The sequence below is a fragment of the Panicum virgatum genome, chromosome 2N, assembly GCF_016808335.1.
Source record: "Panicum virgatum strain AP13 chromosome 2N, P.virgatum_v5, whole genome shotgun sequence".
NCBI classification, from domain to species: domain Eukaryota; kingdom Viridiplantae; phylum Streptophyta; class Magnoliopsida; order Poales; family Poaceae; genus Panicum; species Panicum virgatum.
This window is the reverse complement of record NC_053146.1, coordinates 62,871,884-62,939,938: the sequence shown is the minus strand read 5'-3', so window position 1 is coordinate 62,939,938 and position 68,055 is coordinate 62,871,884. Positions and strand designations below refer to the sequence as shown.

Sequence of the window (68,055 nt, the reverse complement as noted above, 5' to 3'; positions counted from 1 at the left end):
ACTTGATTAAATTTGCGAGTCAGAGAGTCAGTAGCTAGTATCAGTTGTTGTCCCTTGGATTGTGGATCAGACAACCTCAGATCAAATCGTAGTCCGATATGAGCCAACTGCATGCGCATGCAAAAACAACAGTAACTACTGGATCGTCGATGCTGTACTTCAGTAGAGCAGAAATGCAATGAACCTTTCTACGGTAGCGATCTACTTTGATGTAAGCGTATCACGGTATCCGTTGTACCCTGCTTCTTGCTCGTCAGCAGCTTATGATGATTGCGATGTCTTGCTCAAAGAGAAAACGACAGAAGAATAGAGAAAGATCATTGCGAATTTTCAATTGCCAAAAAGTTTTCTTATCTCACAATCACCCGAACTGTAACTGTCTAACCAAATTGCAATACCATGTGCGCCATCAGATACTGGGTATATATACGAATATTTTTCAGTGACCTGAAGTTATGCGTTCTAACTTTTACATGTCATCTTTTGAACGAATAAACTTCTACATGTCATGGGTGCAGGAAGAGAGCAGAAGTTGAAATTATGAAAGGAAATAAACATAAAAAGAATTGGCGCATCATGGTGCACTTTATTTGATTCCGTAATGTAAACACCAAACAAACAATGTTGACATGTTGTAACCCCTTTTTGAACTATCTGCTAGGCCATTTTAGGGCCAATGAATGAATGAAATTCAGGTGGGGGACTCTCTCCCCTCCCGGTGACCTTCAAAAAAGAAAAAAAGAATTAGCCAAGAACGTTCTCCAACGAAGCATAGGGAAGCTCTGAAACCTTCATAAGAAAACAACTTGTTCGCTTTTTTTTTAAAATAATAACTTGTTCATTTAAATGAGCTTCTTTCGATATCTAGATGAGAATTGCACACATATATTGGGTTGCATATTCTGAGAATTGGACTGCACATCAACTGTGTAAGGTTAACCACGTACGCAATCATTGATAGGATCACCCACAGTATTGAAGCAATGGCGAAGGGACAGAACAATTCAAGCACGTACGCAGTGAAAGAAAGAGGCGTACGCACCTTTCGAAGATGAGGGCAAGGGGCGCGACGGCGGCCGCGACAATGAGGTTGCAGTAGACGAGGAAGACGAAGGGGCGCATGCCGGCGTTGAGGGCCAGCTTGCAGATGAGCAGCGTCACCATCGTGAGCACCTGCACCAGAATCATGCTCAGCGGCAGCATCGCCGTCTCGAACGCCCATGACGACGACGACCACAACGCCTCGCTGATCTTCGCTGTAACTGGCTTCTTCGTCACGGCTTCTGCCTCCATTACGCTGTCTCTCCCGGCCTCCTCACGTACTCGTCCCCGGCCCGCGGTTGGTTTTCTGGAGCTGTGAATCGGTGCCCCGCTGAGAGGCAGGAAGAGGACGCCAGAAAGTGAGACCGCGTGTATATATAGGAGAACGCACGCATGTAAAAGAACGCCAGAATGCAAGAGAAGAGCACCAGCTGTATTTGCTCAAAAAGAGAGAGAGAACGCAAGCATGTGAGAGTAGCTCAGCAGAAGATGGGGCGGTGGGGGGTGGGTGTAGAAAGAAACAAAGAAGCATGATAAAAGCATCTTAAATTTAAGATACGTTTGATACCCGAAAGGACATATAGGCTAGTAGTTATAAGAGCTTGGTAGAACTCGGATCTAGGGTTCGACTCTTCATTGGAGCGAATATTTCGGCGTTGTGCTTTCAATGGAACGTTGACAACGAGGCGTTTATGGTGACTTCGTTAATTTCGAAGATTTGCCGGCTCAGTCTTCAAAAATACTTATAGAGGTAAAGTTTGTGTAATTTATACTAGTGCATGACGTGCGCTATCGCACACGTGCATATAGTATTTGTATCGAACTGTAAGTTTCTTGTTAATGCAGGGTAAGTAATAACTTTTGGATGCGAAGATAATTTTCCTTTGTAACGTTCGGATATAAATTTTTAGTAGAGGCCAACAATTTTGTGGGAAGCCCATTTAACGGTTTGGGCCATAGATGAGTGTAGTAGCTTGCCAACCAACTGAACTGAAAGGTGTGAATCATGTTTTATGTATAGGAGTGGTAAAGGATTTTGATTTTTAGTTTAGATAATTTAGGAACCGGATCCTAAAAGAGTCGGACTCTAATCTTATATAATTTTAAACTAAAAAAATTTAAAGACCAAATAGGATTATAAAGAAAGCACTAAAGTCATGGACCATTACCACTCCAATTTATGCATGGCCATGCTGCCGGCCCGATAGGAGGGGATAGATAACTAAGTTAGAAAATAGCATTTGGAGACGTTCTGCTACGTAGAGTTGGTAGCGGCCAGTTTAGAAATAAAGTACAGGTCATAAAACAGTAGCAATGATGCTAGTCCTGGATATGATAGTAATTACACATAATGAGAAGATTAGCACCACAATGGTCTTCATTTAGTTGAGACAACAAGTTGAATCTATTATCTTATTATTTGGCCAACAAACGGTCCACATTCGCTCTCAAAGTTTAGAAATTCCCACATTAATCGGAGAAAAATAGAAAAAATAAAAATTACCCACCACTGTCATTACAATAAAAATTAGCCTAAAATACCTGTGTGCCTAATTAAAAATTACCTACCAATGCCATTATGAAAAAATTAAATATAAAATATTATTTAGCTATGTATCAGTTACAAACATATACTATTAATAAAAACTAAAACGGACAAATCTATCAAAATAAAAAGAAAAAAAATAATTTTATGTATAATATTATTAAAGCTCAACAAATCAAATTATTATTATAGGTAGATCATATTTGAATTATTTTAACAACAATAAAACATAATTTACGATAATGAACAGGGTGATGTATGGTAACAAATAGTATAATCTTTTAGAAATAGTAAGGATACAACGATATGTAAATTTTGAATTTTCAATACTAGCCGTGCAAATGCGTAGATCATACGCCTAGTTGTCTCTTATAGCTGCATATCATAGAGCATAAGAATTATTTGGCGCTGTCCCGATTAGCTGCAGGCAAACAAACAAAAGAAGTTTAAGCCTCGTCAAATTGTTTGAGTGAATGTTGTGTTCTCTTGTGCACCTACCTTCAATCCAATATTATATGACCGAAGCAGTTCCCTCCCTTTAGTTGACCGGAGAGTTTGGTGGATGAGATTCATTTTGGTTATCTATCTATACTATAAAAGTAGAAACATTCTAAACCATTTCCCACCAATAATTAGCCTACCCACTCTCTCACAAAATACCTCTGGAAGACAAACATGTAAGGACTAAATGGTTGACAGGAAGAGTTGGACCGAAAAAATGCTGGTTTCCAGAGCGATTCCGCTCCGATCCTTGTTTTTTTTTGGCACCGAGCCGCTTTATACCCGCCGTTTCCTTTTTTTTTTACCCGCCGTTCATTTTTTTGGCAACGGAAGCAACGGAGATTTGGCACCCAATCAACAGAAGCAACGGAGGAAATCAACGGATCAATCAACGGATCAACGGAGGAAACCGGAAACCCGCCGTTCCTGTTTTGGCACCCAATCAACGGAAGCAACTGAGAAAATCAACGCAGGAATCAGGAAACAATCTCTCCCTCCGCGCGCTAGGGCCGCCCAATCGTTTGCACCGGTGCGGCGGCCTGGCTTCTCCGTCGACCAGCGCCTCCGCCACTCCATCGGCCTCCGCCTGCACGTTTTCGAAGCAAACAAACTCAGCGGCCGCCGCGGCATCCGTCGCCGTCGGGAAGCACGGCGGCCAGCGTCACGTCGGACGACGCAAGCCCTCGGGCCGCACGTGCCGCGCCGACGCAGCTGCCGAGCTGCGTGCCCTGCGCTCGCCGTCGCGTAGGCGCATTTCGGGCGGCTGAGCACGGCGGCCAGCGTCACGTCGGACGACGCACGCCCTGGGCCCTGCGCTCGCCGTCTCGCACGTGCATTCCGGGTGTATTTGTGAGGTGCCCTGCCCTAGCGGTCCTCCACCACCGGCGCGCGGCCTGCAGGCGGCCTGGCTTCTCCGTCGACCGGCACCTCCGCCAATCCGTCAGCCTCTAGGGCACGCCGGACGAGCTCTGCAAGCTGCGCCCCCGCTCATCCAACTCCGACGGCACGACGCCCGCCCGAAGTGGCTTGCCCTAGCGGTTATCGACCACCGGCGCGCGTGACGACGCTCAACCACAATTGAGGCAATCACGGTACGTGCCGACCACGATATCCAGTGAGCATCACTTGCAGTGGTACCTTAAAATTTGAAGGAAATGCAATATTTGTTTTTGTATAGGATGTACCACTAACAACTACATTCAAGCTGCTGTAGTAAATAGATGAGAGAACTCAAATTGTCACAAATTGGCACCGGTAAAACCTATCTCTACTAGGCTTTGATTGCTAAGGTGCGGTCTATGGGTCTTATTGCTGTTGCTACTGCTACATCTGGTGTAGCTGCTTCCATTATGCCTGGTGGGTGCACCGCACATTCTCGCTTCAAGATTCCAATAAAATTGAGTGGCAGTACTATGTGTAGCTTTACAAAGCAGAGTGGCACAACAGAGCTGCTTAGAAAGACATCTCTGATAATATGGGATGAGATTGCAATGACTAAGAGGCAAGCAGTTGAGGCTCTTGACAGGTCACTGAGGGATATAATGAGTTGTGATATGCCATTTGGAGGGAAGATTATGTTGTTTGGTGGCGACTTCAGACAGGTTCTTCCTGTGGTGCCGCGTGGAACAAGAGCTCAGATCACTGATGCAACCTTACTTAGGTCATACATATGGGAGCATCAGGTTGACCCAAAACATGCGAGCTCAGACTGATACATGGTTTGCAGATTACTTATTGAGGATTGGTAATGGGACCGAGGAAGCATTTGAGGGTGACTACGTGTGGCTTCCTGATGACATTCTGATTCACAATCCTGCGGAGGATCATTCCATTGACATCCTTATTGATCGGGTGTTCCCGAATCTTGTTGCTAATTGCACTTCTGCCTCTTATATGCGCGAGCGTGCGATACTATCCACCAGGAATGAACATGTTGATGCCACGAATGCACTTATGATTGATAGATTTCCGGGGAAGCAGAAGATTTTCTATAGCTTCGATTCTGTGGATGATGACCCACGTAATAACTATCCTCTTGATTTTCTCAACTCGATTACTCCTAATGGGCTGCCCCTCATGAGTTGAAGGTTAAGAAGAATTGTCCTGTTATATTGCTTCGTAATCTTGATCCTCATAATGGCCTTTGCAATGGAACTCGGCTGGTGGTACGGGGATTTCAGAATAATTCGATTGATGCTGAGATTGTTAATGGACAACATGCAAGAAAGAGGGTGTTCATACCGAGGATACCAATGTCTCCTTCCGAAGGCCTCACTCTTCCATTCAAGTTTAAGAGGAAGCAATTCCCCATCAGATTGAGTTTTGCGATGACAATTAACAAAGCGCAGGGTCAGACCATACCTAATGTAGGTATCTACCTCCCCGAGCCTGTCTTTTCACACGGACAGTTGTATGTGGCTCTGTCAAGAGGTATATCTCGTGAGAGTACGTGGATTCTTGCAAAGAGAAACATGAACATCTATCCTACTGGAAAGAGTACGAAGAATATTATATACAGAGATGTCTTGGAATCGTAAGGTGTGTTTGTGCAACAACTTTATATATTCGTAGGATGTAGTAATTGCATTTATGCACTCATAGTCATGTGCATGTATGCTCTTCTAAGCATATATGTTGTTCCTGCAGGTAACACGTTTGGAGATTATGACCTCCTGAATTATCTGAATGTATTCAACTGCTATAATGCACTATGATTGAATAAATGTTTTGTGTACACATGTAAACATACTTTCTTTTATCTTGATGTATGACATGTCTATTGTGAGATTATTCTTATATATATTCTGGTTAGAATTTTGTTGAGTGTGAATAAGATTATATATATTTATATATATATATATAGTGAAGTATTTTTAAGTTTATCTAGTTTACAATTACTTTGTATTGATATTACTCCTTATTATTTTGTACTCTATACTATAATAGCTACTGCATAATAATATTTTTAAATCTAATTGTTCTTTAAACACGTGCCACATGCACGTGCACATTCACTAGTCACTGAAACTCTCAATACAAGAGTTTATCATCGTAGCTAGGAATTTATACCATTCCAGTTCTATTGCATTCATATAATTGACCTCTATCTGAGTAATTATGTGAACAAATATAGCAGCCTTAACTCTGATTTGCATAGTTCCTTTTGTACCTGGCATCAAGAAGCCCCAGAATACAAGGATCCAAATAAGTGTTCAGATGCAATAATAATGCATAGCCAGTCGAGAAGCCAGACAAAGATCCATCTGATTTTTTTCATAGATGGAGGGAAGCATTTTTTTTGGACAGCCTTGTGATCAAGTTAGAGCACTGCGGTATATGCATCAAAATGTAGTATAAGCTCTTCCACGTGGCGCTGAAAATAGCAGCAATGGTTATTGCGACAACAAACTTAACTGATATGGAAACAAGAGTTACTTGGATTCAGGGAATTTGAACTTTTGAAGCTGCATGCTGATTCATGGATTTTTTTCCAGTGCGTAGGATCAAGAACACCGACTAAAGGGAGGGTGAATAGGCAGTTTAAAACTAAAATCACAAACACTAAGGAAATATAATTAGTAACACAAGAGAATCCTATGTCATGCTACAACTATCTCTAGTTTGGGTTTGCAACCTAGGATAACAAGATACAATTCAAGCTCTAGTAAAGTAAAGTGAAGTAAAGTGCTCAAAGTAAATGCTAGAATTAAAGAGAGCAAGAGAAATAACCGAGCTTGACACAAATTTTTTTCCCATGGTGTCAATGACTTGCCGGTCACCCCTAATCCACGTTGAAGTATATTCAAAGAGTCAACCGCTCCTCTATAAAAAAATCTCTTGATCTTGAGCCAGCTTGAATCAATGAACCGCTCCAAACTTTGATTCCACTAGAGTTGCTCTTCACCACTCCGGTGAGATGAGCACAAGACCTCTCACAACCAATTTCGAGGCTTCTCAACAATCTTCTTGGAGAGCTCCACGAAATCAACTCCTCCAAGCCGTCTAGGGAGCGGCAACTCCCAAGAGTAACAAGTCGATGATGCTTGCTTGAAGTTTTCCTAGTGCCACAAAGCTCAAACTCTTGATGCAATGCACTAGGAAGCTCTCACACTCACAAGAATGCATTCCCTAAGCAAAGAGTGTGTGAGAGAGGGGAAGACCAACTCAAATGTGTCAAGAATGCTTTCAAAGTGGCCAAAAAAGACCTCAAATGGCCGGCCAATGGGTATATATAGAGTTCCCCTAAAAAACTAGCCGTTACACTTTTTTCTGCATAATTGCGGAACATCCGCGGTTCAAAAACCGAACTGCCCGCCGTTACAAGCCAGAGAGTCAAAGTGCAATGATTGCGTGTCAGAAGTGACCGTTGGAGCCCTGGTGGACCGTCCGCGCCCTAGGGGCGTACCGTCCGTAGTTCATAAAATCTGACCACCAGAGACGAAAACGTCTCTAGACGTTTGACGTTTTCCATCAATGACCGCCGGACCGTCCGCACCCCAGGGGCGGATTGTCCGCCGTTCAACCTTTTAAACCCACCAGAAACACAAACGTCTCTGGACAAATTCTCAAGAGACCCGCGGACCGTCCGCGCCCTAGGGCCGGACCGTCCGCAGTACAAACTTTTCGCAAACATAGAGGCAAGTATGCCTCTGAACTTAAGTTAGAGGTCCGGACCGTCCGCCCACCTAGGCCGGACCGTCCGCCCTTCAGCAATCTTGCCCACTAGAGACAAACGTGTCCCTGGACGTTTTTCTTGGTGTATGGCGGACCGTCCGCCCATCTGGGCCGGACTGTCAGCGCTTGCCAGTCAGCACATGTTTTTGAAACTCTGTTTCCAATTTCTCTACCATAGTTAGCCCTTATGCATGTAACAAGAATTTTTGAGCAAAATGGCACTAGAGACTCGTCAAGCACGAGTGCAAAGACCCCTCTTGATAGAACGGCTATCTATCCTATTAATCCGGTCATTTTTCATCCGCTAATCACCTTATGAGGTGATGAACGGCAAAATGGAAAAAACCCTATATAATACCTTTGCCTTGAGCTCATGCTTTGTATATCATCTCCAAAACATTCCATGATCACACTTAAAACTTCATTCATCCATGGACCAACCTATGCTCATCATCTCAAATGAAATCGTCAGTCCATAAACATTATCATTAATTACCAAAATACGAATTAGGGGTCAAGATGCTTTCACAGTGGAAGATCAACTGGTCCACCAAGTTCTGTCCGGACATCCCCGAAAAGTATGATGGCACCATCGATCCCAAGAAGTTTGTTCAGATCTACACCACGACCATCCAGGCCGCTAGGGGAGGGCCCCAAGTCATGACCAACTACTTCCACATCACCCTCCGGGCACCGCCAGGTCTTGGCTGATGAACCTCTACCCAGATTCGGTCGGGTAGTGGAGCTAGCTGTGGCAGCAGTTCATTACCAACTTTTTCAAATCGTTCACCTAGCCCAGAACGTGAGGCGACCTTCTCGACATTCGCTAGCACAAGGGCGAAACACTGCGACAGTATATCCAGGGTTTTAGCCAGGTGCACAACACTATACTCCGCATCTCGCCGGCCATCGTCATCCTGGCGTTCAGCGAGGGGGTCATCAACAAGCAGTTGGTGGGCAAGCTGGAGACACACAAGAAGTTACTTGCCTTAGCCCGTCGCCGAGCTGTTCGCCTTAGCGGACAAGTACGCTCGTGAGGCGGAGGCCCAGACCCATTTCGACGGTGAGGCCTCCTGGAGGAACCCGTCTCCCGGGGGACAGGAAGGCAGGCAACAAGAAGAATAAGAGGAAGGCTGCCGCCGTCCTGGCGGCGGAAGGCTGCAACAAGCCTCCCGTGAGAGGGAATACTTCTGCGGGTCCCAACAAGCCATCATCGACCCGCCCGGGGGCTGGCACGTGGTGCGAAATCCACCAAACGGACTAGATGACCTCACTAAGGGCTGGCTAGTTAAGAACCTGGCAGAAAATCGCCAGAAGGGCCGTCCGAATTGTCGCCCTGACGTCAAGGGGTCGGTGCACTACGCCGAGAAGCTGTACAAGGCGGTGGCAAGTCTGCCGACGACCAGCGCCTGGAGTCGATCGAGCACCCCCCCGACCAAGCAGCGAATCACCCCCCGACGACATGGCCCTCACCAAGACGGTCTATCTCAGGGATGACCCGGAGAAGACGGTCACCATTGGCGCCAAGTTGGGCGAAAAATAGGAAAGCCCGCTCGTCTCCTTCCTCCGAGCTAACGCCGACGTGTTCGTGTGGAAACCATCGGATATGCCCGGGATCCCCAGGGAAGTGATCGAGCACCACCTGGCCATGCACCCCGATGTGCGACCAGTCCAATAGAAGATCCAGCGACAAGCGACGGAGAAACAGGACTTCATCCGCGACCAAGTGTGGAAGATGCTGGAGGCAGACTTCATCAGGGAAGTGTTCCACCCGGAGTGGTTAGCTAATCGGCTAATCATGCCAAAAGCTAATGGCAAACTCCTCATGTGTGTGGATTGTACACCGACCTTAACAAGGCCTGTCCCAAATATCCTTTCCCGCTACCCTGCATCGACCAAGTCGTCGACTCCACATCGGGGTGCGATCTCCTTTGCTTTTTGGATGCATACTCCGGGTACCACCAGATTAGCATGGCAAGGGAGGACGAGGAAGAAACTTTGTTTAGCACCCCAATGGGAACGTACTGCTATGTCCGCATGCCCTTCGGACTCAAGAACGCTGGCCCGACATTCTAACGGACCATATGCATCACCTTGCAGGACTTGCATAGCCACAATGTCGAAGCAGACATCGACGGCATCATGGTCAAGACCCAACAACAGTAGACCCTCTTGCGGGACCTATCGGAAACCTTCGATAGCCTGCGTACCACTCGGCTCAAGCTCAACCCCGAAAAGTGCATGTTCGGGGTACCCTCGGGGAAGCTCCTCGGCTTCCTCGTGTCGAGCCGCGGCATCGAAGTGAACCCAGAGACGGTGGAGGCGATAGAATGCATGTGCCCCTCCCCCGACTCATCTATAGGAGCACGTGCTGCTGCCGCACTTGGCAATCGACAGCTGGCTGCACCTGGAGCTGCATCGGATTTCGGGTGCGGCAGGTGGCTCGCTGGGATCCAACGGTGCATTCCCCACTGGACAGGGTGGTGGTGCTGATCCCCGACTTGGAAAGCGAGAGAGGGGGGGGGGCATATGTTCGTGTCGCTGTGGCACAAGCACGCCGAGGTGCTTAGGGACATAGTCTACACCATCATCTGAAGCATGCATGAATAAAAATATTTGCTGATGTGTTTTGTAAGATGAATAAAGTTTTGTAAGATGAACAAAACTGATGGGCAAAAAAGACTATTCCTCGTAAGTCCTCCCCTTCCTGGAGCTGGAGTTAGCTAATCAGCCAAACACATTGAATAACTCCTTGTTTTTCTGGAGTTGGTGGAGTGGAGCTGAAAAATATGAAATTGGTGGAGTGAAGCTATTTTTTAAAGTTGGAGTGCTGCCATACACGCTCTAAAGATGGTGTCTTGATGATATAAAAATATAAACACCACTGATAAACACTATGGGTTGGAATTTTGTGTCACATGCAAGCACCATCAGTATTAATTTTCAGGATAGCAACAGGTGGACGTGTCCTTTTTTGGGTGGATAGCTGAACCCGGTCCGACAAATGAATTACTACATTCGTTGTCTGCCAGCTGAACCTAGCTATGTGGCCAAGGACGACGAATTGAAGGGTTGGGGTTCACTTGGCATGATGGCACCAACTGTTCACAATGTGGCCAGCTGAGCTGCTGAGCACTCTATTTGAGATGCATGTTGATGGGTCTTATTTAAAACCAATCATGGGTGTTTCGATCGCTCACTAAACTTTAGTCCCTGCCATATTAAAAAAAATCTTATTATTTAGGAATGTTAAATAAAGTCTACTTACAAAACTATTGTTACAGTGATGCTATAGTAACTATCCGCTGATTAGATTCGTCTCGCTAATTAGCATATATATGTGAAAAAGTATTATAAATAGAATTTGTTTAATAATTCTAAATGCTAAGATTCCTTCATTTTGACGTGATACTGACTAAATTCAGTCTAGTTGTTACCTTTTTTCTCTGATGCCCGATCGCTCTTCATCCTCCCCCATCTACAAATAAAGGCGAGACGGCGAGAGGAGATCTTATCCAGATCTACCCTCCTCCACCACCATAAGTCCATAACCGGCCCCCAAGCAATCAACAAAGTACTCCGCCATCAGATCAATCATGGACTTTGCGACGGCCCTGCTTCCCAAGCTCGCAGAGCTGCTGAAGGATGAGTACAACCTGCACACAGGCGCAAGGAAGGGCATCGAGTTCCTGCAAAAGGAGCTAGAGACCATGCACGCTGCCCTCGAGAAAATCGGCGAGGTACCAAGGGAGCAGCTTGACAAGCTGCAAAGGATCTGGGCTCGGGATGTCCGGGACCTCTCCTACGACATGGAGGACACCGTGGACACATTCATGGTGGACGTCGAGGGTCCTGAACGCCCCAGCAAAAGGGGAGCCAAAAAGGTCATCAGGAAGATGATGAGAAAGGTCACCAAGGCAATGGCTCGCCGTGAGGTCGCTCAAGAGATCAACGGTATCAAGGAGCGTGTCATGGAGCTAGCCAATCGACGTGACAGGTTAGCTGCTAGACTTCCATTTACTAGTATATATTTTTTTAAAAAAATTAACTATGTTTCCTCTCTTGTTACATATTTAGAGAGCATCTCTAAGAATGCTCAATAAACATTTTAATTCATTGCTTTTGGGTGAAAAAATCACTTCAACGGATGAACAATTTCGTTTTCAATATTTTTATGTGCCTAATACTGAGTCAAATTTACCACTGCTCTCTCCGTGCTTCAAATCCCATGCAAAAAATAGTGCAAATAAAAACTTCCGCTGGATTATTGTTCACGCACATTTCTGTTCACATGGGGGACATAATAGGCAATGGTCTCACGGATGGATGGTGCTGCATCTATTAAATCCTTTTTAGGACTAACTTTTTAGGAACTGTTAGTTGCTTGGAGGTGTATTTTTAAATTTCCTCCCAGTCATTTTTGGCATGGTCACAAAACTATTTAGGACTCTATTCCTTTGGCACTTTTGAAGATGCTCTCATGTCCCATCTTAATTGCATTGATTTTGGAGTTTCAGTTCTTCGTTTCCTCTAATTTGACTATAGGTACAAGGTTGATGATATTGCTCCTACCAAGAAAACCCATATTGACCCTCGCCTAGAAGCACTGTACACCAAGGTCACTGAACTTGTCGGCATTGGTGAGGCAAAGGGAGAAGTAATCACAAGATTGGCAAACGGAGACCAACAGGAAACGAAAGTAGTCTCTATTGCTGGATTTGGAGGACTCGGCAAGACCACACTTGCCAGAGCAGTGCATGATGAGATCAAGAAAGACTTTGATTGCACAGCTTTTGTTTCAGTGTCCCGTAATCCTGACATGGAGAAACTTCTCAAGGACATTCTGTATGGCCTTGACAAGGAAAAGTTCGAGGACATTCATAGCAAAATGTTGGATGAGAGGATTCTCATAGATAAAGCTATCGAATTTCTCAAGAACAAGAGGTATATGTGCCTGCCATCTCATAATGTATGTGTCCAAGTGTTTCTTCCCCTTGTGATCCATGCTGTTCATTATGCACGTATGGTTATATACACTACTACAAAAACAGTTTGTAGGGACGGTTGAAACATTATATTTAGGATTGGTTGGATAAACCAGCCTTTCTTTTACACCCTAACATAGCGATTTACAAGGCGGTTGGCCAACCGCACCTAAGAATCCAATTTCTAGGCACGGATAATTGCATGAGCCGCTCTAGAAATTAATTTAAAATATAATAAAAAAGAAACATTTGTTGTCTCCGCCCATGGCTGCGGCCGCTTGGCTTGGCCACCGCCTCCTAGTCTGACGTGGAGGGTGGCCCTCTCACCAGCATGGTCACCGGCTCACCGCCGCGAGGAAGCCACACTTGGGCTGTGTCCGCCAGCGGCGGCGGAGGAGGGTAGGGGAGCCGTGCCGCGGAGGGGGGTGGGAACCGCCTCTGGTAGGTTGGGAAGGAGCTCGCCGGTGGCCGCGCCTCTTGCCGTCGATCGCATGGCAGAAGAGGAGAGAGGGAAGGAGGGTGAGTATGAGAGTGAAGGAGACCAGGGAGAGGATAAGGTAGAGGAGGGGGTTGCATTTTTTATGACATGATTCTAAAATGATTTGTAGGAGCGACTCTTATCGTGCTCCACTGCTATAAATTTATTTTTAGAGGCGGCTGGTGACACCACCCACCACTACAAATAAATTTTCTAAAATTATTTATGTATTTTAATTAAAATAGAAAATAAATTTAAAAAATCTCTTTTTTCCACCGTAAGTCATATGTAGTATATTACATGTCAAATTATATTTACGGTATATAAAAAAATATAGGATCATATGGTGTAACATCCATAGTATGTTTTTGCTTATATGAAAGTATGAGAGACGCATGTATTTGTGAACAATGTATGGTCTAATTTATCTAATATCATTTGAACTTTTTTTATTTTAGGATTATAAACATATAAAAGGCATGCATGACAATTTTTTGAGTTTTTAGATAACGTTTAGGTACTCGTAGGTCAAATTGCAAAATTCAAAAAAAAATAGGTATCAAAACTAATGACCTTATAAAGCTTTTTTGGAACAATAAACAATCTCAACTGAAAAAGTTCTGAACTACTTTTAGTTATATAATTTTGATACAAAGTTTATCTTCATTTAAGATCATATGAAAAAGATATAAAATTATTTTAACTGGTTTAGCCGGGGCATTTATAGGGGCGGGCCACGCCCTCGACCGCTCCCTAGAAATCAAATTTTAGAGGACAACAGGACAATTGATGGAATGAGCTACCTCAAGAAATGACCCTATTTTTAGGGACAATTGGTAACAACAACCACCCCTAGAAATAGGCGGTTGATGTTACCAACCCTAAAACTGGAGAGTATTTCTATGGGCGGTTCGTTCCACCAACCTTTCTTGGAAATCAATTTCTGGAGCTGTTTCCGTAAGCTACAGTAGTATCTACGATTTCTAGGGCCGCGGTTGGAAATTGCTATTGATCTTATACATTCTAAACACGTGCATATTGATATATATCAGATGAAGTAAATTTGTAGAACTATGGTAAAGACATTCTAGCTTGTGAGTTATTTTGCTAGTGGCAAATGTATGTAATCTAGAAGTAGAAATTAATGTACTTTGGATAATTTTTCACAATGGCATGCTGGGTAATTTACAAGCATGTATTAGGAATACTTTAGGTTATTTTTTCAAAATGCCATGATGGGTAATTAAGAGACATATTATATATAACCAATTACTATTGTTGTCAATTGAGCATTATAATATACCAATGATTGTTAGATATTTTTCTACAGTGTCTCCATATATTTGTTATAGTGTTATATTGTGATGATTAATAGGAAGCATTTTCTATTTAGTAGTAATTAATAATACGATTGTCTTTATTTTCTCTTCAGAAATGATATGCACATCTGCAAGCAAAACCCAAACTGCCAGTGGCATTTTGAAATAGCCCCCGCATCTTCATATCCTCTTGGCTAGCATGATTTCACTAATATTGCAAATTATTATCACTTAAATATTCAAAGAGCTATATAAGTTCTCCTCACTTAAATTACTAGTATAACATGCTCTTGTATCCTTATCCATTGCCATAAAACAGGTACCTCATTGTTATTGATGATATATGGGATGAAGAACCATGGGATAAGGTAATACGACATGCCCTAATTGAGAATAACATGAGAAGTAGAATAATCACAACCACCCGCATTATTGATGTTGCCGAGCATATTGGCGGTTGCTATAGGCTCAAACCACTTTCTAAAGAGAGCTCTGAAATGCTATTCTATGGAAGGATATTTGGCTCAAAAGATATATTTCCTATGCAATTTTCAGAAGTATCTAAAAAGATTCTGAAGAAATGTGGAGGTATCCCATTAGCCATCATTACCGCATCTGGTTTGCTTGCTAATAAATCAGAGAACATTAAAGAGTGGTTTAAAGTGTGTGACTCAATTGGTTCTGGCCTTGGAAGCAATCATGTTATGGATAGTATGAGAAAGATACTGCTGCTTAGCTATTATGACCTACCTTTTCATTTGAAGACCTGTTTACTATATCTAAGCATATTTCCAGAAGACTATGCAATTAGTAAGACTCAACTGATATGGAGGTGGGTAGCTGAAGGTTTTGTCCAACAAGCAGGGGACCAAAGTTTGTTTGAGATCGGAAAGAGTTACTTCAATGAGCTTCTAAATAGAAGCTTGATCCAGCCTGCATACATGGATAGGGACGGTACACCTCGTGCTTGCCGAGTGCATGATGCGGTGCTCGATCTTGTTATCTCCTTGTCAATAAAAGAACAATTCATCACAATATTGGGTGATGGAAAGCATTCTTTGGAAAGCAAGTATCAGGTTCGTTGGTTATCTCTTCTGCATAATAATAACACTGCTTGGCCTAGCATGAAGATGCCAAAATTGAGGTCCCTTACCATCTTCAAACCTACTGGTGTAGTAATCGATCCGATGACACCCTCCATTTCATGCTACCATCTTTTGCGTGTATTGGATCTACAAGGTTGCAACGTCGAGGACCTTGCAAGCCTGGGGTTTGTGGGGAGCTTAACTCATCTACGGTATCTTGGTCTACCAAGTAGTAGTACTAATGCTAAACTGCCAGTAGAGATGGGGAAGCTGCGGTTTCTGCAGACACTGGATTTATCTAAAGCTGGAGTAAAAGAAATGCCATCGAGTGTTATTACAGGTCTAGGGGGACAATTGATGTGCCTACGTGGTCAGAATGGTTTGGGCACAGACCTGTCATCAGATTTGCTGGAGAACCTAACCTCCCTTGAATTGCTAGAGTCGGCAACAGTGACATCCAAATGCACTGCTGAGAAGCTGGGCCGTATGACCCAACTGAGGGTACTCTCTGTCATAATCAGATTATCTACACCGGACGATGAGGAATGGAGTGCGTGCACAAATGCTCTGGTTGAATCCCTGGGCAAACTAACCAGAATTGAATCGCTACAGATTCATCACCACAGATTTTATCCAATCGACCTTGAGGGCTCCATGGCAGAGCCACTGGAAAACCTATGCCGACTTGTCTGCATCGATCTGGCCACGCTTCTGCCAGGATGGATTCAACCCGCATCGCTTCCCATTCTCTCCTACCTGGAGATAGATGTGCGGGACGAGCGAAGGGAGGACATCAAGGTTCTTGGCACGCTGTCGTGCCTTCGTCATCTCGTGTTCAGAGTGAGGCTTGCCCCCGAGCTGCAGGTGCTGGAAAGGTGTGTGGTTGGGCCTGATGCTTTCCCTTGTTTGGTAAGCTGTGAGTTTCATGTAAGGGGAGGAGGCGTGGTTCCAGGTATTTTCCCACGGGGTGCTATGCCAAGGCTCCAAAACTTTAAGTTCAGTGTCAAACCGGAGCATTTCTGGAGTGGTGGTGGATCTACAGTTGACGTCCTGGTTCTAGGCCATCTCCCGTCACTTCGGAGTGTCACTGTTACTCTTGGCTTTCTTCACAATCGTGAAGACGATACGATCAAGAGTGTGAGAGAGAAGCTTGAGCACGAGGCGGCTGCCCACCCTAACCATCCTCTTCGCATTCTTTTCACCAGCTAGCTAGCTAGTGTGGCTAATGCAGGTATATTTCATTAATTAATGTTGATTATTGCATTTTTCTAAACCATATATCGATTGCTTATGTTATTAATTTATTAATAATAAATTCTTGTCCTGTTTGCAGGTGGGGCCTGATGCTTTCCCATGTAGTCGGACGACAAGGCTTGTTCCCACGTACTATGTTCCTACCAGGCGCAATGCCCAGGCTCCAAGACTTGAGGTTCGATATCAAACTGGAGCTGGAATGTAGCATCGACGAGCTGGCTGGCCCTAGCTCACCTCCCGTCCCTACAGAGCATCACTGTTGGGATAACAGTCATCACTTCGATATTCAGATTGCGCATCAGTTCAGTGTCTAGAACTACCAAAGTTCATTGAACTGACAAAAGTTTAATCCGTTACCAAATTACTTGTCTCAAGATTATGTGGATATATATTTGTGCACTACTGGAATCCCCCGGTTTCTCTAGAGCTTGAAATCCTAGGGAAAGACATAAAAACAGTTGATTTCCCTAGAGACATCTTGTAGGGAATGATTCCTAGGGAGAAGTTTGACGGAAAAGGAGAATGTGCCCTAGAATTCCACTGCAAAACCGTAGGGGATTATCTTTCCCTACAATTTTGATTCGTAGTGAACAATACTGACATGGCAGGCAACATCCTACATGAAAAGGTGATTTCCTTAGAAACTTGACTCTAGGGGAGGTTTTTCACATTGCAAGCCTCTATTTTGCCTTGAAGCTCTTGACTGGGATCAGGATCCCAGCTTCCAAATCCAGTCTATAAACACTAGTGGAGATACACATACCACATGCACGTATTTTTAAAAATTAAACCTTAACAAGAATTTTATATTTATAAAGATCCAAATTCAGTGATCGATCAAACGGAGAAAAGATTGGGAGCCGACAAACCTGGACCGAAATTGAGCATCGCCGCTAGCCGCGTTCACTGTCCTCAATGGATTATACAATTGGATAAACCCTGACGAGTCACCATAACAAACTATGGACAATAAAAGAAAGAACAAGAGATCAAATCAGAACAATAATCAAAACGAATCATAAGAAGAAGAAATTCAATGAAAAAACCTTGAATTTGTGGGCTAGCATGCTGGTCCCGTTGCACTCACCGTCGCCGAGTCTGGACTCCAAGTGGTGGTCTTGATGCTACTTCTACGGTGGCATCGGTGGAGACGGCATCGTGCCGCCGCAGCCCAGCAGCCGGCCTAGGGCGGCTACCCTTGCCACCTCCACGTTGGCCACGACTCCGGCGATGGGCCTTGGAATAGCTGTAGCGCCTTCACCGGCACCACGGCCTCCACGCCACGCGCGCCTCCCACAGCCACGAGCACAGGAGAGACGCCGCGGTGCTCTTTCTCGGAGCGGGGACCCTCTGCGTGTTTGAAGACGCGAAGCAGAAGGCGTTGCGTGGCGCGGCGCGGCGGGCGTCTGCTTCGGCGACGGCGAGGAGGACCCCGAGGACGGCTCCCTTCGCCTTCCCCCGTCCACCGGCGAGATGCAGAAAGAATGGGAAGGAAAGGGTAGGGGAGTGGCGGGGGATGGGGACAGGAGCAGGAGTGGGAGGCCCGAGCCGCGCGGCGGCGGGCAAGCAGGCGGGTGGAGGAGGCGGCGGTGGAGGGTGCGGAGGTTGATTGATTGATTCGCGCATGTGAGGGCACTCGGCTTCGGCGAATAGGACCGCAGCGGCTCCTGGCTGTGGTAGGGCTAGGAGGGATGTAGGTTATGGCAGAGCATCAACGTTGGGCTCCTCCAAATGAGATGGGCAGCAGAAAGGAGATGGATGGGAATCCGAGCGTGACCTACAGGTGAACTTGATGGACGACAGCGGCGGCGCAGTGGAGAGGCGAGGAAGCCTCGTGCAGCGCGGGGTCGCTGGTGTAGACGATTGCGGCGCTGACGCGGTGAATATGTTCCGGCGGTACCGGTGTTCTCCTCCTCCTAGTGGTCAGCTCCAGATACGGCGCTGTTGTCGTCCTCAGCTTCCTCCTCCCCAGCTCCTGCTCCTCTTTTCTCCTTCTATACTGACTCTCGATCGGAAGCAAATGGGATGAGGGGCCTCGGTGGATCTGGTACATGGTTAATTGAAAGGTTTTGATACTAATTACCAAATAATAGGAGCAGCAATTTAGGAACAAATTAGATTTGGGTGCAACAAAAGACAAGAATGATAGTTTGTCCCACGAGACATGCATTTTTTATTTCACATCCATGCCACATATATAATCATAAAATATTTATTTTCTTTGATCAGAGAATACACGATTGATTTCCATTTATAATAGTATCCATAATGTAAATATCTTTAATGGAAAGCTACATAATTTGATTCGATATTAGTGATTTATATGATCTTCTTCTATAGGAAAGCATCATGTGATTACATCCCGATCGTGCAAAGTTATGTGTATATTTAGAGAGATGCAAGAAAAATTTCACATCCCTGCCATTCTTCCCTCTCCAGAAAGTCATTAGATTTTTCGACTCACCATGTCTTCTCCTAAGTCGACTACAAGCCCCGCTGTCCAATGGTGCGACTTACCTGTTGATCCAAGTAGCAACATCATCGGCCATATTGATGTACTGGACGTACTCAACTTCTCATCGCTGTGCAGATCCTGGGCATTGATCTGCAAGAAAAGTAATATGCATGCTAAAGTTACACAAGGAAAGTAATTAATCAATTCTAAGTGAATAAGGAAGTAAATAGAGAAATTTTAGAAAAAAATAATATATATGCTAAAGTTACACAAGGAAAGTAATTAATCAATTCTAAGTGAATAAGGAAAGTAAATAAAGAAATTTTAGAAAAACATAATTTGCATGCTAAGGTTACACAAGAAAAATAATGAGTACAAATGTGGGTAAACAAAAGTGCTTGATGTAAAAAATATTAACATTTTGGCAGAAACATTTTAGAAACATTAAAACCATGGGTCTCCACATCTCCTATCAAATCTCTCGCGCTGACAAGTGGGGCCTCTGTGAGGAATAAGGTGAGCCTAATCTTGGTGAAAAATGATTCCAATTCTTTCATCTTAGTATAGATCATACGTCCTGTAATAGTTGCTGTCCTCACATAGCGTCTGGTGTTAATGCAAGAACGGCAAAACTCTTGCCGGTTCCTTTAAAAAAAGAGAGCGTCCGGTGCACCAGCATCAACTCCACACCATTGTCCACCAAGTGAAGGCTGTGCATCATTCGGGAGAAACAAAATGACTCGCTGAACTCAGCGGCCATCAGCAGCCGTGGCGGTTGCTGCTGATCCAGTGATCCGAAGTGATGTTCAGCACCATGACGCCTCAGCAGTGGCACGGTAGAAGCGCCCCGCAAAAGGCAAGGTCGAATTTATGTGTTCGTTGGTGACCACGGCCCAACTCTTGTCACCGGGCTCTGCAACAGCAAGTACCATGAATACTGCGGTTTTTTCTTTTTTATATTTAAAAAAATTAAAATTTCAAAAATATATGTCGGTTTTGGAAAATTTCAAAAATATACCCCGGTCGCCCTATGGGGGGCGACAGGGCTCAAATATAATTTTTTTTCTTCAAATTTGCAACGAAGTCCCTGGAGAAAAAAAAGAGGGGGGCCTGTCGCCCCCCCCCCCCCCCCACGGGCGACAGGCCCCTGTCGCCCGTTGGGGGGGCGACAGGGTCCCTCCCCTGTGTTTTAAACCCTGGCCAACAAAGCCTATTGAATTGCATAAAATTCCTCCAGCGTCCAAAGATTTATTGTGATATATTTGCAGAAGGATTTGGAAATCGAGTTCGAATTATCATGAAATTTACGGAAGGTGTCGGATGTCAATTTTGGTGGGCGATGCGGCCTCTAAAGGATGACACTATAGAAACTACTTTTCATGTGATTTCGAACTATAAACTTTTTTGTCAGCGCGGATTCTGGTAGATGCAGATTTCACGTTGATTTACACAAACCTATAATGATTAGAAACTAAAAACGAGATCTCGAAGCAATTCGGACGATTTCGATTATCATTTATTTGTACTTATTAGTTACTTCTACCAATAGAGCTTAGAAGTTTGAAGTAATAATTTCTTGGTTGATTGTATCCTTAACCATTTCCTTTTTTTTGACACGAAGAACTCAACATGAATCCACTAATTGCTGCTGCTTCCGTTATTGTTTAAACCCTGGTCACCATTCGCCGCCATTCCCTTTGTCATTTGAGCCTAAAAATTCAGAAAAAAAGAGAGGGTGAGGAGAAGAAAAGCGGCGAAGCTCTGCCGAATTGCGTACTCCTGATCTACAGGTAACTTAAAAGCACACATGTAATTAATATAACGATAAGAAATAAGAACTAAGAAATGCATTACGTAATGTGAACCACCAAATTTTACATCATAATACAACGATAATGAAACACACATCACACATGCAGTGGCATGTCAGAACCCGTTGCAAACTACGGTAAACAGATTCCGGACTAACCAACATGCCTTAGGTAATTTTTAAAAAAAACAGAATAAACACAATGATGCAGCATGTCACTAGCACTAGGGTAGTCCTAGTAGCCGTACCCCCACGTAGCAAACTGCGTTGAGCCTTCTCCGCAGTATCCACCCATTTCAGGTGGTGCAGGCGGTGGTGCCGGAGGCGCATGGCCCTTCTTCTTGTGACAAGGGCAGTTGCAGTAAGGAATAGTGCATGGTTCATCCTGTGAACCGGCTGCATTGCTGATATCATCAACTTCGTCGTCTTTGTTACCCTCGCTCACTTCCTCATAATGGTTCACCTTACATTCCAGATCAAAGATCTTTATCTGGAGGTACTCGATGAACTCCTGAACAGAATCAATTGGTGCAGGATCTACCCACCTAGTAAAACCACAGTTTTCTGGAGCATCGGAAGACTGCAAAACAAATTCGATGTAAGGTGTCTCATTGAAGATAAAGAAATGAAACAACCGAGTATTACCCATGCGTGTGGACATTTAAAGAAACGCCGACCGCCATCCATCCCGTCGGTGCACATCTGCACTAAGCAGTCCTCACAATGTCTGCATTTTGGCCACGGTTCTCTACGGTTATCGTATTGTCGAAGAGGAGTTTCATTGGTAAATTCACTCTTGTGCTGTGGCGGAAACTCAAACACTGGTTCCGGAAAGGAATCGGGTCCAAGAGGCCCCTCCCATATTATGGGGTCTCTCTTTCTTCTCCCTTTTCCTTTCCCAAAACTATAGTAATTCTTCCTGTTAGACCCACCTCCAGACATTGGGTATACAATGAGGTTTGATGTTTGAGTTGTGCTGGGAGTTCACAAACTTGGGAGTATTTATAGGCGCACAAAGGTCTGATACCCGGAGTGTGGAGTGTAAATGTACCTAAAAAACCTACATGACAACACAGTGAAGAGGCTAGCTGACCTAACACTGAAAAAGGCTAGATTCGATTCTCGAAATGACTACTCGATGCATCTCTGTGCATGCAGACTCACAGCACTGCATTACTGCCGCTCGGTCGATCGTGCCTAGATGCCGCCTTCCCCACTACACGCCACAGACCTTCGTTGTAGAATGACAGGTCTGTCGTCCTCGCCAGAGAGACTGCTTTGAAGGTGAGCTGGTGTGGTTGCCGTCTTGTCACATCTTTTTAAAATGTTGGAAGAGCACTGCTATTGGGTTGTCGTCTTTTGTCACGTATGTCTGGGCAAAGAATGCGACATTTGGGAAACCCGTGATCGCCGTGCTGAGTAGTGGCAACCTGTGATCTCGTACTCGTAGCTAGATACACTATGGTTCCTATTTTGAGCTATTCGAGCTTTTTAGCAGCAGACCCTGATGTATTTCTTAGTTCTTAATTCTTATCGTTATATTAATGTGTGTTTTTTAGTATTCTATTGACATGAAAAACTCCGAAAATATTAAGGAAAAGCTCAAAGATTTCATAGACTCCCGGCTACAACTGCAAATTAATGGTAAAGGCTACAACACACAGAGTTAAGCTCTCAACTTAAAACATAAACAACTAATTGCAGTGGCATATGCACGCGACAAGATAATTTCTTGTTGCATCTAAACCTACCATGCCTTATGGAATATAAAATGCCGGGATTACATGGTACTACTCTACTGAGTGCACCTAGGATATTTGCCCTTCCTAATTGCTTCGGGCCCGGCTTCCTTCGCACGGCGTGCCCTCTCTCGCTTTCTCTCCCTGTCAGCTTCACGTTCGGCCGCCGCCTTACGATCCACCTCCTCCATCCTCTTGCGGATCTCTTCTTGCTCTTTGTTGCGCTTCTCCTCTTGCTGTTCCTCGTGCTTCATTCGGCGCCAACGTTCTGCAGCCCATCTTGCTTTTTGTTCCACAATGTCCTTTGCCTGCTGCGACTGCACGGTGTCGAACCACTGCATAAAATCACAAAGAGGCGGAGGAGACTTTGTCCAACACAAGTTAGAATCATAACTCAATGTTAGGTCATATAGAAAAATAGCGTATGTTGTTCTACTACCTTGGTCCGGTCTTTGCCATATCGCTTAGGTGGATCATATTCGTAGTTCTCACACATAAAGAACCTCATGCCGTAGTCATCTCCTAAAACCTCAGATTGCATGAATTTGCATAACGAACCGCAGAAGCACATTGGCACATCAATTCCTTTGGGTACGGTGGCTTTACACTTGCTCCACGGAATGTAGGTTGATCCTGACGAAGACATTGGCGCTATAGTGTGGTGCGCCAAATAACAAACCATAATTTAAGCAATGCACATATCGTATACCAAATCGATGCGTGAAAATATAGGTACTGTTATAATTCTATTGTCTTATACTGCAATATGAATAAGGTACTATCATAATTCTATTCTAATGTATAATTATTTTATTTGAAAAAGTCTGTAATAGTACTCAAATTGTAATATTAAACCAGTGTTCTAAAGCACCAAATCTAATTCAGCTAATTTGCTAATTAAATTAAATTGTTATACAATATCAACAAATTTATACGAAAGTTACTGGTAGATCACAAGTGAGGAATTCGGCAGAGCTTCGTTGCTTCCCTTCTTCTCACCCCTATCTTTTTTCTGGATTTTTTTGGATTTTTTGAGGTCAAATGAGAGGAGGGAATGAGGGGAGGCCTTATATAGGCGGCCTGACCCGGTCGCCCGTGTGGGGGGGGGGCGACAGGACCCCCCTATCGCCCGCAGGAGGGGCGACCGGCCCCCCTGGCGGGCCCACTGGCCTGTCGCCCGTGGGGGGGGGCGACATGCCCCCTCTTTTTTTTCTCCAGGGACTTCGTTGCAAATTTGAAGAAAAAAATTATATTTGAGCCCTGTCGCCCCCCCATAGGGCGACCGGGGTATATTTTTAAAATTTTCCAAAACCGACATATATTTTTGAAATTTTAATTTTTTTAAATATAAAAAAGAAAAAACCGCATGAATACTACCATGGGAGAAGAGAAACATACTGCCACTGCGGAGGCATCGGCAACAAGGCCAACGAGGCGAGCCCGCGCACTGTTCCTCGTGTCGGCTCGGCCCGGCGGCTCCTCCCCGGCCGCGGCGGGCCCGTCACGCGACGGCGAAGTGGCGCCGGCGACCGAACCAAGCAGAGACCTGCGGCCTGCGGGAGGCGGCTCCGGCCCAACCACCCCGACGTCGACCAAGGAACGATGCGAATCATTGTGTGTAATTTTTATTTCCTTCAAGGGTGTCTTTGTAAGCGGGTTGTAAATCACTGGAAAATTTAATGAAATATCCCCGGTTTTCTTAAAAAAAAAAAGGAACGATGCGAATGTGACGGCGCCGGCGAAAGCCACCCGCCACCGGACGGATCTCTGGTCTCTTCTCGTCCCCCGCATCAACCATGCCGGCCGTGCGCACGCCCACACGTGTGCCTCCCCGGTGGTCAACCACCATCGCCCGTGCGGCCGTGCCAGTGCACGCGCGCCACACGTGCCCATTTTGCCTGCAACTTGCGGCGCTTTTGTTTTTTAATCTCTCATCATTCATCGCCAGTAGTATACTATGTACATTATTATACACGTGTCTTTCTCTGTTTTTTTTTCCTTTTCTCGCCTTGCCTTTTTGTATTTACAAGCTACAGGCGCGCGCGCGCGCGGCGGCCATTGACTCTGATCAGCGATCACCACCAACAGTGGCGTCCCTTTTCCGAAAAGAAAAGCAAAGGAGGAAGAAAGAAAAAAAGGAAGTTTGCTCGGCAGTGTCGGTGAGGGACACCTGCGGAGGAACGGCGGGGAGGAGGAGCTCAGCCACCATTTCCATGGCTCAAAGGGAAGCAATCTTCTTCTTTCTTGGGGGTTTCCTTGGAAGCGATCCTAGCTATCACGGTTGAAGACTTGAAGGTGAGCTACCACCACTCGTCAAGTCGTCATCTTTATGTACACCGGCATCGCAGTTTCCTGCTGTCGGTCGGACCAGCCGTCGCCGCCGCCGTCGGTACGTCACTGCGCCGTGCTCGACGGACGGGGGACGGGGAGGGCGGCCGTCGGTTAGTGCTTGAGGCGCAGCGGCGGCGGGTGGGACTCGACGAGGATGGACCAGAGGATCTGCACGTCCTCGCAGGGGCACGACTTGACGTCCTCGTACAGGATGTAGATGCCCCTCCCTGCGAACCAATCACGATTCACAAATCAGAGACGACGATTGCTTGCAAGGGCATGAACTAAGAACATTCGCGCACAGTGCCGATCAGAATTCAGAACACGGACAGAGTGGAACGCAGGAGCAGGGGAGGCGGCTGGCGCACGTACTCTTGTGCTGCGCGGAATGCATGCGGACCCAGAGCTTCTTGAGCGGCGACAGGAGCGACTGCAGCCACGCCATGGCGAGGAGGTAGCTGCTTGGAGGCCGGCCGGGTGAACAAGTCCTCCCGCTTCACCACCGCTGTTCCGCTACTCCCCGCCCCGCGACGCCACCACGCGCCCCCCGCTCCCTCGCGTCTTATTATTCACCGCCGCGCCGGGAGAGGGCTTTAAAACTCTGGTGCGGCGTCGCTGTCCGTCCAAATCTCCCCCAGGCCCCCCACGAATAAACAAGCCCGGGGGACGCGCGGGGGGGGGGGGGGGGGGGGGGGGGGGGGGGGGGTTGAGCCTTACGTTCCGCGCCGCGTCGCGCTCCGCTCGAGAGGGGACAAAAGGAAAAAGGCTCCTCGCGACGCCAACGTGAAGGAGAAGTCTCTCCGTGTGTGTGTGGTTAGGTCATTGCAAATCTTTCATGGCCTCGGCCCCCTGGCCTACTACCGCGTCACCGGCGGCAACAAAATCCCACGAGCTCAATGCGCCGGCCGGACGGCCGGCTGACCGATCGACTGCCGCCCGCCTGTTTACTCCGACGAGGGATTACATGGTCGTAAACATTTCTCCGCCGAGCAAATTCAAGAGTCGTCAACATGAGCAACGTGATCTGCGTCTGCAACAGGCGTTCCTGTCGATCAGCACGTGGTGCCGCGGCGGCCAGTTCCCCACTCCTGATCCGTCGGCGTCCTCGGGACAAACACGACGAACTCGTCGAGCTCCACATGCCATCATGCCCAGGATTGGAGCAGCTCCCGCCGCTGTCTGCTCTACTCGTGAGGCGATCCATCGGTTTCTTCTTCCTTCAGCAACAGATCCTTGCGGCGCGGGTCTTTCCACGCAGACGGAACGATCGCACAGACACTGACCGGGCGTATCTTCAGAAAGCACGGCGGATTAGATTCCCCGTCGGTGAACGGCGCGGCGTGTGGCGCCGGGCCAGCCGTGTGGGCAGTTCCCCGGCCGCCGGCCGCACGCGTCCCTCCAAAAACGTCGTGTGGAAGAAAGGAAGGCGGGACGGGTCCAGCAGCAGGGCCCAGCGTCAGTTAGGACATCCCCATTCCGGCACGAGCCAATTGGGAACTCAAGAGCGTCGTCACCCACTGGCACTGCGACTGCGATGGTTTCAGTATCTGTCTGTCCGTGGGGACGGCGAGAGGGAAGCGAACCGGAGAGGAGCTGGAGACCGGCCGGGCCAGTCCAGTGGTTGCCTCCTCACTTTCGCCGTCTAGCTGAAGGAGAAGCTTGATGAACAACGGACCGACGACGATCCGGAGATCGATCTCATGGATAGGGACCCCATGGGAGGAGATGAGGGGTCAGTGGAATGCCAAGTCAATCTCTGGCGTCTGGCCCTACATTGCTGGCCCCTCGCCCTGGGATATTCTGTGCTTCGGCAGATGCTCCTCCCGCTCCGTGTGGTTAGCGAACCAACCAGGGCTTCTAGAAAATGTGGTTCGCGAAAACGACTGCTGTGGGACAGTGGGAAGGATTTAGAGCACAGACATGGGATTCAACGGTCGTGTAATTTAAGTTTTGTGTGCTTGAGATCCTTTGCATGCACGTAATTTAGTGCGTGAATAGCATGCGAAATTAGCGTCCGTTGAGGTTGTGACGGATTGTTACCATTGGACCACTTATTTTGCAGCATAGTATGCGTTAATCAGGGCGAACTTCATCCGGTACATTATACTACTTCTGTCCCAATTTATTATTCATTTTAGGTTTTTATAGATATATAAATTTTGATATGAATTATAATAAAAACTATGTATCTAAAATTCAAAACGACTAATAATTTAGGATGGAAAGAGTAATGTAGTGTGTGTGGATGCGTAGACAAACCATGGTTTGCACTTGCCGTGTATGATACGACAGCATAACAGATTCATTGTAACTTTCAGGTAGCGGTCCTGTACTTTTACTCAATAAAATATACTGTAAGCTAGGATTTCGACGAATATACAGGCAGCACCGACAGTAGTATCACTTAAAATGGATGTAATTTTCCATCAATCAATTAATTTAACCTTCAGATTTAGGGCAATGATCTAGTACTAAAGCTCCAGGTGTTTATCCAATGCCCACACACATTGGCAGGGGAAGTGCAACACATGTTCACAGGCGCAGGCTTAGGAAATGAAGCAGCTGATCACCATCATAATGCTTTGGCAAAGAGAATATGGTAGAAAAGATAGACGATAATCACCATTGTCTTCCACAATGCTGCAAACCCGGTACAGAGTGCGGTGGCCAGGGGTGGCAGATAAATGCTACCTGTACCTACCCTCGTTTTAAACATGCAAGTCCTATAATTTGCAAGGACTGCAGAAGTGCAGGCACCATTTCCGGCATTCTATCTTAGACTTTTCTCAAAAGGTGTAAAAGCTAAAGCATGCTAAGACAACATCTGAGCACTCCTACCTAAGAAATAACTCATCTGGTATATGTAAAATAATAAAATTGCATGGATATCAAGAGTAAGGCCTCGTCAGCAACCGATGTGACAATAGAAGTGAGGAACAGGAACATGACATCCTTATATACAGAGAAAGACTTTCTAAACCATGCAATTTCTGCTCTCGCTATTCTATCCCAATTAGTTGCTGGTTCGAACGTCTAACTTTCAGCTTCTTCAAAGTTCAGTATGATGTTTATCCACTAACGTGCAATACATTGGAGGGAAAGTGGGCCATGCTCAGAGCTGCACACTTGGGAAATGAACTAACAGGTCGCCACCATTACGCTTTGGCAACAACAGGATAATGGAAAGATAATGGCTATATAATGGGAGATTTCCTCAACTGTATGTTATATGTCCTGAGCCTCACTTTAAACATGCAAGGCATAACAATTACAAATACAAAAGAACTGTGGCAATCATTTTTGGTAATCTATCATGGACTTTTCATCAAAAGGTTTTAAAGGTGACAGACATGATATTGGATAACTTGAGCACTAGAATCCAATATCCGATCTAAAAACCTCTCGATACATCAAAGATCATATGCATATCCAAAATCTCAGTTTGTCAACAACCGCCAAGATACCATATGTAAGGAGAACAAAATTCTTGCATAGGGTTTGGTTAGACTTGCTAGACCCTAGAGATTCCTACAGTTACTATTCAACATTCCGAGTAGAGCTGTTGAAGAAACCTGAAATCATGTTTCTGCTTAGTGCCTACTCAGTCTTCCATGCATTTAGTATCAATGTGAAACCGAAACGATGTCCTCGACCCTCCTTTCCATTCTGTGAGCATGTTCTCAACAAGAACTTTTCCATGGATTGGCCAGACTGGAACAAAAACACGGCACATCCACTTGATGAAGTAAACAGCCAGTCATGCACATCCCAGAGCACTTCCACTGGAAGTCCATCGACATAAATCGTCTGGTTCCCTCTGAACTTCCATGCTAGCCTCTTGACCTGCAACACTTTCTTCTTGTCAATTCTAATTTCTAGGCTTGGATCCCTCACCCCTGCCGTGTCGCACTCTATGGAGATCTGATGAAGCTGACCAATGTCCACGAACCGAGCTTTCGCTGAATACACCTTTTTTGCATAAATGTGCTCCTTTCTGGCTATCATGATTGCATCATAATGTGAAGCATCCGACAAAACCCGGTGCTCCTCCTTACACTGGTCGCCAAGAACAAGGACAGCTTCAAGATCATAAACCAGAGCTACATGGAAGCCTTCAACAGGTTCAGGCCCAGCCCCAAACTTCGCAGACGACAGGTCCCAGATGATGTCCACGTTGCCACCGTCCAATTCCATGACCTTGGAACCTTTCATCTTGGAGAACAGCCAGGGCTTCACCTCTGCCTTGCAGAGGCAACGGTTCGAGTAGTTGTGGATGGCGATGGCGAGAGCCTGCCCCATGGCCACCTTGGTCCAGGTGACGGTGACCCTGCACGGCTTGCCGCGCAGGCGGGCCAGGTAGGCGCACTGCACCATGTTCTGCCCACCTGAGGAAGAGGATTGCGCAACTTGCACGGCGCCTTGGCTCAGGCAAGATGCAAAACCTCTCATCGTAACGGCAGCGGCGGTTGCAAGATGCAACTTCCTGGGTGCGGCGTTCCGACGAACACTGGGTGCGCAACTGAGCTTTTCCGCCCGGAGGTTAAAATTTCTGCGCTTGGATTCAGGATGCCTGATTCTGCCAAAGACTGAAGCACTCGTGTAACCTGATTTTGATGCGCGCTTGTTCCGACCTGAAATCTGAGTGTGATGGCAGCAGATCAAGAACGCGGACCAGAAAGGCGCAGCCCGTAATTCCCAACCCCACAACGTGAGATAAAAACAAACCTTTGCACGCGTAATCGAGGACCAGCAGCGGGCAGGAGCACAAGCCCAGCGGAGGAGGAAATCACTGATGGATAGTGGGCACCAACAAGCAGAAGAAGCGCGAGAGAGGAAGAAGCAGCCTCACCTCATAGTAGCACTCACCACGGACAAACAAATCCAGTGGGCGGGCGTTTTCACCTGACCCTGACCAAAAAGAACTCACCAGCTCCACAGCAGCGTGTTCGGTGTTCCCTCAGCTCAGCGCTAGCCTCTCGCTCCTACCCTTTTCCCCGTGGCTCAGCACGTAGCGGCGGCGTTGGAGCGACCAAAAGCAACCTGGTGGAAAGAAGAGGACAAGCTTGGAGGACGAGAGGGGTCCACCACCGGTCCGGGGGTGGGGCCGTGGGGGCGTGGGCGTGGCGTTGGGGAATGTGGGCAGCGGAAAAGACGCGGGCGCAGGCGGCATGCTGCCGGGACGAGGCGCAGCCAGGGTTTACGTTTTCGTTTTTGAAAAAAATTTCGGTGGCCACCGGAAACGATATACCGGCCGAAATTTCGCGGTTTTCCGGTGATTTCGACTGGAAAGAGTTCTCAAATTCAAAATTCCGAAATTTCGGTTTTCCGGCCGGAATTTCGTTGTATTTTACCGGTATTCCGGTGCATTTCACCGAAAAATGATGGTAATGGTTGGAAAATGATGGAAAATTATGTATTTATGAAAAAAATTGAAAATTTTGGCGGAGTTTGGCCTAATTATGTCTATATTGATAGATTATAATACACAATATATAATAAACTCCAGCACACAATGAGAAATAAAAAATGAAACACACTACAATAATGCAAAGAAGTAGTATAGTGTAAGTAAATACGCTAGACATTCACGGAAGCTTATAAACTAAAAATAGCAAGCAGCCTAGCACTCAAGCATTTATATATGATAAAGTATTTTTCGATCATGCAAATCATTACACTCAAGTATTTTTCGATCATGCAAATCATTAGGTATTTCTATATGCAATACCATAGCACTCAAAAATTTCAATCATGCAATATGCATAACCTATAGGGATTTTTCTATGAAATAAAGCCTTATGATTTCTAACGAATAATCAAAGTTCAAATCCACTAATAAATAATGAATAATCATTACAGAAAACTCACAGATTTGCGGCTGCGGAAAGCCGGCGATACCGGCCGGAATACCGGTGCCCGGTCCCGGAATACCGGTGCCCGGTCCCGGAAAACCGGTGCCCACGCGCGGAAAACCAGCGGGTCTGTAACGGGTTCGAACCCAAATTATCAATTTTACCTACCAAATCAATTTAGATTTGAATGATTTTAAGTGCTATTAGCTAATAAAAGCCCCTAGTTTTTTATCATATTTTTTCCCAATTTTTTTGATAGTTATTTATAATTTTTTTTAAATTTTTAAAATTCAAAACGAAAAATACCGAAAAACACCGGTATACCAAAAGCCGGTGCGGACTGAAAACGAAAAAAACACCGAAATTTCGGCGGTATGCCGCCGAAATTTTAAACCCTGGGCGCAGCTCGCGCTGTCCGATCAGTGTGGCAGGTCGCCCTCCCGGCGGACTGCGGACACGCCAGCTCCACGAGATCCGCTTCTCGCGGGTGGACCCGTGCCGTGTGCCTCCCGTGTTATACGGAAAAAAATTGGATTCGGTAGCCCGGCCCATTTAGCGCCAAGGTTGTTATTAGGCCTCGGAGCTGGGCTGGCTGGCTGGCTGGTGGTCCAAGTCAGCGTTTAGCAATGCATTTTTCTTTATTTTCTTGATCAGTTTAAAAACGGCGATTTAATCAAGCTGGGCCAACTGCGGGCTTTTTTATTTTGATCGAAACTGGACTGTAAAATCTGTCTCACCAAAATTACTGGATCGGCTACTTGGAATAATGGAATAAATATACTCATGTATGTCTATTTATGTGCAGATGTTGAATAAACCGATACAATCTCATCTTTTTTTTTTGGTCTTTCTTACGAGAGATCTTAGCGTCTGGGAGTTCATGGATTGGCACGACGTTGCCAGCAGATACTTCTTTCGGCTCAGATCAATTGAGTTTTTCTGGCATCACACGAGCAGTTCGCCGAGTGGCCGTGCCCGTGCGTGCTCGCTGGCCTGGTCCTGAGGATCGGGTTCCTCTCGAAGAAGTTGGACGGGCGGAGCTCGAACCCGCCGCTGAGCGTCGGCATCACCGGGAAGTCCTCCTGGTACGGGATGTGGTGGAGCCCCAGCGTGTACCACAGCACGATGTCCTCGTCCCTGACCCCCCTGTTCCTCCCGCTCCACGCGGCCAGGCCGTCGTCGCCGGTGCTCTGATCCGCGTACAGCCCGGCCGCCCACTTCTCCGACTTGCTGTACGGCGTCACCCACACCTGCTTCTTGGTGTAGCTCGCCCGCCGCTGCGGGAAGTCGTCGTCGGCCAGCACGGACGCCGCCGTCGCGCCGGCCGGGATGAGCCGGTACCCGACCTCGTTGCCCAGCCGGGTCTTCTTGCCCGGGTTCACGAACAGCAGGTCGGCGGGCCCGGCGTCGACGTCCACCTGCCCGTCCGCCTCGGTCTCGGCCACCTCGCGCCGCACCGTCCAGTAGCTCCGCCTCGGCGTGTCGGCGCCGCCGGTGGCGGGATCCCCGGTGTTGCGCCTGGTGGTGATGACGTTCTTGACGAAGGAGTTGTTGGTCCCGTCGACGTCGAGGTCCAGGTGGTACGTGACGTAGTGGTCGTGGTAGATGGCGAGCGTGTTCTCGGAGACCAGCGTGCCGTGCGCGTCCGCCGTGATCTCGTCGGCGTGCGTGAACGGCGTCGCCTTCACCTCCAGGAGGCCGGTGAGAGACACCTGCGCCGACGCGTCGATCAATTTGAGCTCATCCATCAGAAACAGGCAGTAGATGCAGATTTGCTTCAGCGGAGCAAGACAAATTGGTACCACGAATTTGATGGAGCCGCTGGTCTTGAACTCCCAGTCCAAGATGTAGTCGTAGTTGCCGGGCGACACCACCATCCTCACCACCAAGGTCACGTCAGGCCGGACCTCCGTGATCTGCACCGGGAACCAATCGCGTCAGAACAAAGCTTCACACTTCAGACTCCACTGCTGCTCCCTGCTTCTTGCTCACCAATTTGTCCGGGAACCCGGCCTCGGTGTGGCGCCAGGCGATGTCGCCGGCGTACCGCTCGAACACGCAGATCCTGTTCTCGCCGCTGACGGGCTTGCCGTCTTGGCCGGCGTAGAACCCGTCAAAGTAGGCGGCGTTGGCGGGGCAGTCGGCGCCGGGCTGGAGCGGGAACGCCCAGAGGCCCAGGCCGTACTCGCCGGCGTCCAGGAACGTGCGGTAGTACCACTCCTCCACCGGGTCCATGTACGGCACGAAGACCTCCGAGACGAAGCCGCGGTAGAGCACCCGCCGCCGCGTGCAGGCGTCGGCGTCGTGGACCGAGGCCAGCGAGATGACCGTCCCGGCGCGCATGTCGAAGCCCACGTGGAACTCCCAGTTGGCCCACCTGCAGTGGCAGCAGAATTAGCCAATCATTTGAGAACGTCAATTTTCATGTCGTTTTGTCCCTAACGTTTTCAATCTCTAGTGCAAGATTTCAGCATTTCCTTTTTTTTAAACAAAAAATTGAATATTACATAAAAAAATTGGAAGTACAAATTAACATCACTTTACAAGATCATTCCTGATTCTTTTACATACAATTTCAAGCTAGTATATATAATCTTTGATGACGACCTGTTTAAACAAACATCTAGTGTAGGGATTTGAAAAAATAAAGATAAGATCATTGATTGAGACTGGGGGACTCTCAAGCCCACCAAAAATAATTGTCGCATGTCTTTTTCTTTCTATATATTCTAGTCTCTACCACACTTGAATGCTGTAGGGGTCCTTGTCGTCACCGTGGACAGCGTGCAATCACAACTCTACTACCAAAGTACCAACCCGTTTTCAAATTCTACTTTGGACAAGCTGCTGTCCACATGAACACACGTATGCAGGCAGTGTTTGAACTTTGAAGCACGTGCACTGACAGATTTTTTGAATTGTCGAATTTCGGACCAAATCACGTGGTCCGCTAGGGAAGTCAGATTGCGAGTTGATGGATTATGGATTCTCCGAGATGAATGAAACTTATTCTAAAACTGTTCTAGAAGACTAAAAACTTGAGCATTTGCACTCCTTTAATCGTCGATATGCTCGAAAAATGATGAAAGCAAACACACTTTCCTGACGCTTCAATGGATGGAACTAACAACTCCCGCTGTGCAATTAGCAAACTTTCCAGGCCTATCAGTGTTGTGTTAGCTGAAACTGTCAGTTCCTTCAGAAATAATGGCGCTCAACGAACAATCGTGGTCCTGGGACAGACATGCATCTAATGGGGGACTTGTCATTGATCGATGATCATAATAAAGCAATAGAATACATCTTTCTTTTTTTTTATTCGAAAGGTAATAGAGAGCAACGTTTGTAGCGTTCTCATTCTGCAAGCCGATCGCGTACCTGACGATGTTGCCGTCAATGTGGAATCCCCTGCCCTCCGGCTGCACGACGACGCCGGGCGCCGGCTGAGGGCCGGCGAGCGGCGGCCCGGCCTTGCCCGTGCGGTAGTCGGTGCCCTCGGCCTTGGGCACGGGGTACGCCACCCGGTCCCTGTACCCGACGATGGCCATGCGGTCGAGGTCCACCACCATGGTGACGCCCTCGATCGGGCGCGCGTAGAAGTTGGCCGTGGCGCCGGCCACGAAGCACAGCATCTTGGCCACCCGCCTCGGCGCCCCGGCGTCGCCGAACCAGCCGACGGGGAACACCGCGCAGAGCACGTCGGCCATGTCCACCCCGCGGCGCCGCACGGAGTCCACGAACGGCGGGTACGCCGGCGGCAGCGCCACCGCCGCGAACTGCTCCTCGAGCGTGAGCGTCGGGAAGCCCGCGCCGCGGTGCACGGTGTGGGAGCGCACGGCGGCGGCGGAGGAGCCGTTGCGGGCGATCTCCACGCGGAGCTCGTGGGATTGGCCGCGCGCGCGGGCGATCACGAGGGCGCGCCGCTGGAGGGGCCGACGGCGCGCGCGGCGCCGGGCGGTGCCGCCGCCGTAGGCGTAGGCGAGGACGTCGGGCTTGTCCGGCTCGTCTAGGCCGACGTAGTGGAAGGTGAGCGGGCGGGCGGGGACGAGAGAGGAGGCTAGCACCGCGGCGCGCACGGCCGTGATCTCGGCGGGGGAGAGCGGGTCGAGCGGGTGGGGGCGCGAGGAGGCCGCCGCCGTTGCGACTGAGAGGACAGCAAGGAGGAGAGGGAGCATAGCTGGGAGTGGGAGTGGCAGTCGGGCCATCAGCTGACTCTGGAGCGGCCGTGGTGGAGGTGGGATGGGTGGGATGACGAATGAGGCGACGAGACCGCGTCCGCGTCCCCGTCTCCGTCCTACACACATGGACTGTGGATTTATCGGGTCGAGACAATCATTGCTGATCGCTCTGTCAGCAGCTCAGGACAGAAGTTTGCAGAGGCTGCGTTTAGTGTGTGAAAAAGTTTACACAGTGACTATCACGTTAAGGGTGTGTTTAGTTCATTTTGCAAAAATGTGTAAAGATGTAAACAGGGCATTTGAAGTACTAAATGAAGTCTATTTGTAAAACTTTTTGCATAGATGGGTTGTAAATCGCGAGACGAATCTAATGATGCTAATTAATCCATGTTTAATCAATAATTAGCGGATGGTACTGTAGCATCACTGTTGCAAATCATGGATTAAGTAGGCTCATTAGATTCGTCTCGCGATTTATAGCCCAACCATGCAAAAAGTTTTGTAAATAAACTTTATTTAGTACTTCAAATTAGCAAGATTCCTTTTCACTTTAATGCGTTTACGGCTTTTTTGCGTTTATATGTAAAGAACTAAACAGGGCCTGAATTCGCGATGCTGAGTTTACGGTTGACCGTAGACTCAACAACTTACGGTCGATCCCATTTCTTTTTCCCGTCCCCCGCAAGCCTCTTACCTCCCCGTTCTCCCTTCCTTTCCCAATTCCCCGCAGCAACTTACAGGCGTGCCAAAAAGAATGGAGCGCGTCGTCACGGGGCTCAAATCTTATCATTTATATGCGGCTCTCGTCTTCTCAGCCTCTCATCTCTCTCCTACTCAATCTCATCTATCTCCACGGGATCCTTGGTGAGGCGCAGCTTGGATCTGGGCTGTGAGGTTCGTGGGGTGAGGCGCACCTTGGGGCCTGGGCTGCTGAGCCTGTCGCTCGTGGCGCAGCGGCACTGTGCTTCCTCCACGGCAGGGCGCGGCGGGGCACATCCTCCGTTGCAGCACGCGGCAAGGCGCGGGAGCGGCGGCCGGTAGGGAGCAGCCTCCGCGGCGGCGCGTCACGCGGCGAGCCACCAAGTCCAGCAGCTCTTCGCAGCCGCTCCTCCCGGCCCAATCCCTGGCGGCTGTCTTCCCCAACCATCCTCCGACCGGATCCGGTGGCGGAGGCAAGCACACGGCGGCTGCGGCGCCGCCGCGGGCTCCTCCGGCGCCGCCGCTGCCGGATCCGCCTCCCTGGATGCGGCAGGGAGGCGTGGCGCGGCGGCTCCGGCGGCGGGGAGGTGGCGGGGCGGGCCAGCGGCGGCGGGGAGGCGGAGCTCCTAGGTTTTGAGTTTTTTTTCCCGCAAAATATTTTTGCAAAATTTTTCCACTGCAAATTTTTTTTTCTCTTGAAGGTCCCCTGTTTCCAATTTTTTTCAAAAAATTTTCTGCTCTCCAATTTTTTTCTTTGATTTTCCATCTTAAATTTTTTTCTCAAAATTTTTCTCTTCAAAATTTTCTGTCTTTTTTTTCTCAAAATTTTTTTCTTGAAAAAATTTCTTAAAATCAGAAAACGACGAAAAACTTACTAGAATAGGGAAAAAACAAACAGTCGGAAAATCGACCGCAAGGAGCGCCTCCGTGCGGTTGACCGTAAATTAGCCACACCCCTTTGAATTTTCGGACACATGCATGAAACATTAAATACAGTTGAAAAAATTAACTAATTACATAATTTAATTGATTATCACGAGACTAATTTTTTAAACATAATTAATCTATGATTAGATATTAATTGTCAAATAACAACGAAATGTGCTACAGTACCTAAACCCAATTTTTTTCACCCACTAAACACCCCAGACTCTTGTAAAAAAATAAGGCCCCGTTTAGTTTTCAATTTTTTTTCTATAGTACCCAACACATCGAATTTTTAGACACATGCATCCCGTCACATCGAATTTTTAGACACATGCATGAAGTATTAAATATAGTTAAAAGAAATAATTAATTACATAGTTTGACTGATTTTCACGAGATGAATCTAACAACATTAATTAATTCATAATTGGACATTAATTATCAAATAATAACGAAACGTACTACAGTATCCAAATCCAAACTTTTTCACCAATTAAACACACCCTAAAAGTATTGGGGGGGGGGGGGGGGGGGGCAAGGCTCTCTAACGCGGCGGCCCAGGATCTGAACAGCAGTGCGACGAGGACAGCGATGGAGAACTGTGGATGCACGGGGACTGATCAACCGGAAATGGGACGGACGGTTGCAACCACGCTGCTAGGCCGGAGCCAGACATACCAGCTTGGAATCTGGACAGCGCACAACCTTAGCTGCACGGAGCCGCACTAATCAGGAGTATTATGCAAAAAAATTTCTGCATTACAATAATTTTAAACATTTGACCACTAATTGAGAATATTAAATATGAATAACTAACAAAAACTCATTCTATAACCTCCGGATAAAATTGCGAGATGAATCTAATGAATCTAATTATGCAATGATTAGACAATGTCGTGCTACAATAAACAACCTCTAATGATGAATTAATTAGGCTTAATAGATTCATCTCGCGATTTTCCATCCATCCGTGTAATTAGTTTTATAATTAGTCTATATTTTATACTACTAATTAGTGTTGTAAAAATATCAAAAAATTCCCAAATTTTTTTGGTAACTAAACGAATTTGTAATAGATTTGTGCCTTTTCCGTGTCAGTGCCAAGCTCTGTATCCAATTTTCCTTTTTACTGAATACGAACCCGAGTCTTAGACGGGCTCACAGAGTCTGATTGGTTACTGAATACGAACCCGAGTCTTAGACGGGCTCACAGAGTCTGATTGATTTGTTACCTAAATTTTGACATGCCAAAGTTTTGGCAAGTTGCCAACATTTTGGTAAACTAAATGTGAGATATTTGCAGCTCTTGATAGCAAATCAAAGTGCTGGTAAAAAAAATTGGCAACTTTTGTCTAGCTAAAATATTGACATCCCAAGAATTTGACATCCAACCAATGCTCATAATCATTGTTGACCTAGTCGTGGTGGATTTGGATTCCGCGTCCGAAGCTTTCGTATCCGTCGCCCGACGATCCTCGCCGCCGGCGCAGCGTCTCACGCTTGCGCCTTGCTGAAGCTTTCAACATGGCGTCGGCCGCCCCGCAAGCGCTCGGCGGGCGAGACTGGGCGAACCTGACGGCCGGGCCGGCGGGGGCGATCGCCGAGCGCGTCCTCTCCAACGACTACGTCGACCTTCTCCGCTTCCGCGCCGTGTGCAGGGCGTGGCGCGCGGGCTCCGCCCACCTGCGCGCGCACGGCGCTCTGGACCGCCGGTTCCACCCCCCGCGGTGGACCCTGCTCCCGTTCGCCTCCGCCACCAGCCGGACCCGGCGGCTCTTCCTCAACGTCGTCACCGGCGAGACCGTCCTCCTGGTCCTCCCCGATCTCCGCAGCTGCTACCTCCTGGGGCACACCGCCGAGGGCCTACTCGTCCTGTGCCGGAAGGGCACCCACGCCGTCCAGCTCCTCAACCCGATGACAGGGCAGCTCGCCGACCTTCCGCACGCGGCCTCACTGCTGCGCTCGAGCGGAGACGCGCTGCGGCACAAGCTAAGGAACCTCGAGGCTCGAGCTGCGTGGCGCCGGCCTCGCCGACCACTCCATGGTCGCGCTTCACATCTGGAGCTCCTTCCTGTCCGTAGCCAAACCCGGCGACCTGCAGTGGACGCGCCTCACGTTCCACGACGGGATCATCTCGGCGCTGCCGTTCCAGGGCCGCATCTTCCTCGTCAACTCGAAGAACATCTCGGTGGTCGGAACCGCGGCGAGCCAGGCGCAGCCGCCGCGGCGGACGGTGGCCGCCGTGCACGGGCGAGGCGCGGAGGCTTACCTGCGAAACCGCATGTTCCTGGCGGACAACGACCGAGCTGATCCTCTGCTACCATGTTCGCCCCGCCGATGAACCCTGCAATCACAGGAGGTGCAGCGTGTACCGGGTGAAGCTCGACTCGCGAGACATGGCGAGCTTGGCCACGCTGCAGGGGAAGGCCTTGTTCACAGGCACGAGGCGTGCGGTCTTGGTGTCGGCCGCGGTATCCTCGTCCATCGACGATGACACCGTGTACGTGTGCACCTACAACGAGGTCACTCACCAGCTAAAAGTTATGGCATGTGATCTTGTGGGTACAAATGTCGTTGAAGTCAATTTTGACAAGGAGGATGCTGCTTACGTTTTGTCACACTATGTCTGTGGCAGTGGCGGAAGCAGGATTGAGTTTAGGAGGGGCTCTTCTCCACTTCTTCCTCCTCCGATCTCTCTTTCCCTCGTTCTTCTTCCTCAAATTTATAGGAGGGGCTTACGGAGGGGGGGGGGTCTAGCGGTAGGAGGGGCTCGAGCCCCTCTAGACCCACCGTTGGATATGTCCCTGGTCTGTGGTCCATAAAACAGAGCACCGTTTTGTACCCATCATGCTTCCTCTTTTCTTCTACTGTGATTCATCATTCAAAGGCTAGTCTATAGAAAGCCATGTTATTAAATTTTTTTATTCGAGAAAAATTCAGCTTACACTCTCGAACTATCACAAAAGTTTAATTTTTAACCTTCCGTTACAAAACCGGATAACGAGAATCATCCAACTATCGAAACTGGATAAATTTGGCCCATAGTGTGGTCATTGAATTTTAGGTTGACAAAGTGCAGGATATGGTCAGAATGGTTAGTAAAGATTAAGGAACTGAGAAGGATGTCTTGAGAAAGAAAACATAAAAGTAACAGCAAGGTAAAATGCAGATGAATAGATGAAATGAAGGTCAGACAATTGAAGATTGTACCCCTCCCAGCCCTAATCTGGACTTCTGGAGTATGATCTGAATGAACATAGAATTAAAAAAAAAGGTAAATTACAGTTCGACCCTATACTCAGTGTACCAATACAATGTTCCTGTTCGGATTTCTAATCTGATTATACATTAATATTTAGATCTGTTCTACAAACATGAAGTTATTCCTGTTACCGAATTGTAAGGGATTGAGTTTTAAATTTGTTGCTACAAACAGAGTGGCAGGTTAGATGAAACAAAGTGCTGTTGAAGTGCCAATGTAGCTGATTGTTGCTCCAACTCTTGGAACCCTGATATACAGACATACATAAGAATATGAACAAAGTAATATTTTAGGTGCTAAAATTTCTGTGAAATGGGATGTGTGCTGAGGTATTTGTGTTGGGTAGCAAAATTACCATGATAGTTCAGTTTTTTCATTTGCCTGATTGCTTTACATTAGCGCTACACGCAGAAGTTTTAAATTAGATCCTACATTTTTTTTGGAGAAAATTAGATCCTACATTTTAGTGGCACAAGCACGGACGCAAATGAGGACAAAACAAACACAACAGAGTTATCAGTTGTTATTGTGCTTGTTTTTTTATCAAAAATAATTGAGCTTGTTGATACATAGCTATAGTTACAAATTTTTCTTCAGTTCTAGATCTTCTAGTTTGGGTTAATACGGTACATCAGAGATTGTCACTATACCAAAATTTCTGGGAAATGGAACAATTCAGGACAATTTTTAACTTTTCATGCAAGTCTAGTTCAAACAAACCTATATAATATTGATTATTGACAACCACCATGAGGAACGACTATCATGGAGGGTCTGCAGAAGATCAGAAAATACATGGTTAACTGTACCGGCAAGGGTGTGTAATCCATGAACTGAGCACTCAGTCATGCACTCAGAGTTTAGACCGGCGAGCGCACTCCTTCCAACTGCCGTGGGAGGCGTTGTGCTTGAGCGCCGGCTGAGATGGCGCGATGCCAGGCCTGAGCGCGTGCGCGAACCGAAGCTTTCCGTTGGCGATGGCTCTGCACAAGGCATATCCCCAGCTTCTCCATTGTTTTTGTCGCCCTGTTGTTCAGATTCTGGGAGCCTGTTCCTGGATCGCAACTTGTAGCGGGGCTAGGCCCCAAATTACTTTGTTCACGAGCCTGCAACAAGCATCCTGGATCGCTTACAAAAGTGATCGGCGTTCGGCGGTGACTGTTCTTGGCGCGCGCACGGGCACAGCTACTATATATAGATGCATATAGGTCCGTCTCCTCAAGCGATGCCACCTCTCTGATCAATTCCGCTGTCAGATGATGATGGCAAAGGTGTCATTCCTCCCTATGCTCCCTGTCGTCATCCTCGGTAGTATGGTGATGGTCACCACCGCCGCGGCAGCGGCCTCCTCCCATCCCCACCCGCTCGACCCACTCTCCGCCGCGGAGATCACCGCCGTCCGCGCCGCGGTACTGGCCTCCCCGCTCGTCCCCGCCCGGCCGCTGCACTTCCATTACGTCGGCCTCGACGAGCCCGACAAGCCCGACGTCCTCGCGTTCGCCTACGGCACGGCCGGCTCGCCGTCCCGCCGCCCCCTCCTCCCGCGCCAAGCGCTCGTGATCGCCCGCGCGGGGGGCCAGTCCCACGAGCTCCGCGTGGACGTCACCGACGTCTCCTGCCCCTCCGTGCTCTCCCACGCCGTCCACCGCGGCGCTGGGTTCCCGCCGCTCACGCTCGAGGAGCAGTTCGCGGCGCTGGCGCTGGCGCCGGCCTGCGCGCCGTTCGCCCGCTCCGTGCGGCGCCGCGGGCTGAGCATGGACGACGTCGTGTGCTCGGTGCTCCCCGCGGGCTGGTTCGGCGGCGCGGGCGCGAGGAGGGTGGCGAAGATGCAGTGTTTCGTGGCCGGAGACACGGCCAACTACTACGCGCGGCCGATCGAGGGCGTCACCATGGTGGTGGACTTGGACCGCATGGCCATCGTCGGGTTCAGGGACAGGGAGGCGTACCCGGTGCCCAAGGCCGAGGGCACGGACTACCGGGCGGGCAAGGTTGGGCCGCCGCTCCCTGGGCTGGAGCCGGCGCCCGGCGTCGTGGTGCAGCCGGAGGGCAGGGGCTTCCACATAGACGGCCACGTCGTCAGGTAAGCAATCAACTATGCAACTTTGGGTCGCGCCGTCTGAACTCTGAATTTATTCACAGCGTGTCACGAAACGTGCTACTGCAGGTGGGCCAACTGGGAGTTCCACTTGGGCTTCGACATGCGTGCCGGCGCGGTCATCTCGCTGGCCTCGGTCCACGACGCCGACGCCGGCCTGCGGCGGCGGGTGCTCTACCGCGGCTTCGTGTCGGAGGTCTTCGTGCCGTACATGGACCCGGCTGAGGAGTGGTACTACCGCACGTTCCTGGACGCCGGCGAGACCGACCTGGGGCTCTGGGCCTACCCGCTCCAGCCCGGCGCCGACTGCCCGGCCAACGCGGCGTACTGGGACGGCTACAACGCCGACCAGGACGGCAATCCCGTCAAGGCCGGGAACATGATGTGCGTGTTCGAGCGCTACGCCGGCGACGTCGCGTGGCGCCACACCGAGTCCGGGCTCCCTGGCGAACTTGTACGAGAGCACCCTCCTGCTCTGCAGCGACAGTAGAGTCAAGTGACACGTTCTTCTGACCTCATTCCCGTTGCAGATCACGGAGGTCCGCCCTGACGTGAGCTTGGTGGTGAGAATGGTGGTGTCGGCCGGCAACTACGACTACATCTTGGATTGGGAGTTCAAGACCAGCGGCTCCATCAAGTTTGTGGTATGGATTCTTGCCTAATGCGCATGCGCAGAACAGAGAACAGAGAACAGCTCATCTACTCTAACCGTTTGTTTTTGTGTAGACAAACTGACCGATTGATGCGTCGCAGGTGTCTCTCACCGGCCTCGTCGAGGTGAAGGCGACGTCGTACACCCACGCCGACGAGATCACGTCGGACGCGCACGGCACGCTGGTCGCCGAGAACACGCTCGCCGTCTACCACGACCACTACGTCACGTACCACCTGGACCTCGACATCGACGGCACCAACAACTCCTTCGTCAAGAACGTCATCACCGCCAAGCGCAACACCGGGGATCCCGCCACCGGCGGCGCCGACACGCCGAGGCGGAGCTACTGGACGGTGCGGCGCGAGGTGGCCGAGACCGAGGCGGACGGGCAGGTGGACGTCGACGCCGGGCCCGCCGACCTGCTGTTCGTGAACCCGGGCAAGAAGACCCGGCTGGGCAACGAGGTCGGGTACCGGCTCATCCCGGCCGGCGCGACGGCGGCGTCCGTGCTGGCCGACGACGACTTCCCGCAGCGGCGGGCGAGCTACACCAAGAAGCAGGTGTGGGTGACGCCGTACAGCAAGTCGGAGAAGTGGGCGGCCGGGCTGTACGCGGACCAGAGCACCGGCGACGACGGCCTGGCCGCGTGGAGCGGGAGGAACAGGGGGATCAGGGACGAGGACATCGTGCTGTGGTACACGCTGGGGCTCCACCACATCCCGTACCAGGAGGACTTCCCGGTGATGCCGACGCTCAGCGGCGGGTTCGAGCTCCGCCCGTCCAACTTCTTCGAGAGGAACCCGATCCTCAGGGCCAGGCCAGCCAGCACGAACGGGTCCTTCCGGAATTGCTCGTGTACGTGATGCCAGGTGGTGTGCTGCTGTCCATGTCCTGTAGTATGACTCAGATAAAATGGGTTTTCTTGGAAACATGGTTGTTCCCTACCATTAGTTTGTTAGAATCAAAGATTCTTCATTTCTGAGTAGGATCTTCTCTAGATGTACAAATGTACAACTTCTGAGTAAGGTTACAAGAGGATTCATCACTAATCTAATACAAGATTGAGACAGAGAGGGAGAGATGAGTAAGGGGGCGCAGACCATCCGCGGGAGTCGATGCAAAGGAGCCGGAGGCCATGGCGCCGATGGCGCAGAGGAGGTCGGGGTTGTCGAGGCGCGGGTCCGGTGGCGACGGTGGTCGACGTGGGTAGCGGAAGCCCTCTGGCATCCACCGGCACTGTCCGGCGACAGGAGTGACGCCGGTGAATGTCTGTGATGGAGGAGAGGGGCGCTGGCGGAGCTTCCCGTCGGCCTAGCGCTCTCCGAGATCGGATCGGGACTGTGGGAAGGGTTTCTGGTGCCCTGGCGGCGGCAAGCTTGGGATACCATGTCCTGACCCCTTCCCGTTCTTAATATAGCGCTGGTGACAGGGTCGACCAGTCACATTGACTGGGCACCCCCGATCAGGGCGCGATCAAAGGAGATTTCGCCCGATCTTTGGATCGGGCCTGGAGATCACACCCAATATTCTCCCTCTTGATCTCTCATTTTCTTATTCTTATTCTTTATCTAAGTTTGGTCCATCCCATCGCAGATCAGTACATAGGGCGTGCCTCGTCATGACAATTGTTACTATCAGATTAATAGCCACAATCACCTTTCCGGTCTGAGACAGAGTCTTATTCTAGGGCACTTTTTGTCCAGGAATCATAGGTTTTTCCTTAAACTCATACCGGCTAAGTGTTCTCTGAACACATTGGGTGGCAGGCCTTTTGTAAGCGGATCCGCTAACATCTTGTTCGTTCTGATACGTTCTAGACAAATAGTTTGATCCTGGACTTGCTCCTTAACAACATAAAACTTGATGTCGATGTGTTTGGCAGCACCACTCGACTTATTGTTATGAGCATAAAATACTGCTGGCTCGTTGTCGTAGTATAATTTCAGTGGTTTTTCTATGTTGTCGACCACTTTCAATCCGGGTACTTGCTTCTTAACAACATAAAACTTGATGTCGATGTGTTTGGCAGCACCACTCGACTTGTTATGAGCATAAAATACTACTGGCTCGTTGTCGCAGTATAATTTCAGTGGTTTTTCTATGCTGTCGACCACTTTCAATCCGGGTATGAATTTCTTTAGCCATGTGACCTGCTCGGAGGCCTCATAACATGCCACAAATTCAACATACATCGTGGAGGATGATGTAACTGACTGTTTATAGTTTTTTCACGATATTGCTCCTTTTGCAAGAGTGGAGATGTATCCAGATGTGGACTTTCTATCATCTGCATCTCCTGCAAAATCTGAATCCGAATACCCTTCTATTTCTAAAGTTTCTAATTTTCTATATGTTAGCATGATGCCGGTTGTGCCCCTCACATAGCGCAAAGCTTTCTTTACCATTTTTCAGTGCTCTATGCCTGGATTATTCTGGTATCTGCCAAGTACCCCGGTAATGAAACTTAAGTCAGGGCGTCTGCACACTTGTGCATACTGTAAGCTTCCGACAGCTGAAACGTAAGGCACTGCCTTCATTTGCTCGAGCTCATACTGATTCTTGGGACATTGATGTTTTCCGAAACTGCCGCCCTTGACTATTGGAGCATGTGTGGGCTTGCTCGCATGCATACCATATTTCTTTAATACTTTTTCTAAGTATGGCTTCTGCGATAACCTAAAACCTCTTTTCTTCTATTTTGGTGAATCTCAATTCCTAAAACGAACGAAGGTTCACCAAGATCTTTCATGTCTAATTTTGAGGACAATAATTTTTTTGTCTCCAGTATTAGATTAACATCACTGCTAGCTAGCAGAATGTCATCCACATACAGAATGAGGAAAATGAATTTCCCGTTCTTGAACTTCGCATAAATACAATTGTCCTCTTCATTTTCTTTAAATCCAAACTTTCTAATCGTTTCATCAAATTTCAAGTACCACTGCCTCAAGGCTTGCTTCAAGCCAGAAATCGATTTTCTCAGGTGGCATCCTAAATTTTCTTTGCCTTCCACGACAAAACCTTTGGGTTGTGCCATATAGACATCTTCGCACAGATCCCCATTTAGAAATGTCGTCTTCACATCCATCTGATACAATTCTAAATCATAATGTGCCATTAAAGCCATTATTATTCTGAAAGAGTCTTTACATGAGACCGGAGAAAAGGTCTCATTGTAATCTATTCCTTCTCTTTGAGTGAAGCCTTTTGCCACGAGCTGCGCTTTATATCTTTCTATGTTCCCTTTGGAGTCACATTTTGTTTTGTAGACCCATTTGCTGCATGTTGTTTTGGCTCCTTTGAGAATTTTTTCTAAGTCCCAAACTTTATTGGTATTCATGGATCTCATTTCATCTTCCATGGCTGCAAACCATTTGGATGAATTAGCGCATTTCATGGCTTCTTCAAAAGAGGTGGGATCACCCTCATTATGTATTTTTCGTTATTATAGACTTCATAATCATTAGAGATAGCTGGTTTTCTAGTTCTTTGTGACCTTCTCGGGGCCACTGCGACTGGTATTTCTTGAACAGGAGGCTGTTGTTGCTCCCACTCATTCATGGCAACGAGTTCTATTTGGTCCTGAGGAATAGGGTCCTCATTTCCATTTGCTGCCACGTTAGGAGGACCAACAACTGGTGGTGGCACCGCAGTTTCCTGCACTGCAATGTCAAGTGGACTGACAACAGGTGTTGGCACTGTAGTTTCATGCTCTATCGGTGCCACAACCACAGGCAACGAGAAATAAGGCTCTTGAGTCATTGGAGTGGGAACGTATACCCGCTTCTCCTCAAGGTCATTTTTTCTGGCTACCATGTTCCCCCTGATCATCTGATCTTCTAAGAAGGCAGCGTGTCTTGTTTCTACAAATTTCGTGTTTCTGTTAAGGTAGTAGAAATGATACCCTTTCGATCTTTCTGGACAGCCAATGAAATGGCAACTGACTATTTTGGGATCTAGTTTCCCAATGTTTGGATTAAACACTTTGGCCTCAGCAGCCCCATACGTAAAAATGATTAAGCGAGGGTTCTCTTTCTGTCCACAATTCATATGGTGTTTTCGGCACCAATTTACTTGGCACCCGATTAAGAATGTAAATGGTGGTTTTTAACGCCTCCATCCACAAGTTAATCGATAGCGTGGAGTAGCTCATTATGCTTCTTACCATATCCATCAGGGTACGGTTTCTTCTTTCTGCTACTCCGTTCTGCTGAGGCTCGCCGGTGTAGAATACTAGGCAACTATGCCATTTTCCTGTAAGAACCTTGCAAAAGGTCCAGGAACTTGGCCATATGGGGTGTGTCGACCGTAGTACTCTCCCCTACGGTCGGATCTGACTATCTTAATCTTTAAATCATGTTTGTTTTCTACTTCTGCTTTGAAGATCTTGAATTTATCCAATGCTTCTGATCATACTTTGATTGGATAAATGTAGCCATAATGCGAGTAATCGTCTGTAAATGTTATGAAAGAAATATAACCATCTACAGTAGTGACTGGGAATGGTCCACATATATCTGTGTGAATTATTTCTAGAATTCCCGCACTTCGTTTGACACCTTTTTTATGTTCTTAACGAATTTTTCTTTAATGCAATCGATACATTGTTCTAAATCTGAAAATTCTAACGGTGGAAGAATTGATGCTTTCACTAATCGCTCTATTCTCCCCCTCGAAATATGGCCTAAACGACAGTGCCATAATTTCTATGAGATTGCATCAATTCGTTTGCGTTTCTTAGTAACATTCTCATATGAGGAGGCATTCTTATTCTCAGAACATGCAGCATTCATATTCTTAGATAATGAAAGTAAGTATAATTTGTCTTGTTGGAAGGCAAGACCAACACATTCTGAATTAACTTGCATCTCATACTTGTCATCACCAAAATGACAAGCAACATCGTCATCATCTAATTTAGACACACTTATTAAGTTTCGTTGCAAAGACGGTACATAAAGAACATCTCTGAGACAAAGTACAAAGCCACTATGTAATTCAAAGTGAAATTTGACAATGGTTTCGACTTCAGCTTCTACACCGTTTACAACTTTAATTCTTCTTGCGCCTCTTGGCAGGGTCTTCCTTATACTTGATCTCTATAAAGAATTAGCAACATGAGTAGTTGCACCAGAATCAATCCACCTAGTGAATTTGTCATAACTTAAATACAGGGATTCATTTACAAAAGTAATGGTGTCCTCACCCTTTCTTAACAACTCTTTCAGAAACTCAGGGCAGTCCCTCTTGTAGTGCCCTCTTCCTTTGCACTTCAGGTGCTGGTCTTTGTCAACTGGAAAATTTTCCCAGTTTTTCTGGAGGTTCTGCTGAGGTGGTCTGGAAGGGCCACTCTCATGCTGATTCTTGCCTGGTGGGAAAGGTCTCTTATTATGCTGGAAGTTCTTATTCTGAAGTTCTTTTTCTTGTGCTGAACTTGAAAAGTAAGCACACCACCATTGGCGTTCTTAAGGCGATCTTCTTCTTGAACGCACACGGCAATCAGCTTCTCAATGTCCCAATTTTCTGGAAATGCGTTATAGTTGACATGAAACGTCTCAAACTCCTTTGGTAGGAACTTGAAGACCAGCTGAACAATGAACTTTTCTGGCAAAGCCATGTCCATTGTCTTGAGTTTGTTGGCCATGGGGCTCATTTCTAAGATATGTTCTTTGATGCCACCGCCAGTGTATTTCTTGGTGATAAGCTGCTCAGCAAGAGTGGCAGCATAAGTCTTGGAAGAACTAGTAAACTAACCATTCACCTTTTCTAAATATTCTGAAGCGGTGTCACAGTCTGGGATCGCCATTCTGATGGCATCTGAAATGGAACCCTTCATGACCATAAGACAATTGCGGTTGGAATTATTCCAACGTGTCTTGTCAATATCATATCTGGTCATAGCAGTGTCATAATTCTTCTCTCGGATAGCCCAAGCAGTAGCTTCTTCATTCTGTGCCCTTACGGGCTTTTCTGGTTCTTCTGGTGCTGGCGCTGTGAAAGCCAAATCTATATTAGCCATCGCCAGAGCAATCTCGAGCTTCTTGTACCATTTCCCATAGTTATTGCCATCCAGTTCATGAATGTTATTCACATATGTCGTAGCATTAGAGCTTGAAATTAAAATTCAAAAATTGTGAGGACAACAATAATTGCATGTATCAATTTAACGTTGGTCAAAATTAAAACATGCGATAATCTGTGCATTAATTCTAAATCACCGTTGGGCAGAAAAAAATAATGCATAAAATATTTTGGACAAAATCATAATATTGCAATAACAAATTTGGCCAGAAATTATAATATCATAATGTATAAAAAATTCTGAGAAACAAATTCTATAAGCCTCTATATTAATTATCTCGTTGGTTCAAATTAACATAGACACAAAATAATTCTTTGCAGCGGAAACATGTAAAATTCTAAATATTCAGAAGTGTGGTTCTGTAATTTTCTGCTTGTAAAATAATGCATGTTGGTGCTTTATTTACAGAGATTTAAATTCTAAACAAAATCTTCTAAATGCCATATTCAAAAACTACTTCTGAAATAAAAGGGAAAAAGGAAGTTCTTAATTTTCTTCGCGGCCTACAGCGAAATTCGCCCCAAAAGCCGAAATTTGGCCCGTGGCCCGCGGTGGCGGAGCCGCCTCCCCCGCGCCCAGGCTGCAACCTGGGCCTAGGCCGGGAATCTAGCCCCCGCGCGGCTCCCTCATGGGCCGTTTCCGGCCTGTCAGCCGGCCGGCCGCCCCTGACCGTCGGATCGAATTCGACGGCTGGGCGCCGATCGCGGCGGATCAAAAACCGGCGGAGCGCCGGGTTCCCTGGAAACCCTATTGCATTCTTCTCCTCCCTCCTTTTCTGCTCCGGGCCCGGCGCCGCCGCCGCCGCCGGCGACTCTCGCCGGCGCACGGCCAGATCTGGTCGTCGGCCTGCTTCTCTTCTTTCTTAGCTCTCCGGTTCTTCGGCCGTGCACGCAATAGCCCGCATCTGAGGAGCGGCGGCCATGGCCGGCCGGGGAAGAGAGCAGCGTGGCGGCGCCAACGCCGGTCTCCTTGTTGGCGCGAGCGCTCAACCGTTAGGGAGCGCGCCTCCGTCGAGTGAACGGACGGTGGTGCCCGGGCCGCGCGCTGGTTCTGCTTGCAGCTGCGGCCCCGCGCGAGGATGCGCGACAGCGAGCGGCGGCGGCCGAGAAAGAGGTAGGTTCCCTCTCCCCCGGGTGTTCTCGATTCTTGGTTCTGCGGGGTAGGGTTTCACGAGTCTAGGGTTAGGGTTCTTGTGTTCTTGTTCGATTCGAGACTGAGACTCGATTTCTTTCATCTCCTTCTACTTTCTGAGCGTAGATCTGAGTAAAACTTTCCCCAAAACTCCGATCTACATCTAGATCGGCGAATGATTCCAATGTTAGAATCAAAGATTCTTCATTTCTTAGTAGGATCTTCTCTAGATGTACAAATCGAGTATGGGGTACAACTTCTGAGTAGGGTTACAAGAGGATTCATCCCTAATCTAATACAAGGGATAGACAGAGAGGGAGAGAGATGAGTGAGGGGGCGCAGACCATCCGCGAGAGTCGATACAGAAGAGCGGAGGCCATGGCGCCGATGGCACAGAGGAGGTCGGGGTCGTCTAGGCGTGGGTCCGGCGGCGACGGTGGTCGACGTGGGTAGCGGAAGCCCTCTGGCCTCCACCGGCACTGTCCAGCGACGGGAGTGATGCCGGTGAACGTCATGGTGGAGGAGAGGGGCGCTGGCGGAGCTTCCCGTCGGCCTAGCGCTCCCCGAGATCGGATCGGGACTGTGGGAATGGTTTCTGGCAGCGGTCAACTCGGGATACCGTGTCTGGCCCCCTTTCCGTTCTTAATAAAGTGCTGGCGACGGGGCCCACCAGTCGCATTGACTGGGCGCTCCTAATCAGGGCGCGATCAAAAGAGATTTGGCCCGATTTTTGGATCGGACCTGGAGATCACACCCAACATAGTTTAGATCCCAATATAAGATGCACGCACAGAGATTCTTTTCTATACAGCCTCTGATTTGTTCGCCTTTTCTGTTGCTAGCGTATCGCATGTAGATATTCTTCATATTCTCGTGGGTTACGATTCGGATACTCTCCTAGTCTGTAGTAGAATGATGTCAACAAATTGAGCTCACCTCAAACGAGTCCAACGCCGAGGCCCGGAGGCGGCGGCGCAACACGGGGCCGCCACGCCACGCCACGCCACGACTTGTGGATACGATGGCACCGGAAACTCGTGCGAAGCGAGCTCGCACCGGAGTCGCCGACCCGCCGGCGGCGCTCCACTCGGACGGGTACGCGTACGCATCTGCTTCTCCGTCGATCGCAAAAGCTTCGCCTTCCATTATCCATCGATCTTCATCTGAACCGGAGCTCCTGTTGCGGCGGCGTACGTGACGCAGGGGCTGGGCGAGCCTGACGTCCGGGCCGGCGGGGCTGATCGCCGAGCGCCTCCTCTCCAGCGACGTCTCCAGCTACCTCCGCTTCCGCGCGGTGTGCGCCGCGTGGCGCGCGTCCTGCGCGGACCCGGGCGTCGCCGACCGCCGGTTCCACCCCCGGCGGTGGACCATGCTCCCGCGCGCCTACAACAGCCGCAGCGGCCGGCGGCGCTTCCTGAACGTCTCCACCGGCGAGTGCGCCCGCGCGCGCATCCCGGACCTCCGCAGCAACTACTTCCTCGGGACCACTGCCGAGGGCCTCCTCGTCCTGTGCCGGAAGGACGACCACGTCGTCCAGCTCCTCAACCCGCTCACGGGGCGGCTCACCGACTTGCCGTGCGCGGACACGATGCTGCAGACACTCTGGGTAGACCTCAGGCTTGGTTCCTTCATCACCGTGCGCAGCGCGGGCCTCGCCGACGACTCGACGGTGGCGCTCCTGTACGACACCAGTGACGAACGAGGCATGCTAGCCGTCGCCAAGCCCGGCGATGAGCAATGGACGCGCTTGTCGCTCGACGATCTCGCGCACCATAGCATCGAGCCAACGATGGCGGCAGTGATGCCGTACGCGGGCCGCCTGTACTGCGTCACCCACAAGAGCATCTCGGTGGTGGAGACCGCGGCGGACCGGAAGCCGCGGCTGGCGCCGGTCGCCGACCACAGACTGGCCGGCGGACAACGATGGAGTTGCAACGACTGGATGTACCCGGTGTACGACGACGGCGGGGACCTGATCCTTGTCCATCGGAACACCGAGCTCACCCGCAGAGGCGAGAGGTACATGACGTACCAGGCGAAGCTGGACACGGGCGACGTGGTGCCGACGCGCGGGCTGGGCGGACAAGCCTTGTTCCTTTCCAGTGGTCGTTCAGTGTCGGTGTCCGCCAAGATTTCCTCGTCCATCAGCACCGACACCGTCTACGTGTGCGACCATGGCAGGAAAGCAGATGCTGTCGCCTTTGATCTCCTGGGTGCAAGCGCCGCCGAACTCAACTTTGGCGAGGACGACAAGGCCACGTGCTTTCATGAATCTAGTGCCCATGATTTGAAATGCTTTGCATTCGCTACTCCATATATTTTCTGATTTTCAGTAAACATGGTTAAAGTTAAAGTTAGAGATATGCTTGCATTCAGGGTTGATTGCCAATGAGGAGTGTAAAGATCATATCGGTCCTCTTAATGAAAAACGTGCTCAGACACGGTTGCGAAAAAAAAGTAAAGATCATATCGGTTTAGTCATGTTTACTTGTAGCCGCGTCCGTCTCCTTTTCCATCATCGGTTTATCTCCCAGATTCGGATCCGAGTTTCTGACGGACAAAGTCCCGGGCAGTAAAATAGAAGCGAAACCACCATTGGATTTGGTGACCAAACGGCTCATCAAGCCCGCGGCGTACGACAAGCCTCTCTCAGGACACCGGTAGGTTTCTGGACATGGCCTCGACTGCTGAACACCACCGGGAGCCGCTAGACAACGATCGCCGGCGAGCGAAACGCGCGCGCTCACAGTCCTGCCGGGCTCCCGGACTCACCCACTACTACAGGAGGAGGAGGGACTGGGCCAACGACCTGAGCGCCGGGCCGCTGGGGCTGATCGCCGAGCGCGTCCTCTCCGACGACGTCGCCGGCTACGTCCGCTTCCGCGCGGTGTGCGCCGCGTGGCGCGCGTCCTGCGCGGACCCGCGCGCTCACGACGTCTTCGACCCCCGGTTCCACCCGCGGCGGTGGGCCATGATCCCGCCGCGCTCCGCCTCCTCCAACGCCGTCCGCAGCCGGCGGTCCTTCCTGAACGCCTCCACCGGCGAGTGCATCCACGTGCGCCTCCCGGACCTCCGCCGCCGCTACTACCTCTTCGGGCCCACCGCCGAGGGCCTCGTCGTCCTGTGCCGGAAGGACACCCTCGCCGTCCAGCTCCACAACCCGCTGACGGGGCAGCGCGCAAGCCTGCCGCGCGCGACCTCGCTGCTCTTCCCGACGAGCGCGTCCAAGGCCTACAGGATAACCGACGACTTCCGCGTGAGGAGCGCCGGCCTCGCCGGCGGCTCGTCGGTCGCGCTCCATTACGGCAATTCCGCCGTAGCCGTCGCCAGGCCCGGCGACAAGTGCTGGACGCAGCTAGGACCCGTCGAAAACCTCAAGTCAGCCGCGTCCTTCGCGGGCCGCTTCTACTGCGTCACCTTCGAGAGCATCTCGGTGGTGCTGGAAGCCACGGCGAGCCAGCCGCCGCGGCTGGTGGCGGCCGTCGATCTGAAACCACACTGCGGCCGCCGGTTTAGTTGGTCAGACATGGCACACCTCGTCGACAGGGACGGAGAGCTGGTCCTTTGTCCACTGCGTGCTGTGTCCTACCAGCACTAACTTTTGTGGAAGGTACACAGCGTACCGGGTGAACCTGGACAAGAGAGACATGGTGCCCATACCAAGGCGACACGCCTTGTTCATGGGCATGGATCGCTCAATCTTGACCGTCTTTCCATCCGTTGTCGCAGGCACTGTGTACGTGTGCTATAAGTATGACAAGGAGACTGGGCGATCAAAAGTTGTTGCAGTTGACAGTTCGGGCAGATGTTCCGAACCTAATTTTCCCAGGGAGCACATTGCTAGTTACTTATCGAGATATGTATGTTCATAAATCTACACAGCTAGAGGCTGCACCTTCACAAATTATGAGGACAATATTGATTCGAGTATTTGACAACAGCCACTGTGCACATATCTCATATAACAATAGGAGATCTGTTCATCTGTCGACATTCTAACACATTATCTTAAAACAGTGTACTGCAAGGTCAACTTTAATGTCTCTTTTGCCACCTGAGATGTAAGTGCTGCTTTCAGTTTGAGTAAAGTTCACAAGAGCTAATTATCCCTACAATTTTTTTTGTTTTGCAAAGTTCAGCTATCTTGAACCCATAGTCTCACAGTCCTATCATTATCAAGGCCACCGGAAGCAATCTTGTTCTCTGTTGGATGGCAGGACACGGAGACGACAGTGTCAGTATGGCCTTCCAGTTTCTGAAGGATATTTCTCCCTTGCAGATCCCATATGTACACACAGTTGTCTTCTGATCCACTTACAATGTACTTCCCATTTGTAATGGAAAACGCAGACTGGATACAGTATACTCTGTTCACATGTCCACTGTATACCTTCAAGAACTTGCCGGTAGCAAAGTTGCATAGTTTCTGCAGGGTGTCAAGAACAAAATTAAGAAGCAAATTTCCAGCAACCATAAAACTTTGAACGAATTAATTTGATCATATTGCATTGAATGGAAAGCATAACTAGCATCATGAATAAAATTGCCAGGTAACTACTACGGAGCATTCAACATAACAAAGTTTCTCAGATACATGACATGAAAATATGAAATAACTAGCAATTAACTAGCCTACATGAAGCTCGACGGGGCATTATTTATGCGCAGTAGTTGTCATGGATCAAATTACATCAAGGACAGGTGCTAATTTTCCACATGAAGCTTCACTTGAAATATTCATGGCAATATGTTAAATGCGCACATATATTACAATGATGAAATTTTAGCAAACAAAAAAAAAAGGAAACAACCAGACAATATGCAAATAAGCAAATTTCAAAACTTGCTCCTATTGCTTCATAGAATCAACCTAAAATTCAATGACCCTAGGATTAATTTTCTCTTGCTATGGCTAAAAAGTTTTTACTTATTATGTCAGACAGCAGTAGTTTAATATCTAAATTTCCCATCCCTGGTGCTGGCACATGCAGCTTCCATGCCAACAAGATTGCAGCCATAATTGATGTATGAGGAATTACAATACAAGCACTGCTACGTGCTATACATACAACCCATTTGAGCAGCTCCTTAACAACCAGGATAACCAAGGTTTCAAATCCTTTGTGTCCTTGTTTACTTATCACAACTCAAAAAGACTCAAAGCATATAACATTACAGACAGAGAAAGATAACTTCAACAGAAACTAGTATGGAAGTATAAACAAATTTGTCATGCACCTGAAGAGTCATTTGGTAGATGTATTTGTTGGTTTAAAAAGTCGGGCATCTATTGACAAAAAAAAGATACACTAAGTTCCCTCAGTAATAGTAAATTATAGGACTGGAAGTGACATTTTGCTTGTGAAGAAGATTTTCTTTTAGGGAGAATAAAACAGCATTGCTGCTCTTTGAAGACAGAGCAGATCTGTTATCTGCTTGCGAAGATCGACACTGTAGCTTGAGGCAGCATAGTTGAGATGGGTTCTAACTTTTGGTTCATAGTCAAGAGAAATTCAATTGAAGCTGAAAATTAGGACAAAACCATCTAGAATTTGCAGTTACCTAAATCAAAATGGATTAATGTTACCTAGACACCCAAAAATACTTGAAACAGATTATGCTAGGCACCATGGTTTGCATATTGCAAGAAAATAGCAGGAGTTCCCACCCTAAATGAGTAAATATCTATGATCAATCTGCAATTCATAACGCCTAAAGGTTTTGAACTTCGATTAGAGCTTACTCAAACAATCTCATCTCAAAGACTTTACACTGTTATAAGGAGTTGATCACTAGATAAGTATTATGAATCAGGAGTGAATTAATTGGTCATACCAGTGAGTCATCAAGCGTGGCGACGAGGATGAACTTGCCATTGGGCGAGAACATGGAGAAGGACACGGCGGGCTTCATGTCGTCGATGACCGTCTTGAGGCAAGCCCCAGTCTTGGCGTCCCAAATCTTGCAGCTCCCGTCATGGCTTCCCGAGACAATGATTGAGCCGTCCCTAATGAAGTGCACGGAGGTGACGGGCTCGTTGTGCGCGTCGATGGCACGGGTACATCGGCCGGTCTTGACGTCCCAGATGCGCACTGTACAGTCGAACCCCCCGGAGGCGACCTGCGAGCTGGTCTGCGGGTTGAAGTTGGCGCTGAAGACGAAGTTGGTGTGCCCCCTGAGCACGCGGACGCAGCGGTCGGCGCCGGGGTCGGCCTGGGCGCCGCCGGCGAGGACGGGGCGGATGTCCCAGATGCGGAGGGTGCGGTCGTCGGAGGCGGTGCAGAGGTAGAACGACTCCGTGGACCAGCACAGGTCGGAGACGCCGTCGGTTTGGCCGCGCAGGACGGCGATTACGGCGAGCGAGGACGGGGAGAGCAGCGCGACCGTCCCGTCGAGGGACGCCGTCGCGAGGAGGCGCCCGCAGGGGGAGAAGCGCACGCAGGAGACCGCGCGTGTGTGGGGCGTCGCCGCCCGCACCTGCCTGTACGGCCGATACGGCGGCGGCGGCGGCGGCTGCTGCGACATGGTCGGCAACGGCAAACGCCCCCCTCCTCTCGCGATTGGGATTTGGGAAGTTGAAACGGGCCGGATCCTCTGCGGCGTGTTTTTTTAAGACTCTCGTCTGGGTACAGCTGTAAGCTGTAGTATCTGTTTATATATATTCACACTCATTCTATACATGCACACTTCACTCACACCATATATATACAAACAAACATACAACTACACTCAAATTTTTAGATCGTGTCCTTCTCGAGATCACTAAAATTCTCCGTAGGTGACGGGCACATCACGATCCCGTTGTAGCTTCACAAGTGAGAGACAATATTCGAAAGCATCCAAACGGAAACTGTACACTTGGCAAATCCGCACCTGGTCCGATCAATGGAACGCAGGCGGGCTGGGCGAACACCCTCGCAGCAGCCACCCGAGCTAAGCTCGGTCTTCTGCGGCGTGTTTATTAGTAATAGCTACGGTAGACTTGTCATACGGTAGACTTGTCAGGAAAAAAAAAGCAGCCACTGCGCAGCAAAATCGATATGATATCGATGCATGGGGACATAGCCGGAGCGCACTGGCGCGACCTTGAGGAGCTGCTGCCTATGTTCCGTGCAGTAACCGTGAGCAAAGTGGAGAACGGGGAGACAACCAGCTTCTGGCAGGATAAATGGCTGTCTCAGGGCCGACTCATGAATAAATTCCCGCTCCTATACAGCCATGCTACCACAACGGAGGCCTCGGTGGCTGAGGTGCACCGCAATGGGATCGAGCCTTTCCTGGCATCACGTTTTTCTGCCGGTGCCAGGGAAGAACTGGCTGCAGTCAAGGCGATCCTCGAACACCTTGAGCTGACTGACGCCGACGACCAGCATTTCTCGCCGCTTTCAGAGATGAAGACCGAACTGAAAACAGGGCCTATCTACCGGCTAACCATGCTTGCGACCGGAGCACCAGAATGCACTTTTGCAGATTTTGTGTGGAAGAACAAGGCACCACCACGGGTACAGTTCTTTGGATGGCTACTCGTGCTGCAATGCCTCAACTGTCGTGCTAACCTGAAGCACAAGCACATACTGGAAGAAGCTTCATGCGAGCTATGCAAGAGTGGAGATGAGGACTGCGATCATCTCTTCCTGACATGTTCCTTTGCAGCTCAGGCTTGGAGCAAACTAGGCGTGGATACTCAAGGGTGCGCCGTGCAGGAAGTCTGGAAGGTGCCGCGCCCAGCAACAATCCCGGCCAAGCACTACGACAGCTTTCTTCTGCTAGTATGCTGGAACTTGTGGAAGCACCGCAACGAGGTGGTGTTCAACAGCCTCCCCCCTTCGCATGAGAGACTCTGGTGTGCCTGCAAAACTGATGCTCGAGAATGGAGCTATAGGTGGAAGTCAGCAGACTACGCAGTGAACGAAGCCTGGTGTTTTCTCTTTTCGAATATGTAATCCCTTTCCAATTTTTTGGCCCCCTGTTTTTCCCTAAATTTAGGGAAAACCAAGTGTAAAACTTTTGACTTGCAAAAAGCCTGTTAATCAAAATTCAGGTGGGGATGCTCTCCCCGCCCCCGGTGACCATAAAAAAAAAAAAGCAGCCACGGAAGACAAGTTGGTGGCGGGGTGCGGTCAAACACACCGACGCCGAAACACACCGACTTCGGCTCACATATCCGCGCCGGCGCTCCACGGCGGTGCAGCACCGCGCCACCGCCTCTCGGAGAATCGAAGCCGTCTGGGCGGGGCGCGATGGATCTGCTGAAGCGGGAGCTGGAGAAGAAGCGGAAGGCGGCGTCGGCCGACTTCGGCGGGAAGAGCTTCGTGCGGCGGTCGGAGCTGGAGCAGAAGCAGCTCCAGAAGCGCCGCGACGAGCAACGCCAGCTCCTCGCCAAGGCCGGCGCATCTGCGCCGCCCCCCGATTCCGCCGCAGGCGCAGCGGGCTCCGACCCCAGCAACCCCGACGCCGCGGCCCAGGCGACGGCGGGGAACCCTAACCCTAGCTCCTCCACCTCCGCGGCGGCGGCCTCCGTCCCGCCCGCCCTCGCGCCGAAGAAGACCACGCAGGAGGAGGCGCTGCTATCCGAGGAGCGCCGCATCGACGAGCTCGACCTCCCGCGGCACGAGGTGGTGCGGCGCCTCCGCGTGCTGCGCGAGCCCGTCACGCTCTTCGGGGAGGACGACGACGCCCGCCTCGCGCGCTTCAAGCTCATTCTCAAGTCCGGCGTCATAGATGACATCGATGACATCGACATGACCGAGGGGCAGACCAACGACTTCCTCCGCGACATGATCGAGATGCGCAAGCGGCAAAAGTCAGGGAGGGATACCTACGCCAAGGGCAAGGGGAAGCGGGTCGGTGGCGGTGATGGTGGTGACGGAGGACCTGCTGGGGACAGTGCAGATGATGGGGACGGCAAGGGTCGCGGGGATGATGCCGAAGCAGACAAGGACTCCAAGAGGATGAGGACCAAGTTTGAGGAGCTTTGCAATGAAGACAAGATTTTGGTGTTCTTCAAGAAGCTGCTTAACGAGTGGAACCAGGAGCTGGATGAGATGTCAGAGCTGGAGAAGCGGACTGCAAAAGGGAAGTCAATGGTTGCAACATTTAAGCAGTGTGCGCGGTATCTCAGCCCCCTGTTCGAGTTCTGCAGGAAGAAGGTATAAATGAATTCTTATGCAAATTCCCATTTGTGGTTTGTTTATATTTTGCTATTAATTTGATCACACTTGAAATAGAAACAGTTATGCGAAAATCTAGTTAGTAAATTGAATGAATAGAAAGAGAACTTAAAATGAAGCTCATTGCAGTGATGTGTACCTGAAAATTTAGGATTTTGAGCAACTAGTTGGCATGATGACTGATGAATTCAATTTTAGGTCTTGTAAGCTAGATTAGAAAGAACAGATGACCTTCAGCATAGTTTTCACCAGATTTGGAAACTGTTGCTTAAATCATTTTGGGTCTTGTGTTTCAAAATGTCTTGCTTGTTTCAGGAAAGCGCTTCAGAGCATATATAGCAACCTAGTTTTGAGATGTTGGAGGGAACTAAGATAGTGACCCTAAAACATACCTTGATTTTGTTGGGCCTACGGTCACTTGTTGAATGTTATGAAATGTGCTCCCCCACCGCCGCCGTAAGATTTATAAATGTTCGACTGATATTTCTTCAGTAACATGAAAATTTGTGTTCTGTAACCACAATTTCTGTTAAGATGATGCCAACCAATTACGAACATTTTGTATTTGCATGGTTTCAACAACCATTCGGGCTCAGTCTGTATCACTGGCATTTTGTTAGTATATGAAACTGACCGTGTGGAAGTAGCTGAGATAAAGATTGGTAGGCTTGTACCTAAAGATGAAAATGGTCTTCCTGTGATTACGCATGCTACTATTATCTGCAAGAGATATGTACTAATGGAATATCTATGCCATCATGCAAAACATACCAGAAAGGCATGTTGTTTCTCAGTCAGTGTGATACTTAGTCTTGAGCAATTTATATTTGGCCATTCCCACAAATTATGTGTGTTACTTCTACACTAATCTCATGGTCTCTTGAAAAATAATTTTGATTTACATTTGATGTGAAGTTGTCTGCTACTCATTGTTTGTCGGATAAGTAAAATAAACACTCTTCTTATAAGAGTGTACTTTAAGTCCCTTTTACAGCATGTATTATTTGCAAGTTCAGTATACCTCTTATGCATGCAAAGAGTACCTACAAATGAACAGAGACAGTTAGTGTGTCCCAAATATTTGGAGTTCTCACATTCTGCCTGTCAAATTTACTAATTGGTGAAAAGAATTCTTTGAAGATTCGTGGAATGCAAGATAATTGAGTGTATTGTTGTGTGAAATATGTAGCCTTACCTTCATACACGCATTTTCTGAAAACATTCAAAGGTCTGATTTTTCATTCATTCGCATATGTTCTGTACTAGTGCAGATTCTAATTCTGGCATACTGTGGTCCCAAATTTTTTGGTAAATAGGTTCTGACCTAGGCTTTAATTCTGCAATCAGCTAAACAATCTTGATGCGCATCTGAAATATTGTTTACGTTATTACTACTAATGTTATCTTGGTCTTTCCTTAAGTTGCTTGGCAACTCTGACACCAGCTATTGTTGAATGTGTTTAGGTTCTTCCTGATGACATCCGTCAAGCATTGCTCGTTATTGTTGAATGCTGTATGAAGCGTGACTATTTAGCAGCAATGGACCAATACATCAAGCTGGCCATTGGGAACGCACCATGGCCCATTGGAGTCACTATGGTTGGTATCCATGAGCGTTCTGCCCGTGAAAAGATCTACACAAACAGTGTTGCCCATATCATGAATGACGAGACCACTCGCAAGTACCTTCAGTCGATCAAGAGGCTAATGACCCTTTGCCAGCGGCGTTATCCTGCGCTACCCTCGAAATCAGTGGAGTTCAACAGCCTGGCAAATGGAAGTGACCTGCAGGCGCTTTTATCGGAGGAGAATGGTTCGGGAAAAGCTTCTGAGGAAAGGCTCCGGTTGATGCCTGCATCGAAAGAGTGATGCTTTGATACGCTAGCTTGGATCAAAAATATAGTTTGAGATGTTTGTGTAATATCAACCTCAGTTTTCCCCTGCCATTTCTTTTTCTGTATTGTTCCAATGAAGGGAACAGCAGCTGAATTATGGATGTTAATGAAGTTACTTAAAAATATATCATGTTTACCACTAGAGCTGGTTGGGCAAGTTTTATAAACCAGCTTAATTCCAGAAAACTGTGTTTAACTAGTGCTCGTCCTGCTGCGGTGATGTTGGCATTAGGTTTGGTATAATATCCTAGTTCTGTCAATACTGCAGCTGATATAAGAGCTGCAAACAATACTGCATTTATCACATGGTTGTAAGTTCTGGCAGCACATGCATAGGTTTATGTACAACATGTAGGGATGAAAACGGTCGGAAACGGTAATTATTCGGTAATCAGTTTTTTTGTCGTTTTTCTTTGATTTGCGAATAAATAGGATATATAATCTTATATACAAATTTGTATTCTTGTTTTGAGCATTGAGCTTGTAAAGATTCATAAAAGATAAATCTTAAATTCATCCTATATTTTCTCAAATGATAGATATAAAATTCGGTATGGATTCGGAAACAAATTCGGTATTTTTTTTCACTTTTTTTGTTGTAGGGAGCAAATAATGCATAAAATAATTTATGCAAAATTTTATTCTTATTTGTAATAATATGCTTGATAATATAAGAAATGATCACCATCAAATTTTATACATATCTATTTTAAAATATTAAATTTATTCTAACAGTTCAGATTACCACTTTCATCCCTGTCAACATGGAAGCCCAGGGATTCAACTCATCTGCTATCATGCTTGCTTTTTTTCTGAACTTGACTACAGCATTGCCTTATTCAGGTCTCAGTTAATATTGATTTCCCTCTTTGCAGCTTGCAGATCTAGATGTATGCGGCAGGAGCAGATCTTTCAGTTTTCCTTCTGCTGGATTCTTGGTAAGTGAGCCCACTGCATTGAAGCAACCCATATGATAATTAATTTTGGCAAAGAAAAAAGAAAGAAGAAATCTTATGGATAATGATGTACAAACAAAGCAGAAATTAGTGAGGCAGCAACAGTTTGGAGCTTTGCAGTCAGCTGAAGACTGCTTACGTTTTTAGAAGCAGCGCTGAAGGCCTCCTTGTGGGTGATGTTAGGGTCTGTCGCCTTGATCCTCCTTATCTCCTCCCTGAGAACAGATTGAGCACATGTTTCTTGTGCAATAGGTGGGAAGTGCAGTAGCATTACGAGTGACTATATTTCTGGCCATTTCTTACTTGATGAAGCAGTTGTAGGCCGACGGCGTCCGCTGCTTCCTCTCTGGAGCTGCCAAATGTTTCAAAATTATAATCAGTTAAAGTGCAGGGACTCGAAAGACGGCAGGAAAAGACTCCAAAATTAAACTGCATGTCATGTCACCTACGTTTCATAACCGCAGGGAACGCGTGGTTCTCTGCAACCGCAGCCGCCGTCTCCCTGTCCTCTCCACTGCTCTCGTCCGAGTCCCTTGGCGGCGGATCAGCGCCCGGCTCCTGTGTTTCATTTTCATCAGACGGGCACAGCTTTGTGAACTTATGATATATACTATATCTTCAGGAGCCCGACGGGAGCTCATGCATGCATGTCACGAAAGAAACCTGCGGTGGTAGCTCGACGGAGTACGCCGCCGGAGGCGACGGTGGCAACGTGACGGAGAGGATGCCGCCGCAGCTGCCGCACTGCACGGCCACCGTCTTCAGCTGCAGGCCGCCGCCGCCGCTAGGCACGCCCACCTGCATGGGTGTTTACACGCATCCACGCCGTGTCTGTGAGATCGCGCGCTCACCGCGGCAAGTTTTAATTTTCAGAGCACGCAGGCGATCGAAGTCGTTGTTGTTACCACTTACCAGCTGGATGGTGGCGCAGAAGTTACACTGCACGCAGCCGAGCCGCTCTGGGAGGAGGCCGCCGAAGCAAGGGTGGCGCGCCGCCGACGCCATGGTTGGCCAGCCGTCGATCGTCGTCGTCGGAGCGTGGCGCGGCAGTTGTGGCAGTGTGACCTCTCTGCTACTCACTTCTGTCCTGCTGGTGTGTGTGTGTCACCAAGGCACAAGGGGGCTCTCAATTTGTAGGCGCGAAACGAGGATAAACTCGGCCAGTAATCCAACATTATCTTTGCAAAAACCGGGCAAGTTAGGCACACATGTGCTCGCAGCATGCGAGTGGCAGGGCTGGCAATCAATGAAGTGAAGTGGCTCTCAGTTCTCACGCAAGAGTCCCAGACAGTGCACAGGTTTGCATATAGACTATAGAAGCCACAAAAGCCTTTCAGGTAAAATCTTATCAGGCGAACCAGAAGCAGGCATGTGAAAATCGGTGCCATACTGCCCATCTCGCAGTCGCCGTCGATCTGCAGAGAGAGCTTTAACAAGGCGGGACACCGTTGTGCTGTGCAGGCGAGCTTCTGCTTCAGAAATTCATGCCGCTGCAAGAGGTCCCCCGGCCGTAATTGGGTCATGGAGGAAACGGCACGGTTTGCTTCCTGGTGCAGGTTTGGCAAAACAGTTACTGCTCCTCAGATTTTGATTGCCTTGCCGAGGCTCCTTGGTTACGTGGTTTCAGCGTCTCGCGACTCTCAAGATTCCTCCATTCCTGGTACGTCTATTGAATAGGAGATTCCTCGACAGAATGACTAGTTCTGATCCTCAAGCATGCGTACACCGATGAATGTGATCCGAAGATCAATCGTGGCCCGGGCTGGACCTGTACTCAAGCCATTAGGATGGGATGCATGTGTTAAGTTTCTGGGGATGCTAAACTCCTATACTCAGGCCATTAGGATATGGCTAAAAGAAAGAGCACTGCAGTTCATCTGTAAAAAGGTGGTGATAAGAGTATCGTCCTTCATTGTTCGACCAAGGGTCATAAGCGTATCTCCATTCCTTGTTGTCTGTTTTGGTTGACATAGGTCGACCAAGGTTGGACAAGGTGCTGGACGCCTCAGTATTCTCCAATTTTCTTCTTAGAATACTTTAGAGACATCAGTTAAGGACTTAAGGGGAGGGAAGAAGGATCACGAAGAGAACAATAAATAATATCGATACAAATAATTTTGAAGTGTTAGTAAGGTCAAAGTAAATAAAAGCAGAAGCATCGCAAACTTTTTTTTTTGAAGCATTGCAAACTAGTACCGCCAGAAATATAACTGGTTGCGAGAAGAAATGCTTCTGATTTGGTTTTGCTAAAAGAAGTCACCCCACTGCTCTTCGAAGCCTTCTTCACTTGTATTTGAAGTGAAGTGATCGTGCTTATAGTTCCATCAAATCTGCAGTTTTGAATTCCACAATAATCTATACAAACTGTCTGCCACCATGTTAGGAATAAGCATTGTCAAGCAGCAGATAATAATCTGATAATAGTCAAAATTGATCATTTATTCAACACATTGAAAATTCTATGTACCTCGAGAACGTCATAATGAACCGTCCAGAATAGTGTCTCATCGACATTACCATTTCCTCCGGGATTGTTTTTCATGTTGTGTCATCACTCAATTGGCGTTGGTAATGTTGTTTTTCATGTTGTTTTTCATCAACATGTTGTTTTTCATGTTGTGGCATCTCCATGCACTGCGACTTGGTTCAGCGTCCATGGGACATTAGCGTTGGTGTCACTTTGCCTGATATGCTCCGCGTGGACTTCTTCCTCCTACTGCTCTGGCACTTATGGAAGGCTAAGAATGCCATGATTTTTTATCAGCTCAACTTGCCTCCTCGCGAGGTTCTCAATCGAGTCGCCTTGGATCTTGACGCTTGGACGTGGCGGTACAAGAAACATAGGCTGGAACTATAGGTTTGGCGAGATTGGCTCGCAACATGTAATCCTCCCCCTTTCTCAACTCTTCCCTCTTAACCCTCTCCCCTGTATCTCCTTCCTGGTATGACCGGAATCAATTGGATTGTACAAAAGTTTTCAATTAATGGTAGGTGGGGATCCCCCCGATATTGCTCGAAAAAAAATCACTCAATTTTTCGAGTGTCTTGTTATTGTTCTGTCCGTTGAATTCTCCTAACATTTGTGATTGTTTTTTCCTTGTCGCATGCAGCCTGACGGTATTTTGAAATATATATCTATGTTACTGCTAGATCTCTCTCTCGGCTTCATGTTTCGTCTACATCACAGCCAGCTATCACGTTCATGCATCTTTCATCCTTCTCTCTCTCTTGTCGCTGGTTCCTACTTGTACAGCCCATCATGGCCCAGAATAGAAATAGAAATAGAAATAGAAATCACCCGACTGATTTGTAGTCTTTTATGGTCAGCTCGTCTCTCTTTACTAAAATCGACTAAATCCGGTTCGGTTTTCACTCATTGGGTTTTCTTTTCACTCATTTTTTCTTCCCAATACTGCTACATGGCATGACTGGATCGATTCAAAATTCGATTGAAGGTGAAATAGAAATCACTCGAGTGACACATTACTTCTGCAGCTATCAATGCTGGAGGCAAGACCATAAAACATGTTCAGTCGACGTACGTGGTGTTACCACAACATTCTTGGCGTTTGAATTATTTCAATAAACAGTGGCCAGCCTGAGAGACAGACCTCTACACATTATATACAGTTTTTTTTATTATATAAGTTTTCGCACGACAACCGCCAACGCGCAATTTTGTAAGTATTGAGCTGTGGGAGAGACCATGCTCTAACGAAATAGCTAGCACTACCACTTCCTATGAGACAGGGATAATTGGTATAGATCCGTGAATAAATTAACTCATCAAATACACTATTATGAATGATCTACCAGATCTTGAGTACACTTGGGGGCGTTGAGACGATAGAATGAATAATAAGCTCACTTTGAGGGTGCAAATAAGCTAGGCGTACTACATAAGAGTGGGTCCCCAATTCATTTTCAAAGAATGTCAGACACAGATAGCCTACATCACTCATCTCTTTGATATCATCGGGCAGTGGGCGCTTGATCATTAGCATGTCATACACGACTATCCAATGATAGCCCTCTGTCCGGCTTGACATAGATCAACCAATAGTGCATAAGGCACTGGGGAAGCCTCGACACTCTGCAACAATCTTTTTTGCAATGTCCTCCATCAGTGCATTGGGATAGAGGGTTTCACAGCCACATGATACCTGAAGAGGTCACATGCATCATCTTCTCCCAAGCACTGCATTTGGATGGTGTTGGCTGCAGCGCAGCCCATGTTGGCGCAAACAGCCTGATCCCTGGTGGTGAAGAAGACTTTCTGCCGGTGTCCAACAAGTGGCATTGGTAGGCCGATCGCTGAGAGATCATTGCCGCCGTCACGCACATCATCCAACAACAGTAAAAACCTCTTGTGTTTTAGACGTCTGGAGATGATCTCGGTGAATTGCACATCTGACATGCCAGGGCACCGGCCTAACCCTATTACCCAAGCAAGAAAATCCTGGATCTTGGCCACTGTACATCCACTGCCTACTCGCATGTGGAAGACGTGATCGAAGGGGTGATTATTCGAGTAAGTAGTGTTTAGGAGGTAGAGAAGTGTGGACTTCCCAACACAGTGCATGCCTGCTATCTCCAGCACCGAGGGCGCGCCATCGTGCTCCAGAAATCGGAGCACCTCTCGTAAACTTCCATGCCGCGTAGGTCTGGGTGATGGAGCCACTCCCGCACGAAACCCTGCTCGATAAACTCCATCTCTTCTAACAGATCTTTTCTCTCGACAGCATCCACAGTTGATAGCAACTTCTCTTGGATGTCGTCAAGGTAGTCGGACGTGCGGATAGTTTCCTTGGCTTTCCTATCGTGATCCTCGTTTGCTTGTTTTTGCTTGGCTCGACAATGATGGTGACTAAGAACAAGGACGAGCAGCGGTAGAAGAAGGCCAAGGACGAAAGGTCGGCTCCAACTGATAATTGAACATAATAATGGAGTGGCGGTGTTACTGTCCTCGAAGGGCATCATCATCATTATTTCCTAACGGAGAAGATAATCCTGGACACAGTGGGATGGAAGGGTGGCGGCGGTGGCGGCGGCGGCGGCGAGACGTTGAGAGGGTGGGACTCCACGTCGAGGGTAGGCCGACAGGTGCGGGAAGCCGAGGACGAGAACAGGTTAATATAGGTCAGGCCTTTGGTTGGAGCGGGGCGAAATCGGAATCGGCCCTGAGCCTTTATCGGGATCGTCTCTACAGTACTTTGTGCGTGTCCTCCGTCGAGTTCATAATGATAGAGTAGTATCAGATCAAGAAGTTCTTTCAGCTATTTTAATTTTTTTGTTGATAATATAGTATGCAGCCTTTTTCTGTGACTTGTCTCGTAATTCAGTATTATGTGAAGTATACACTAAATTGTGCCCTATTTTGTTTGCGTCTCATTGTTCCTCTTATCAGCGTTATACCTCGACAGTGTTGTATGTGCCCGAGAAGAAATATTCTACAAGAAAATGGAGATTGGATGGTGGACCATAATACAGTCCTCTATGCTTACACTATTTGTTGGGAACCGAGGTGGCCCTAATACCCACTAAGCTGAAGACCTACACTTTACACACCAGCTCACTCTAGAGTCATTAGCCTTTTCAATTTCTAGTTACTTAATGTATAAGGTCATTTCAACTGCAGAGCCACTTTCTCGCTTCCGAGTGGCAGAGCCTACCAACAAATGAAGTTGACTTCCTGGAGGAAGAGCCTTGCTACGATGAAGTCCAGACCTTTTGTGATCCCGGATGGCAGAGTCAGCCTACGATAAATCATAACTTATAAACTAAGTATCTAGAAACTGGAAAACTAACACTTACAAGGGAACTCAAATCTTTATTCACAACTCAACTTGATACAACACGAGATGACACTTACACTCTTTATATGGCTATCCTACTGTTACCCTATATGACAATATTGTCATCTCCTACTTGAGAC

The 68,055-nt window shown here is 48.2% G+C and overlaps 9 protein-coding genes across 11 annotated transcripts; 5 read left to right on the top strand and 4 right to left on the bottom strand.

Annotated features, from left to right (window-relative positions):
* The first annotated feature begins 4,386 nt into the window (after positions 1–4,386).
* LOC120662887 lies at positions 4,387–5,802 on the top strand. Its single transcript, XM_039941947.1, has 3 exons — positions 4,387–4,689; positions 4,796–5,108; positions 5,735–5,802. Exons 1-3 carry the CDS (start codon positions 4,387–4,389, stop codon positions 5,800–5,802), a joined length of 684 nt encoding a protein of 227 aa, XP_039797881.1.
* A 5,433-nt stretch (positions 5,803–11,235) lies between these two features.
* Positions 11,236–17,418, top strand: LOC120661747 (disease resistance protein PIK6-NP-like). Of its 3 annotated transcripts, XM_039940671.1 has the most exons (5): positions 11,239–11,759; positions 12,308–12,706; positions 14,864–14,912; positions 15,100–16,860; positions 16,963–17,418. In XM_039940671.1, the coding sequence occupies exons 1-4, from the start codon at positions 11,359–11,361 to the stop codon at positions 15,118–15,120; spliced, it is 870 nt and encodes a 289-aa protein (XP_039796605.1). In that variant the 5' UTR covers positions 11,239–11,358; the 3' UTR covers positions 15,121–16,860; positions 16,963–17,418. The 3 variants fall into 3 exon arrangements, with proteins under 3 accessions (XP_039796604.1, XP_039796605.1, XP_039796602.1); XM_039940670.1 differs by having other exon boundaries at positions 11,236–11,759; positions 14,658–16,860; XM_039940668.1 differs by having other exon boundaries at positions 11,241–11,759; positions 14,864–16,860.
* A 10,977-nt stretch (positions 17,419–28,395) lies between these two features.
* Positions 28,396–30,291, bottom strand: LOC120661746. Its single transcript, XM_039940667.1, has 2 exons — positions 29,944–30,291; positions 28,396–29,856 (listed from the first exon to the last, which is right to left on the bottom strand). The coding sequence occupies exon 2, from the start codon at positions 29,665–29,667 to the stop codon at positions 28,816–28,818; it is 852 nt and encodes a 283-aa protein (XP_039796601.1). The 5' UTR covers positions 29,668–29,856; positions 29,944–30,291; the 3' UTR covers positions 28,396–28,815.
* Positions 30,292–31,828: 1,537 nt separating this feature from the next.
* On the bottom strand, positions 31,829–35,349 carry LOC120661745 (primary amine oxidase 1-like). Its single transcript, XM_039940666.1, has 4 exons — positions 34,449–35,349; positions 33,063–33,447; positions 32,873–32,986; positions 31,829–32,782 (listed from the first exon to the last, which is right to left on the bottom strand). The coding sequence occupies exons 1-4, from the start codon at positions 35,273–35,275 to the stop codon at positions 31,991–31,993; spliced, it is 2,118 nt and encodes a 705-aa protein (XP_039796600.1). The 5' UTR covers positions 35,276–35,349; the 3' UTR covers positions 31,829–31,990.
* A 6,024-nt stretch (positions 35,350–41,373) lies between these two features.
* On the top strand, positions 41,374–43,858 carry LOC120661743 (primary amine oxidase 2-like). The gene is made up of 4 exons (XM_039940665.1): positions 41,374–42,216; positions 42,301–42,685; positions 42,762–42,875; positions 42,985–43,858. Exons 1-4 carry the CDS (start codon positions 41,393–41,395, stop codon positions 43,747–43,749), a joined length of 2,088 nt encoding a protein of 695 aa, XP_039796599.1. The 5' UTR covers positions 41,374–41,392; the 3' UTR covers positions 43,750–43,858.
* A 7,054-nt stretch (positions 43,859–50,912) lies between these two features.
* Positions 50,913–52,451, top strand: LOC120658985. The gene has a single exon (XM_039937078.1). The coding sequence runs from the start codon at positions 51,469–51,471 to the stop codon at positions 52,423–52,425; it is 957 nt and encodes a 318-aa protein (XP_039793012.1). The 5' UTR covers positions 50,913–51,468; the 3' UTR covers positions 52,426–52,451.
* Positions 52,452–53,962: 1,511 nt separating this feature from the next.
* Positions 53,963–56,723, bottom strand: LOC120661742 (COMPASS-like H3K4 histone methylase component WDR5B). Its single transcript, XM_039940664.1, has 2 exons — positions 55,935–56,723; positions 53,963–54,525 (listed from the first exon to the last, which is right to left on the bottom strand). The coding sequence occupies exons 1-2, from the start codon at positions 56,622–56,624 to the stop codon at positions 54,235–54,237; spliced, it is 981 nt and encodes a 326-aa protein (XP_039796598.1). The 5' UTR covers positions 56,625–56,723; the 3' UTR covers positions 53,963–54,234.
* Positions 56,724–58,209: 1,486 nt separating this feature from the next.
* LOC120661741 (pre-mRNA-splicing factor 18-like) lies at positions 58,210–61,350 on the top strand. Its single transcript, XM_039940663.1, has 2 exons — positions 58,210–59,248; positions 60,734–61,350. The coding sequence occupies exons 1-2, from the start codon at positions 58,340–58,342 to the stop codon at positions 61,136–61,138; spliced, it is 1,314 nt and encodes a 437-aa protein (XP_039796597.1). The 5' UTR covers positions 58,210–58,339; the 3' UTR covers positions 61,139–61,350.
* A 726-nt stretch (positions 61,351–62,076) lies between these two features.
* LOC120662886 (protein YABBY 7-like) lies at positions 62,077–63,125 on the bottom strand. Its single transcript, XM_039941946.1, has 6 exons — positions 63,033–63,125; positions 62,784–62,918; positions 62,570–62,678; positions 62,424–62,472; positions 62,260–62,335; positions 62,077–62,115 (listed from the first exon to the last, which is right to left on the bottom strand). The coding sequence occupies exons 1-6, from the start codon at positions 63,123–63,125 to the stop codon at positions 62,077–62,079; spliced, it is 501 nt and encodes a 166-aa protein (XP_039797880.1).
* Between the last annotated feature and the right edge of the window lie 4,930 nt (positions 63,126–68,055).

What these genes read in the sequence shown, in the direction of transcription:
- LOC120661742 (XM_039940664.1), bottom strand. Translation starts at nt 56,624, where the DNA reads ATGTCGCAGCAGCCGCCGCCGCCGCCGCCGTATCGGCCGTACAGGCAG. An exon ending in CCACGCTTGATGACTCACTG is followed by an intron (nt 54,526 to 55,934) that starts GTATGACCAATT and finishes GACACCCTGCAG; the next exon opens with AAACTATGCAACTTTGCTAC.
- LOC120661746 (XM_039940667.1), bottom strand. Translation starts at nt 29,667, where the DNA reads ATGAGAGGTTTTGCATCTTGCCTGAGCCAAGGCGCCGTGCAAGTTGCG.
- LOC120661747 (XM_039940668.1), top strand. Translation starts at nt 11,359, where the DNA reads ATGGACTTTGCGACGGCCCTGCTTCCCAAGCTCGCAGAGCTGCTGAAG. An exon ending in CTAGCCAATCGACGTGACAG is followed by an intron (nt 11,760 to 12,307) that starts GTTAGCTGCTAG and finishes ATTTGACTATAG; the next exon opens with GTACAAGGTTGATGATATTG. An exon ending in GAATTTCTCAAGAACAAGAG is followed by an intron (nt 12,707 to 14,863) that starts GTATATGTGCCT and finishes GCCATAAAACAG; the next exon opens with GTACCTCATTGTTATTGATG.
- LOC120662886 (XM_039941946.1), bottom strand. Translation starts at nt 63,125, where the DNA reads ATGGCGTCGGCGGCGCGCCACCCTTGCTTCGGCGGCCTCCTCCCAGAG. An exon ending in GTTCCCTGCGGTTATGAAAC is followed by an intron (nt 62,473 to 62,569) that starts GTAGGTGACATG and finishes AACATTTGGCAG; the next exon opens with CTCCAGAGAGGAAGCAGCGG. An exon ending in TCAGCGCTGCTTCTAAAAAC is followed by an intron (nt 62,116 to 62,259) that starts GTAAGCAGTCTT and finishes GCTTCAATGCAG; the next exon opens with TGGGCTCACTTACCAAGAAT.
- LOC120661745 (XM_039940666.1), bottom strand. Translation starts at nt 35,275, where the DNA reads ATGGCCCGACTGCCACTCCCACTCCCAGCTATGCTCCCTCTCCTCCTT. An exon ending in ATTGACGGCAACATCGTCAG is followed by an intron (nt 33,448 to 34,448) that starts GTACGCGATCGG and finishes CTGCCACTGCAG; the next exon opens with GTGGGCCAACTGGGAGTTCC. An exon ending in CCGGGTTCCCGGACAAATTG is followed by an intron (nt 32,987 to 33,062) that starts GTGAGCAAGAAG and finishes TTCCCGGTGCAG; the next exon opens with ATCACGGAGGTCCGGCCTGA.
- LOC120658985 (XM_039937078.1), top strand. Translation starts at nt 51,469, where the DNA reads ATGCTCCCGCGCGCCTACAACAGCCGCAGCGGCCGGCGGCGCTTCCTG.
- LOC120662887 (XM_039941947.1), top strand. Translation starts at nt 4,387, where the DNA reads ATGGGTCTTATTGCTGTTGCTACTGCTACATCTGGTGTAGCTGCTTCC. An exon ending in TTGGTGGCGACTTCAGACAG is followed by an intron (nt 4,690 to 4,795) that starts GTTCTTCCTGTG and finishes ATGCGAGCTCAG; the next exon opens with ACTGATACATGGTTTGCAGA. An exon ending in TTCTGTGGATGATGACCCAC is followed by an intron (nt 5,109 to 5,734) that starts GTAATAACTATC and finishes TTGTTCCTGCAG; the next exon opens with GTAACACGTTTGGAGATTAT.
- LOC120661743 (XM_039940665.1), top strand. Translation starts at nt 41,393, where the DNA reads ATGATGATGGCAAAGGTGTCATTCCTCCCTATGCTCCCTGTCGTCATC. An exon ending in ATAGACGGCCACGTCGTCAG is followed by an intron (nt 42,217 to 42,300) that starts GTAAGCAATCAA and finishes GTGCTACTGCAG; the next exon opens with GTGGGCCAACTGGGAGTTCC. An exon ending in GCGGCTCCATCAAGTTTGTG is followed by an intron (nt 42,876 to 42,984) that starts GTATGGATTCTT and finishes GATGCGTCGCAG; the next exon opens with GTGTCTCTCACCGGCCTCGT.
- LOC120661741 (XM_039940663.1), top strand. Translation starts at nt 58,340, where the DNA reads ATGGATCTGCTGAAGCGGGAGCTGGAGAAGAAGCGGAAGGCGGCGTCG. An exon ending in TCGAGTTCTGCAGGAAGAAG is followed by an intron (nt 59,249 to 60,733) that starts GTATAAATGAAT and finishes GAATGTGTTTAG; the next exon opens with GTTCTTCCTGATGACATCCG.